The sequence below is a fragment of the Phodopus roborovskii genome, unplaced genomic scaffold (assembly GCF_943737965.1).
Source record: "Phodopus roborovskii unplaced genomic scaffold, PHOROB, whole genome shotgun sequence".
Taxonomy (NCBI): Eukaryota; Metazoa; Chordata; class Mammalia; order Rodentia; family Cricetidae; genus Phodopus; species Phodopus roborovskii.
Window position 1 is genome coordinate 858,157 of NW_026126599.1, and position 72,089 is coordinate 930,245.

Here is a 72,089-nt window from a genome sequence, read left to right on the forward strand (position 1 = left end):
GTGTGTAGGGGTGTGTGTGTATGGATGTGTGTGTGTATGTGTGTGTGTGTGTGTGTGTGTGACATAGAAGACAACTTGCAGTTTTGTGGTTGTTTTTTTCCTTTTACCAGGTGATCCTTAGGTGTGCAGCAAGGTACCGTTCCCCACTGAGCTATCTCTCTGACCCTTCATGGATTATTTTTAGCAGGTAGCAAGTAAGCTAAGTCAGAGCACACCACCAGGGTGAAGGGTTTTTGGCCAAGCTGCAGTAGCTATGGCTGCCCTTGGTATTTGGTATTTCTCCTTTCCTTGAGGTGGTCTCCTCTTGGAATAGGCTGAGGACTCTTCCTTTCTATATTCATCTCTCTCTCTCTCTTTCTCTCTCTCTCTCTGTGTGTGTGTGTGTGTGTGTGTGTGTGTGAGTGTGAGCATGCCACTACTTGCGTGTAGATATCAGAGGGCTAAGGACTGTACAAATAAGGACCCCAAATCATTTCTTTTTTTCCTTTGGGAAATGTTCTTTTTCCTTATCCATTCCCTATCACCAATAAAGCAAACTTTGATGCTGTGTGACCTAGTTATCTTTTAAGCACAAGTCAAGATCTCTGCTGGAGTCCAGGGCTGGAGTTGAAGCAAGTGAACAAGTTAATGGATACCACAAGTGCCATGAAACCTGCTTTTCTTTCTTTCTTTTGCTATTGAATTTTACGAGTGGTGCAAGTGTTGTTCCTTTAATGTTTGTTTTCACTCTCTCTCTCCCTCTCCCCTCTCTCTGTTGTGCGTGTGTGTATACATATGTGGGGGCCAGAGGTTTCCCCACATCTGCCTCAGTTTCCCCCGATTTATATTGAGACAGGCTCTCTCACCGAATCTGAATCTGAATCTGGCAGGTTTGTCTGGACTGGTTGGTCAGCAAGCCTCGGGTACCCTCTCCTGTCTCTTACTCTCCAGTCCTGGGAATACAGATGGGTGCTGCTTGCTTGAATTTGGGCCCTAATATCTACACAGCAAGCACTTTAGTGACAGCTGTCTCCCCAGATGACAGTTTATGCTTTTATGTATCTCTCTGTGCCCACATATCCACCCGCTCTGCAGCTAATCTGGGAGAATCCACCCTTCCCTCTTCCACCTCAGTGTTGGTTAAGGCACTCCGGAGGCCAAACAAACCATGCTGCCTAGATTCTTGCTCCATCACCTAATGGGTCTCCCACAGCTCTTCAGGGTCAGCAAGGAACACACTTCATCCTGTTCCTCAGAGGTCACACTGAAACCTCAGCCCAGAAGCCTTCTGCCACACCTGATACGTGGCCTCAGAGTTGTAGGTTGGTGGTGTTGTGTGTGCTCCCTACAGAACTTAGCAGTGGATCATTGGAAGGCATCATCAAAGGTCAGCTTTAGTAACATTCTGATGCAACCCTGCTTCAATCAATGGGAACAATCGACTTGCCATCCCCTCCTCCACTCATTTAGATAACACTCCACCCAGCTCAAAAGTGGACATGTGAGGAGCAGGCAGTTGCTACAGGTCTTATGCTCTCTGCTTGTTCTTGCTGGGAATCTCAAGAATCCAAGGACTGGCGCTGGTGACATGGCTCAGCTGGCAAAGTACTTGGGAACCTGAGTTCAGATTCCCACCACCTGTATTAAGTTGGTTGTGAGTGTGCACACCTGTAATCCAGCGCTAGGGGGCAGAGTCTGGACCACACAGGAATGTGTGGGTAGGGTCTGTAAGAGGCTTTGTAGGCCGCCAGGTTCAGTGACAGATCCTGGCTTAAAACAAGTAAGGAGCCAGGCTTGGTCGCACACACCTTTAAGCCTGGCACTGGGAAGTAGAGACAGGCAGATCTCTGTGAGTTTGAGGCCAGCCTGGTCTACATAGCAAGTGACAGGCCAGCCAGGGATACACAGTGATACCCTATTGCCCAAAACAAAACAATAAGGTGGAGTCTCGACTGAGGGAGACATTTTGAGGTTGACCTCAGGCTTCCACAAATGCCTGCATGGGTGAGCACACCTGCACACACATGTGTATACATTCATAATATCACCCTCCCCCCACATACACGTGAATGCAAGACCCTGTCTATTCTTCATCCAGGTCATTTCTCAGAGAAAGCTTTGCAGTGGAGTGTTTTCAAGGAGCAAAATGCTGGCTCCCTTTTGCAAAAAAGAGCAGGTGTCCTTACTGTTGTGTGCAAGCACCTGATTTCACCAAGACTGATATTTCTAGACTGCAACATAAATCTTTGCAGTACTCATCTGGCTACAGAGGGACATTATTAGAACTTTAGAGACCTAAAGGAACTTTGGCCAAAAGAGACACACATGCTGTAGGTGGTTCACAGGTCTTTCTCACTCATAGCTCTCCTGCCTTTTGCAGGGGTTCTGCAAACAGTGGCAGGTTAATTCCAGTCCCTGAGGAGCACCCACACCAGGAACAATTCTATGCCCTCCCTTGCTCTCCTGCAAGCACTGGGGAGCCTGCGGGTGGGAGGAGCTTTGACTTGAGTCAACCAACTCACCTGTGATGGAGCGGTAGGGTTAGGATTCGCCAGCGCTTTCCCCACCCCAAACCTGCGCACATAAATGAGGGTGCAGTTTCGGTAACAAAGACAATCTGGCCTTGGCCGTGGGCTTCATATAACCACAGGAGAAATGACACAAAATTCAATTCCGCTGTAACTGCTGCAAGTGGTCGCTAGGTGGTGCCATATCCTGGCTGGGACCAAGACAACTCCCAAGGTCTGACCTACACCAACACTAGCATCCACCTAAATACACACACATATGAAGATCTGAATATTAGGGAAAACACACCATGTTTTTCTTTATGAATTTGGGCTATTTTGCTTTATCTAATAATTTCCAGATTTCTGTGTGGTGATAGGACTAGGGCAAGCCAGAATCTTTTCTAGAGCTAGGCCTGGTAAGTTGTATCTAGTTTGTTCTGCCAGTTTGTTTTTGCTAATTGGCCCTGAACACCCTTTCCTCCGTGTGTCTATCACTCTCCCTAAGGCCTGGTGTGAAGAAGAAAGGGACCGAGAGAAGAAAGATCCCTCCTCCCATTTGTGTGTGTGTAGAGATTGTAGAACAGTATTTGTCAACCTTCCTACTGCCGTGGCCCTTTAATACAGTTACATTGTGGTGGCTCCCAACCATAATATTATTTTGTTGGGACTTGAGAGATGGCTCAGAGATTAAGAGCACTGGCTGCTCTTCCAGAGGTCCCGAGTTCAATTCCCAGCAACTACATGGTGTCTCATAGCAGTCTATAATGAGATCTGGTGCCCTCTTCTGGTGCCCAGGCACACATGCAGGCAGAACACTGTATATATAATAAGTAAATAAACTCCTAAAAAGTAAAATCACTTTGTTGCTACCTCGTAACTGTAATCTTGCTACTGTTATGAATTGGAATATAAGTGTTTGTGTTTTTTTTTTTGATGGCCTCAGGCAACCCCTGTGAAAGGGTCAATTGACCCCCAAAGGGGTCACGACCCACAGGTTGAGAACCACTACTGTAGGCTGTTGTGCTTTTTTCCACTCCTTACCCTTGGGTGATGCCTTCTCCCAATTCCCCAGCTACCCAAGATCTTGGCACACACCATTAACAGCTGTCTGTGGGAGGAGGCTGGTCTCATCTGGTGGGAAGAGAGGGGACAGCGAGGACATTGTTGGTGGCATAAAGTAGTGTAGTGAGAGCTTCCTGGCAACAAGCCCAAGAAAGTTACTATGAAAGAGAAGTTTTGTCTTGGTGTTTTAACGTCTCGACAGCAGCTTAGAAATAAATGGGCAGAACATCTCTCCTTCCAGCCCTCAGTGCCAACCGTAGCCTCCTCTCTTGAGACCCACACTGACCTGGGCTGTGGGCATTTATAAGTAGAGCCATTGAGGAATCAGGAGAGATTCATGCATCACTGAAACACGTTCTTATTGCTTGTGCCCTGGGCATCTCCCTACTTTCCACCTCCAGTGCAGACATTTTAACTCTTTGTCTGGACTGTCTGAGTGACCCCGGACGGCAGGTCACAGCTCTTAGTTTCCAAGTGCTTGCTTACCACAAGCAGAGATGCAGGTGAACTTGACTCAGTGGACCCTTCCTAAGAAGGGTTTAGCCACAGGGAAAATATGATTCCTGATCTTTCATTTGTTTCCATTTTGCTTCTTCCGTTCACTGTTTCAGTGACCTCTTCAGGTAATTTTTAACCCCTTCATATCTTAGTTTCCTATATCCCAAGGGTGGCATTAAAGCCCACTTTCTAGGCTTGGAATGAGCGTCAAATGAAGTAACATTTGTGACTGTTAGAAAGGTGCCTACTAAGTGCACCTTAGCTAGCCTGCTTCTCTAACCCCTCCCTTCCTTTCCCTCCCTCCATTTCTTGCATTTTCTTTCCCTTCTCCTCCCTCCCCTCCTCTTTCCTCCCCTCTTCTCTCCTTCCTTCCCTTCTCCTCTCCTCCCTCCCTCCCCTCCCCTTCCTTCCCCTCCTCTCCTCCCCTCCTCTCCTCCCCTCCTCTCCCTCCTCCTCCTTCTGTTTTTGATCTTCTCCTGCCTCTGCTTCCCAAATTCTGGGATCATGAGAAAGAATGCTCCTGGCTTAAGCTTTCTTTCTTTACATTCACCCATCCATCCATGCATTCATTCATATTTGCGTGTGTATGTATGTGGGTGCACAGGTGCGGTGGCTTGTGTGTGGAGGTCAGAGAACAACTTTCGGCAACCAGTTCTCTCCTGACATATTTACAGTCATCAAGATTAATGTCTACCCCAAGTTCACTAACATTATTCATTACAGAAAAAACCCCACAGGGGCTGGAGAAATGAGTAGGAATATGGTAACAAAATCAGACTACTACAATGTGCCTTTCTCGGTCTGTGGGCATTCAAAGAAAAGAGTGAATGACAGAAGTTAAAAACGCCATGTAGTGCCAATGCTAGGCTCACATATTAGGTGCTCATTCACACATGTATACATAGAGAGAACATAGAGAGATGTAGTACAATCACATCATTTCTCAGGGCATCTTTTTCTGAATGGCTGGCTCAGTAAAGATGGACATAATTAAAGCTAATGATGGTAGATATTTTTCAAGTGTTTATCAAATGACCAGATCAATTTGCACTAGAAATTGACTATATACATTTATTTATTTTGCTTGTATGTCACAATGTTGTTTTACTAGATTTAGGAAAATATTTGTGATTCAAAAATACCAGTGATCTGGGTGTGGTGGCACGGGCCTGTAATCCCAGTACTTGGGAGGTGGAAGCAGGAGGACCCTTTCTTTGGCTAGACTGTGAGTGTGAAGCCAACCTGAACTACATGAGGACAAACAAGCAAACAGCCAAAAGGGCCTGGGAGGTGGCTCAATCAGTGGAATGTTTGCCTTCCAAGTGTGAGTCCCAGGGTTTGAGCTCCAGAAGTCAAGTAAAACAAACAAACCCCCACCCCCACCAAAAACCAAAACAAGAAAACCAAAACAAGAAAACCAAAACCCAAACCCAAACCAAACCAGAACAAAAGTCCTAGATGTGGAGTCTGTATAGGTTCAAGCCAGATGGGGTCCCAGCCCTGAGAGGGGGAAGTGAACAAGGGCTCCCACCCATAACTAAGAAGCTATCTGCAACTTATACTCACCGGCAAAGGACAAACTAAGTTTTCTTCAATAAATCTCGCAGAGCATATGAACCACAGTTCAGGGCAGGCCCCATATGCAGTAGTTGGCCAACATAAAATAAACTCAATGGTATTTTTGTAGACTTTGTCTCATATTGCTTTGTTTGGACATTTTTTATCCTCTTGGTCTTTTGCTTGTGTATTTTGATTTATTATTATTATTGTTTGTTTCTAATTTTTGTTTTTGTTTATTTTTTAAAGAGAAATGACATGGAGTTTTGTGGCTGGGGAGGTGGGGAGGATCTTGGAGGAGTCATGGAAAAATGTGTGATCAGGATATATTGTATGAAAATTGTTTTCAATTAAAAAATAAAATAAATCTTTAATTTGTTTTTAAATTTAAGTTTTTGTTTTTGTTTTTTTTCAAGACAGGATTTCTCTGTATAATCCTGGCTGTCTTGGAACTAGCTCCACCTGCCTCTGCCTCCTGAGTGCTGGGATTAAAGGTGTGTGCCACCCAGCTAAAATAAATCAATATTAAAACATACTTGGGAATGGTGGAACATGTTTGTAATTCCAGTATAAGGATCCTTAGAGCTTGTTGGCCAGCCAGGCTAGCCTATGTGGTGAGATACAGGTCAGTAAGAGAGCCTGTCTCAAACAACAAGGTTGATAACTCCTGAGGAATGACAGCTGATGTTGACCTCTGACCTCTACATGTAAATACATACGTGTGCACACACATGTATTTATGCATCCATGGACATACACATACAAACCTCCCTAATATTCGTAGTTTGTACGGGTAGGTTGGTTATTAGTTGTATAATAACCAACTAGGCATTTTAATGGCATAACCCCAGATATGTTTACTCTCTTTCCTACAAAAGTAGTTCAGGATTAAGCCTCTCTGCATGCACAGTTTTGCTCTTCCCTTTTCTTAGCTGTGTCTATGGAGGGGATCCTGGGTGTAGTAATACAGGAAGCAATGGGTGTGGAGCGGGTGTCTAAGCTCTCCCTGGGGATTTCTGAGTTGCTCAGAGGACATGGAGTAGATTCCCATGGTGCTATAAGAGTCACTTGGCTGTTTCTCCCAGCCAAGAAGATATTGAGGAATCACCATGAATTCTGGGGTGAGGGCTACCTGATGACATAAGCAAATCTCTCTCTCTTCTCTCTCTCTCTCTCTCTCTCTCTCTCTCTCACACACACACACACACACACTTGAATACATGCATGCACAAGCACACACAGATACTCATGGACACACACACACACACACACACACACACACAAAATCTTTTTTTTTTTAGATTTATCTATTTTATGTGTGAGTGTTTTGTCTGCATTTTGTATGTACACTACACACATGTCTGGTGTCTGGAGAGGTCTGAAAAGAGCACTGGATCCCTTGGAACTGGAGTTATATAGATGGCTGTGAGATGCCATTTGGATACTGGGAACTGAACCTGGGTCTGCTGCAAGAGCAACCAGTGCTCTTAACCAATTCTGAGCCTTGTCTTCAGGGTCCCTTAAACAGATCATCTCATATTTGCATACAGAGTTGTGGTTGTATTCACCTATGCCTCCCCATCTCCCACTTATGTTCTCTACCTTCTTCCTAATTAGTCCATTTGGCTCTCTCTCTCTCTCTCTCTCTCTCTCTGTCTCTCTCTCTCTCTCTCTCTCTCTCTGTAAACCTTGTGCAGGTAACCATGAGTTCATGACTGCTCTATCATGTCTAGAAGACATCATTTCACAGCGTTCCTCTCCATCCCCTGACTCCTACGATCTTCCTTTCCCTCTTCTGAGGAGCCCCTGGGGTCTGGAGGAGACAGTATAAAAACCCTGCTTAGGGCTGAGCACTCACTCTTCTCTCTGCACTTTGAATAGTCATGCATCTCTGTGTAACTATCTTTCACAGCAAAAAGAAACTTCTCTGACCCAGGGTAGCACTACTTGGTGGGCATAAACATAAATAAGTATTTTTTAAAAACATGATTTATTTATTTATTATGCATACATTGCTTCTCCTACATGTATCCCTGCAGGTCAGAAGAGGGCACCAGATCTCATTAGAATGGTTGTGAGCCATCATGTGGGTGCTGGGAATTGAATTCAGGACCTCTGAGCCAGAGCTCTTAACCTCTGAGCTATCTCTCCAGCCCCATAAACAAGTATGCTTTCCTTTTATTGAAGAAGATTCTTGTCAGGCAGGAGTGGTCACACCTTTAATCCCAGGGCTCAAGAGTTTGAAGCCAGCCTGGTTTACAGTGCCCATTCCAGAACAGCCAAGGATACACAGAGAAACCAAACCAAACTAAACCCAAAAGCCAAAAATAAAACCAACCAAGCAACCAAACAAACAAAGAAAATAGAAAATTCTTTTCTCATACAGTATATCCTGATTATAGTTTCCATTCCCTGAACTCTTCCCAGTCTCTCTCTCTACCTCCCCTTCCCTCTGGATCCACTCCTTTCTGTCTCATTAGAAACAACAGGTTTCTAAGAGACAACAACCAAAATGAAAAATAAAATGTAATAAGATGAAGCAAAAACCATCCCACTGAGGCTGGACAAGGCAAGCCAACAGAAGGAAAAGAGCCACAAGAGCAGACACAAGAATCAGACGCATTAGCTCACATAGAAGTCCCATAAAAATATGAAGCTGAAAGCTATAATATAAATTCAGAGGACCTGGGGCAGATCCATGTAGTAAACATAAGCAATTGCTAAACAGATTGACAGCATGTCTAGTTAGCAAAACATCACTAGTAGGTTTCCTATTAGGGCCTATGACCACCCCAGGCACAGACTTTTGGCAGGGCTTGTGCTACCTGGTACGCAATTCTTCCAATACACAAGCACACTCATGTGAGTAAATTTAAGTTTTGGGTACTTTGGACATATGTTCAGTTTTGAATGAGTGAATTTGTTAAAGGTACAGAAAGCCAAAGTGAAAGAATACATAGAAAGTGATAGGTTGACAGAGATGAATATCATCAAATTCGGGCTTACAAACATCCACCAGGAAATGGTTGGGAAGAGGCAGTCTGATGGGATTTCCCACAGAGAGATTCCTGGGCAGAGCAGGGTGATGGGAGATGTCATTCTGTAAATATGTTTCTTTTATTGGTTAATGAATAAATCACTGTTGGCCAATAGGAAACCAAGATAGGCGGGACTAGGATACAAGGAGGAGAGAGGAAGTAGTATGAAGGAGATCCAAGATGGAAGATAAAGAGAAGAACGCCAGTTCCTCTCTCCGGTAAGATAAGACCACGTGGAAATACTTAGATTAATAGAAATGGATTAATAATTAAGACAGAGCCAGCCGATGAGAAACTAGTAACTGGCCAACAGCATTATATCAAATACAGAGTCTCTGTGTGTGTTATTTGGGGCTGGCATGGCGGTGGGACCAGACTGGCCAGCAGGAGAAACCTTACTCTTAACAGCAGGGTGTCCCCTCTGGTGAAGCATCTAAGTAGAAGAACAATCCTACACAAAGAGTTAGCTAGAGGCAGTAAAGCTGGGAGAGGTGGTCACTCCCAGGAAAGAGCACTCCCATTGGCTGTTCAGTGCCCAATGATTAGCCCTAAAAATCATACATACTAGTAACATTGTATGGACTCAACAGGTTATTTTATATGCGTACACAAAAACATACATGCATGCAGTAACAGTTGATGAAAAAAAAAAAAGGGCCATGAATTTGGAGGAGATGTGGAGGGGTGTATGGGAGGGTTTGGAGGGAGAAGAGATGGGAGAAATGTTGCAATTAAAATACAACCTCAAAAAGAAAAAAAACCCAAAAGAAAAACAAATAAACAAACAAAAAACCCCAAACAACCAAATAATAGAAGTAGCATCTTCAGATTGGGTGTTCACAAGATCCAGCAGGAACTGACTGGGGAAATCAAGGCAGCCAAGTGGAGTTCTCCATTTTCTCTCCACCAGCTTTGCACCCCACGTCTGAACTTCCAGCTCTCTTCCCATTCTAGGTAGCTTTGTATTATGGGATACACAATGGTACCTTCTGCTGCATTTTCCAACAATTCATTTTCCTTTTAGCTGTTTTCAAGGGCACAATGCTTTTATTGTTTGGCTGTTTGTTGTCCTCTTCCCTCCCTGTCACAGAGTCTGGGAGGCAGCCCATCCCTAAACAAAGGGCCTTGGAGGATGTGGAGACAAACACCCTTGGGTCTGAAACCGGAGTGGACAGCCCCACTTCTAGGGCCAGCTTCTCAGTGAGCTCAGACATCCCAAGACAATTAACCAATATAATGTACATAATAAACCTTCACTCTCCTTTCAGATGATCTCAAAAATCCCTGTCCCCATTCACTTAGAGAATACATCCCGTACCATTAACACAGAGTCATTCTCCAGAACTCACGCCTTGAGGGCTGGGTTCTTCAATAGGAATTCTATTATGCCACAGGGAGCCTGCCAGGAATGAAAAGGAGAAGGCGAAAGAGTGGGTAGCTGCAGGAGGCTGGGCCATCCCAAGAGCCTGGACCCTGAAGGCTCCAGTGTGAGGATTCTTTTTGGCTTCTTTTCCCGCCTGGTTGATGCTTCTGCTTGGAGCAGCCAGGCAAGCACTGGTAAGTTCATGCGCAGAATAGCTGCTGCGTTTGAGATTATTCTGGGCTCTGGAGAGGTGTCTGTGAGTGGATGGATGCATTCATGGTTTCTTAGAGATAGCTTTGAATTCCGAGTCAGGGATATTGCCCAAGATTTTGCATTTCTGCTCATGCTGGTTTTGAGATTGCATTCCAGATAGAGTAAGGGGCGAGCAATGAGTTAAAGCTTATACTATCAGGTTCCTCTGTCCCCACAGATTCTTTTCCTCTGTTGCTCCTTAACTTTCTGGGATGGATTCAGTCACTGGTGGAATCCTGACACTGCTTCCCCCTCCCTCCCCCCAAAAAAGTAGGTGAGATGCTTTTAAAAATTCTCATTTAAAGTAGGATTTTCAAAATAATCTCTTTAGGTACTTGAAAAGCAGCTCAAAACCTGAGATTTTCTTTCCTTTCTCATTTTGAGTCTGTGATTGTTGCTTCACTTACACTGTACTTATTTACTTATTTTTGTTTATTTATTGAGGCACAGGCTCATATAGCCCAGACTAACCCTAAACTCATTATATAACTGAGAGTGACCTTGAACTTCTGATCTTCCTGCCTCCATCTCCCCAGTGCTAGAATTACAGATGGGCATCACCACACCTGGTTTATGCTGCGCTGTGGACAAAACCCAGGGACTTTTGCATTTGTGGCAAATGTTCTACCCATTGAGCTACATCCTCAGTCCTATCTGTGTTTGCAAAGTTAACATACAAAACAATGTGCTTCCTTATGTCGTTTGCATGCTTACTTTGAGTTACTGCTGTTTCTTCCCTACTCCTCCCTTTTCCTCTCTGCCAGGTTAGTCCCTTTGTCCCCTCACCAGCCCCCATTTTGCTTTCATTTGTTAGACCTATTCTGTTCCCCTTTCCTTCCTCACTCTCCTAAGAGAGTTCTGTTCCCGGTTTCTAGGCATAGCCCCCTTTCTAGGTTCATGATCTATATCTGCACATATGTAAAAATTACAATCTGGGATCTGCCTACGAGAGGAAACATACAGTGTATGTCTTTCTGGGCCTCGGTTGCTTCATTTAATAGGACGATTTTCTGGTCCATCGGCTTTCAGACTGTCTCAATGAACTAGCTGTTGATCGCAGAGGGCCACAGGGAGTCAGGAGAGAATTTCCTATTTGCGCTATTGATTTGTCACTCAAAACATTTCAGGTTCTTGGTCTGGGAAGATGGCTTCCTGAGTTAAGGGCTTGCTAGGAAAGCATAAGGACCTGAGTTAGAATCCCCAACTCACAAAAAAGCTGGGGTGTGGTAGCACCTATCTGTAAGCCCAGCAGTATTGTGGTGAGTGGGTAGGCGGAGACTGGAGAATCCCTGGAACTCATAGGCTAGGTAGCCTGACATTCACAGTGACAAAAAAGTGACACAAGGCAGAAGCTGAGGACTATCACCAGGGGTAGTCTACCTCTGCCTTCATGCCGCATCAGGCACCTGCCCGCCCCTCCTTCTTTCTTTCCCCTCCCTCCTACCCCCCTTTGTTTCTTTCTTTCTTCCTTCCTTCATTATTATTTTTTCTTATTTTACATATCAATCTCAGTTCCCTCTCCCTCCCATCCTCCCATCCCCTCCCATCCCATTCCCCACCCACTCCCCAGGGAGGGTGAGTCTTTCCAGGAGGGATCATCAAAATCTGTCAAGTCGTTTGGGGTAGGGCCTAGGCCCTCCCTCCTGTGTCTAGGCTAAGGGAGCATCCCTCCATGGGGAATATGTTCCTGAATTCCCTTTGTGCACCAGGGATACATCCTGGTTCTACTGTCAGAGGTCTCTTAGACTGCCCAGGCCTTCTAACTGAAACCCACATTCAAGAGGTCTGGGTAGGTCCTATGCTGGTTTCTCAGCTGTCAGTCTGGGGTCCATGAGCTCCCCCTTGTTCAGGTCAGCTGTCTCTATGGGTTTCTGCAGCCTGGTCTTGACCCCTTTGTTCATCACTCCTCCTTCTCTGCAACTGGATTCCAGGAGTTCAGCTCAGTGTTGAGCTGAGGGTGTCTGCTTCTGTTTCCATCAGCCACTAGATGAAGGCTCATGTTCATCTTTTTGTGACTAGGTTACATCACTCAGGATGTTTTTTTTCGAATTCCATTCATTTACCTTCAAATTTCAAGATTCAATTGTCCCCCCCCAGTAGTATTCCATTGTGTAAATGTATCACATTTTCTTTATCCATTCTTCAGTTGTGGGGGCATCTAGGCTGTTTCCAGGTTCTAGCTATTACAAATAATGCTGCTATGAACATAGTTGAACAGATGTCTTTGTTGTATGAATGTGCATCTTTTGTGTATATGCCTAAGAGTGGAATTGCTGGGTCTTGTGGTAGACTGATTCCCATTTTTCTGAGGAACCACCATACTGATCTCCAAAATGGCTGTACAAGTTTGCACTCCCACCAGCAGTGGAGGAGTGTTCCCCTCTCTCCAAATCCTCTCCAGCATAAACTGTCATTGGCGTTTTTTGATTTTAGTCATTCTGACAGGAGTAAGGTGGTATCTTAGAGTTGCCTTGATTTGCATTTCTCTGATGGCTAAGGATGTTGAGCACTTTCTTAAGTGTCTTTCAGCCGTTTTGGATTGCAACAGTACTCTTAATCATTGAGCTATCTTTCCAGTCCACTGTGGTGATGTTTAGTTGTCAACTTGACACAAACTAGGAAGGGAGTCTCAGTGAGGGATTGTTTTGATCAGGTTAGCCTGTGAATGTGTGTGTGTGTGTGTGTGTGTGAGAGAGAGAGAGAGAGAGAGACTTTTATTTCCCTGCTATGAAGAACTGTACCCTGCATTGTGAGCTAGAGTAAATCCCCTCTTCCTCTCTTTCTAAGTTTTTTTTAAAGATAGAAATAAAACTAGGACACCTACATAAACTCGTATTGTTCACTTACATTTCTTATTATTTATTTTGTATGTTTGTCTTTGAGGGTGTACTCATTGGAGTTATAGACAGTTGTGAGCTCTGATGCCCCTGGGACTGGGGTTATAGATAGTTGTGAGTTGCCATATGGGTGCTGGGAATTGAACTTGGGTTCTCTGGAGGAGCCACCAGTGCTCCTAACCACTGAGTTATCTCTCTAGTGCTCTACTTACATTTCTTTTCCTTGTAAATAAGGTCTTGGAATTAACTATGGCTTAGATGAGTGTCCACACAAAAGTCCACACATATAAGAAGACTTATTAGAAGGTGCTGTGGACCTGGAAGAGCTGTTGTCTGGAGCTAGAGAGATGGTGTTGGGGTTAAGAGTGCTTGTTGCTTTTCTAGGGGACCTGGGTTTAGTTCCCAATGTCCATGTCTGGTGACTCACAACCACTTATAACTCCAGATCTAAGGAATCTGATGCCTTCTTCTGGTCTTCATGGAAAGGCATGCACACACACCTGGATGCTGGATTCCCAGCAGTCTGGGGTCCATTAGCTCCTCCTTGTTCATGTCAGCTGTCTCTATGTGTTTCTGCAGCATGGTCTTGTCCTCCCTCTCTGCATCTGGATTCCAGTTTGACTCAGTGTTTAGTTGTGGGTGTTTGCTTCTGTTTCCATCAGCTACTAGATGAGGGCTCCATGATGGTGGATAAGTTAGTCATCAATCTCATTATCAGGGAAGGGCATTTATGGTAGTCTTTCCACTGTTGCTCAAATTGTTAGTTGGGGTCAGTCTTGTAGGTCTCTGGACATTTCTTTAGGTTCAGTTTTCTCTTGAAACCTATAATGGCTCCCTCTTTTATGCTCTTTCTCTCTCACACCCTCTCTCTCTCTCTTTCTCTCTCTCTTCTCTCATCTAAGATGGCTCAGCCATTAAAGGCTAGGCTCACAACCCAGCACACTCAGCATTTTTACATGGGTTCTGATGACTGAGCTTAGGTTTTCATGCTTGTGTGGCACTTTAATGACTGAGCCAACCCCATCCCTCCATCAATCCATGAAAATGTACTCTTGAAAGGGATCATGGGATTCTATCCATCTTTCCCTCACCTTGGGTTGAATTTTTTTTTTTTTTTGCTCAACATGCTCTCCTCCTCATTGCTATTCAGGACTTTGACACATTCTTTCAATGAGTGATCTTCAGTATGTGTATGCTATTTGGAGTTGAAACCTTCCCAACTGTGAGCTAGTTATGTTTATAAAGGTAATTGTCTCAGGTGTTGCCTTGGAGGCATGCAAAGCAGCCTATATGGTGATTGATCAACTTGGGAGAGAAGCAAAAAGGCTTGCCTTGCAGATTCTTGGGTTAGCAGGCGAGCAAGACAGGCTCAAGCCTCCTCTAAAGGGCAGTGAGTGGGACACCTTCACTGATAAATTGTCCTCTGCTCAGGGGCAGAATGTGTGGCAAGTTCCTGAGGCAGCTGTTAGCTAAGGAGAGCCAGCACTCCACCCCCGTGGGGCGCTTCCTGCTTCCGGTGTTCATGGGATTCCGCCTCCTGCTTCTGGTTTCCAGTGGACCTGGGGTCTTCGGTGATGATGAGAAGGAATTCATGTGTCATTTAGGACAGCCAGGCTGCAAGACCGTGTGTTATGATGTCTTCCGCCCCCTTTCTCCACTGCGCTTCTGGGCCTTCCAAGTCATTCTGATGGCTGTACCCAGTGCCATTTATGTGGGGTTCACTCTGTATCATGTGATTGGACACTGGGAGGAACCAGGAAAGGAGAACAAGGAGCAAGAATTCCAGATGCGCGAGGGGGACTGCAACAAGGATGTCTTAGGGACTGGAAACCTCAAGCTTCTCTGGGCCTATGTGGCACAGCTTGGGGCGCGGCTAGTCCTTGAGGGAGCAGCCCTGGGAGTTCAGTACCACCTGTACGGCTTCAAGATGCCTAGCACTTTTGTATGTCGTGAAGATCCGTGCATCGGCAGCACGACCTGTTTCCAGTCGCACCCCTCTGAGAAGACAGTCCTACTCAATACTATGTTTGGGATCAGTGGGGCCTGTCTCATGTTTACTTCCTTGGAGCTTGTGCTTTTGGGCTTAAAAAGGTTTTGGAGCATGTACAAGTGCAAGCTTCCTTTTTTAAAGAACTTACCAACGTCAAAGAGCTCCATAAGGCGCAAGGACCCAGCTGATGACTTGTCGGTGGTGGAGACAAAAGAGCCATTTTGAGAAGCAGGTGAGGACCCTACTGACAGTCATCTGTCCCTGCCTCTGATGTCTCTGTGTTGGCGACCTCCACTCAGGGTAGGTCCCTCATCTTTTGGGGTGTACAGCTCCCCATGTTACAAAGCAGACAACTAGTTTCACAGCAAATGCATTCTAAAAAAAGACTTATTCTTATGAGAGAGAGAGAGAGAGAGAGAGAGAGAGAGAGAGAGAGAGAGAGAGAGAGAGAGAGAGAGAGAGTTTGTACATGTAAGTGCAGGTACTTGTGGGGCCGGAAGAGGGCGATAGATCCCTTGAAGCTGGAGTTAAAGGCAGTTGTGTGGCTCCCAATGTGGGTGTTGGGAAGCAAACGGGTTATTTGCAAGAATAATATGCATTTTTAACCACTGAGATATCTCTTCAGCCCCCAGATGTGTTTTTTTAAAGGGAGGAAGTGTTTACTTTGGCTCACAGTTTGGGGGTACAGTCCCTCATGGTGGACACGGCATTCATATATGTAATGAAATGGGTTGCCCTGGCTGGCCTGGAACTTGTTATGTAGATCAGGCTGGCTTTGATCTACAAATGCTAGGATTAAGTATAAGCCAGCACACTTGTCTGACTCGGATGTCTTTTGATTACTACCTCACAATCATCTCCCAACACTTATCCCCATCAGTTTCATGACTCTTGCTAGTAGACCATGATGAGTAAGTTAGTGCATGTACTGCCTGCCCTTTCATCTGATGAAGTCCTCACCTTCTGCTTGGTTTCTGCTTTCCAGAGCTATGAAGTTACCTGGCTTGCCTGCAGAGTACTGTCTGTGACTGGATCTTCCTCTGTACCTCCAGTGAGGTGACTGGTGAGATGGCACAGTGGGTAAAGGCATTTGCCACCAAGCCTCGTGATCTGAGATCAATCTCCAGAACCCACATGGAGAAGGGAGAAAACCAATTCCCACAGGATGTCTTTTGACCTCCACATATATATATACATGCCATGGATACACACACACACACACACACACACACACACACACACACACACCCTCAGAAAATGAAACAAAAAACTTCCACATCAATTAGTTATTACTTCTAACTCCTCTCTCCTGTCTTTCCACTAGACATAAGCAACCACCAGCCTGCTTTCTGTTCTAATGGAGTATCCTAGTCGGGGTATTATAGATGGAATCACACAACATGCCTATTGGCCACTTGTTTATCTTTGTAGAAAAGACCAAGTCACTTGCCAATTAAAATCAGGTTATTTTTTTGTTGTTCTTGTTTTTCATTGTAAGAACGCTTTATATATCATGATTATGTCATGGTGAGTCATTTCAAAATATTCTCTTCCATTCCATGGGTTGTCCTTTCTTTTCTTTTCTTTTGTGAGTAGTATTCTTTTAAAATTATTTATTCGTTGATACTTTCACAATGTATACAGTGTATTTTATTCATGTCTACCCTCATATCCATATCTAACTCCTCCTGGATCCCGCTGGGCTCCCATCCTGATTTCATGTCCTTTTCTTTCTCTGTAACCCACTGAGTACAAATTTAGTGCTACTCAAATCTGTGTAGGTGTGAAGCCATCTACCAGAACATGGTCAACCTGCTGGATGCCACATCCCTGAAGAACATGGACTCTTCCTCTACCAGCATCTATCAGCTGCTACCAGTTCCTCAGCTGTGGATAGTCTGTCATTCATCTGTGCTGTAATGATGAGTGCTGTGAGCTGTGCAGACAACCACTGCTTCTGTGAGCTCATAAGTGCAACATCCTGCTGTGTTAAGAAGACATTGTTTCCAATCAAAATAAACAGTGATACATTTTCAGTGTGATGAACATGGTAGTGTGATTAAGTTTTACTAATTATTTAGCTGTGTATTTAGCTGTGCATGAGGTTACTAGGTTATTTCACAATTAACTCATTGTAAAAAGCATACAGCTATTCTATTAAAAGATCTTGGGACAATTAAAAAAAAAAGAAGACATTGTTTCATAGCAGACTTCCCAGAGCTCTGGCGTTACCTGAGATTTTGGGGCAGAGAACAGACACTTGTTCTCTGCATTTAGAAAAATTGTGAGTCTGTATATCAGGTGCTGTCCACTGCAAAAAGATACTTCTGTGGTGGGGATCAAGAGCTGACCTAATTAATAGGTATAGAGAATTATTTAGAAGACAGTTTGATACTATCTCAGTTTAGAAAATTAATAGTAATAGGCTTTTCTTTAGGGCCTATGAGTTCTGCAGCGTGGCTTCGTGGCTTGATTTTAGTACCAGGCATGAGTTTCCGCCTTTGGAGTGATCCTCTATCCAATCAGAAAGCAGCTTGTTGCTCCTGTGACATCTATAGAGCTGCTGCACCCATGGGTGTATGTCTTGTGAGGCTGACTGTTGTAACTCACAGGATTCATACATGACTAGGAAAGCTACTCAGCAGGGAGTTGGCAGTATTCTTTGATGAAGTCTAATTGCTCAGTTTTTCCTTTTGTTTGTGATTTTGGCGCAATATTTAAGAGGCCATTGTTTGATCCAAAGCTGTGAATTTACACCTGTCTGTGTGTGTGTGTTTTAAGAGTTTTACGCTTTTAACTTTTACATTTAGATCTGACCACTTGTGAGATTACCTTTCTTATTGGAAATAATGTAAATGAGCAAAATCTTTGAGGTATAAAAAGGGAAAAAATCCTGTTAATCTAAACTCCTACAATTGGTAGAAATAACTCTCCAAAGCAAAGGAAAAAGGAAGACATTTGTAAGTTTAAAAAAAAGCTAAAAGTTTAAAGCTGACCAATATTCAATAAATGTTGGTGACCCATTGTTTTAGTTACTTTTCTATTGCTGTGCTAAACTGCCATGACCAAGGCAGTTTAATAAAATAAAGTGATTTATCTAAGGCTCTCAGTTCTAGAGGGTTAGATCCACGACTATCACTAAATTGTGCTGTGCTTAAATATGTGTAAAACAAACCACTCGGGGTCAAAGTCTCAAAATTTTGAACCAATACCAGCTACCGAGCCATGCTGAACTGAACCTTCTTGCCTCCTGCAGATCATCCCTTTGCTGGCCCCTGGAGGTGCCAGTTTGGTTCAACACTTTCCTGGTGATAGTTAACTCAATTCCACGTGCACAGTAAAGCACGAAGTAAGCTAAATAAATATTGGCTGTAACTGCATTGAAACTCTTTGTAAAGTACATGTGATGCCTTCCATAAAGATTGGTTCTATAGATTGACTGAGAAAAAAATTAAGGTTTCGGGGAGGGTTCAGTGTTGCCTCCAGCCACATAGCTAGTGCAAAGGTCACGTATGTCTGCTCCCAGCCTTCCCTCAAAACAACAACCTTGTGTTCTTCACATTCCTGGTCCATGCTTTCCACGCCCCATCCCACCATGCCATGTGCTTATCTCTGAGCACAGAGACCTCCGGGCCTTCTAAATCTCACACAGGTACAAGAACACATTTTATCGGTTCTGTTTCTTTGGAGAATCATAGTATTAGGATATGTGAAAAGTACACAAAAAACATTGGGTGATGCATTAATAAGTACTAACTCCAGGGCTGATGGTTCAGTGGTTAAGAGCACTTGCTACTATTGCAGAGGACCAAAGTTGGAGGGCTCACAACTGCTGGCGACTCTAGTTGCAGGGGACCTGACAGCCTTTTATGGCCTCTGTGGTCACTGTGCTTCCATTCACATAGTCGTCTGTAGGTGCCTCCTTTCCTCAGGGTGATTAATACACAGATCCTCTGTACAGTTTGCAGTGCCATGGTGCTTCTCACAGTTCCAACACATGGGGCAGATACTGTCACTCCCCAGCCCCAGATGGAACACCAGGGGATAGAATCTGAAGGTTCAGAGAGCCTGCCCAGACCGTGGAAAGCTAAGTGTGGCCTACAGACGCCACCATTCTGCAAAGAAGAGAAGTTATCAAGTGAAGGCAGCTCTCGTGGGACATGAAGCACTCTGTGGAAGACAACACTTGTCCAACGCAAAGTCAGTGACATCATAAACCAGAGGAGAGCAAGACTCTATACTTCATCAAACCTTTTCCTTCATTCCATGCATGGACGTGGCCATCTACACTTTCATTTAAAGTTTTAGTTTTCTTTTATGATTGAGTGTTGACATTCGTGGATGTTTGTGTACTGCACGGATGTCTGATGTCCATGGGAGAGGGCATCAGAGTCCCTGGAACTGGAGTTACAGGTGGTTGTGAGCCAACATGTAGGTGCTGGGAACTGAACCTGGGTCCTCTGCAAGGCAGACAGTGATGTAAAGCACTGAGTCATCTCTTCAGCACCACACTCTTCAGTTTTTGAAACATAGGAAGAAGCTGTTCCACATTTCATCCTTTAAAATAAAAGACCTTATTCTCTGTGTGCATGTGGTGTGTGTTTGTGTGTGTGTGCATGTGGTGTGTGTGTGTGTGTGTGTGTGTGCATGTGGTGTGTGTGTGTGTGTGTGTGCATGTGGTGTGTGTGTGTGTGTGTGTGTGTGTGTGTGTGTGCACAAATGCACATGGTGAAGCCAAAGTGAAGGTCAGGAGTTTTCCTCAGTCCTTTTCCAACTTATTTTTTTGAGATGGAATCGCTTATTGAGCTTGGAGTTCACTGATTGGCCAGCATGGCTGGCCAGTGAACACTCAGAATTCTCCAGTCTCCACCTCCTCAGTGCTGGGATTGCAAGCACATGCCACCACATCTACCCCTGCCCCACCCCATTTGTGAGTGCTGCAGATTGAACTCAGGTCCTCATACTAGTGAAACAAGCACTTTACTGACTGAGCTATCTACCAAGAACTAGTCAGTAGCTTTTCTATATACCAATAATGAACTCACTGAGAGGGAAATCTTGGAAAACATTGCAACTTGAAATAGTTTATAAAATACCTAAGATAGGGCCAGAGAGATGGTTCAGTGGTTAAGATAACTTGCTGGTCTTTCAGAGTACCTGAGTTCAGTTCCCAGTACCCATATTGAGAATACACACACATAACCTCTCTCCCTCCATCCCTACCCCCCTCTCATACATATGCACATAAATAAAAATAAAACAAATCTTTTAAAATGCCTAGAAATAAACAAGGTCAAACACTTTTACAGTTAAAACTGGAAAATTGGTTGAAAAATACGCTAGGGATGAAAAGACCTCCCATGCTCATGGATTGGTAGAATATTATTGCAAAAATGGTTATATTACAAAAAAAGAATGTACAGATTCATTATAATCTACGTTAAAATTCCAATGACATTCTTTATGGCAGAAAAGTTCATGTGAAAACACACACACACACACACACACACACACACACACACACACACACCACTGAGTGGCCTAAGCTATCCTAACCAGATGCTGTAGGTTTCATATTGCTTGTCAAATTGTACAACAGAGCTATAGTGACAAAGTCAATGTGGTACTAGCATCAAAAACAGGCATATGGACCAAGAAATAAACTTTACATCTAGGCTACCTAAATTTTGAGAGAACTGTCAAGAATACACCCAGTGGAGAGATTAGCCTCCTTAGCAAATGGTATTAGATAACTTGGCTCATGTAGAATTGGATTCTCCCTGCACAAATCCCATCCATCTAAATGGATGGAAGCCTTAATGAAAATTTAAAACTGCTGGGGAAACAGGTAACACTTCAAAAAATAGAGGTGTAGGCAAGAATTTTCTGAAGAGGATGCCAGTAGAACAGAAGGCCATCCTAAGAATTGAAAAATGACATTGTGCAAGATTGAGCATCTTCTGCAGAGAAAAGGAAGCAATCAAAGCAAAGAGAGCCTACAGCAGTGGGGAATCTTTGTCAAGAATACACGAAGTAGGTAACTATTATCCTGAACATACAAAGAACTGTGAAAATTAAACACCCCCTAACCTCCCCATCTCTAAATGGGCTGATGAATCAAATAGACAATCAGTGAAAGAACTACAAATATTCAATAAATATTAATTAATATTATTTAATAGTTCACACCATTACCCATCAGGAAATGCAAGTTAGAAGTACTCTGGGATTTCACCTCATTCAAGCCAGAATGGTTATCGTCATGAAATAAATGTTGGAGAAAGAGAGACCCTCATTCCCCTTCTGGTGGGAGTGCAAACTGGTGGGTGCATCAACTACAGGAGTCATTTGTAGGTTTGACATAAAACTGAAAACAGAGCTATCATCTGATACAGTTATATTATTTTGGTCATGTGCCTGAAGACTTGAAATCAACATACATAAGATGCTTTGACATCCGTGTCCATTGCTGCACTATGGCTAGGAAGTGATACCATCCTATATACCTATCAACAGATGACTTGATCAATGTGATGTGTATGTAGAATGGAATTTTATTTAACTGTACAGAAGACGAAATAATGGTGCAAGTAGAGAAATGCCTGCACCTGAGTCAGTATGTTAAGCAAAACAACTCAGATTCAGAAACACAGACCCCCCTCACACCCACAACACAAATTTAAAATTATATGTGTGTTTGTATGTGTATGTTTGTGTCTACATCATGAAAACAGAAAGGGGACCATGAGAGGGGAGGAAGAGATGTTAAGGCGAGGGAATTCAGAGAGTAACGGAAATGCATTTGACATGAAAATAGAAGGGGGCAGCACTTAGAGACAGGAAAAGAACTACCCAGATAAGGACAGGGGCAGCATAGAGGAGAGTCATGAAGTATAATGACTTTTATTTGAAAATATAATAAAACACAGTAAATGGTATAGTAACTAAAAAAAAATCAATAAAGGAAATAGGCTCTTCATTCATGTATTTTTCTTTATCTGACCTCTGTCTTTTTTCTTTTTTTCTTTCTTTCTTTCTTTTTTTTTTGAGACAGAGTCATGGAGCTCCAAGCTGGCTGCTTCAAAGTCAATATACAGCTATGGACTTTGAACTCCCAACCCTCTTTAACTTCTGATCTTCCTGTCTCTACCTCTTGAGTGCTGGAGTCAAAGACATGTACTACTATGCCAGTTTTATGTGGTGCTAGAAACTGAACCCAAGATTTGATGAAAGCTAGCAAAGTGTTCTCCCAACTGACTATATCCTCAGGCCCCCCCCCCATGTCTCCTCTTAACTGGATAACTCTTACCTTAGCTTAGGTGTCACTTTTTTGATGTTTAACACAGTGGCTGAATGAGTAGATTACAATGGATTTCACTGTATAGTTCTTCTGTAGAGCCTTCACAGTACTGATGTTGCAGGCATGTGTCACCAAGCCTGGCTTAAACATCACTTTTTAAAAGATATTATGCTGGCTCATTTTTTGTCAACTTGTCACAAGCCAGAGTCATCAGAGAGGAGAGAACCTCAATTGAGACAATGTATCCCTAAGATTGGGATGTAGCAAGCCTGTATGACATTTTCTTAATTAGTGATTGATGTAGGAAGGCCCAGCAGTTGTGGGTGGTGCCATCCCTGGGCTGGTGGTCCTGGGTTTTCCTGAGCAAGCCACAGAGAACAAGCCAGTAAGAGTTCTCCTCCATGGTATTTGCATCAGCTCCAGCTTACAGGTTCCTTTTGTGTGAGTTCCTGCTCTCAATACATTTGTTGACAAACTGTTATATGGAAATATACATAAAACAAACCATTCCCTCTCCAGGTTGCCTTTTGTCATGGTGTTTCATCACAGCAATAGTAACCCTAACTAAGATAGATATTTTCATTATGACCAAATCAAATATATTAAGTAGGCAGTGAAGACTTCAGAGAGTGGTCATTAGGTTGAAGCTCTGTTGAAGACATCTTCTTGGGATGTTTATTTTTATTTTCAGGGTTAAAGATCAAATCCAGGGTTTCTAGAACACAAAGCTAGTGCTTTACTAGAGGAGATGGGAGCTATGCCTCATCCCATTCCAGAGTGATTAATTAAAAATGTTTATTTTTATGTGTGCTTGTGTGTTTTACCTGCATATATGTCTGTGCACCATGTGTGTACAGTCAGTGTGGAGGCCAGAAGAGGGTGTCAGATCCACTGGAATTGGAACTACAGACAGTTGTGAGCCACCATGTGTGGCACTGGGGATCAAACCTGGGTTCTCTGGAGGAGCAGCCAGTGCTCTTAACTGCTCTTCCATCTCTTCAGGCCTCCAAGAGTGAGTTTTTAACTTAGAGATGAGGATGACTGTAGAACTTCTAGATGGCACATTGCCATTTCACATGGGGATGTCTGCTCAAGACAAGATGGAAGATGGAAAGACAAGGTGCTGATGATGCTCACATTCGTGGAAGATGACTGAACTCAGTTATATCCTGTTATTGCTGTGGTTGTTACTCCTTCCATCACGCAGTAGTATATGCTTTCCTTCACATCACTTCCATCTGGATGGTAGTGATTAATGCAATCCCTCAAGCCCTTGGCAATTATAGGGAAATGTGCTTGTCAAACACTCCATGAATGCTAACCAATAATACAGTGCTGAAAATGGAGCAATTCATCAAGTGAGTGGTTCAATAAGTGAAAGAGTGATACAGCTGTAATCGCTGCCTTAACTAGAAAGAACTATATTCCGGTGTAAAGATGATGGTGAACTTAATCTATTCAAAGAATAAGCAACAATATGGAGCCACCAAGACACTTAATATCCAAATCATGATAGAGTAACAAAGACCCATCTTCTTTCTTTAAAAATTACTTTTAATTATGTGTATGTGTGTGTGGGGTATGGGAAGTATGTTCATGTGAGTGCAACAGCTCTTGGAGGTATCAAAGCCCCTGGATCTGGCGTTACAGGTGTCTGTGAGACACCTGACATTGGTCCTGGGAACTGAGCTCAGATTCTTTGCAAGAAAGAGAAGCAAGTGCTCTTAACAACTGAGCCATCTCTACAGCCTTAAAATCACTTTTCTTATATTTTATTATTTTTAGTTAGCCTAGGATTAAATTTTATTATGACATTTACATACATGTATATAATTATAATTGTATTTGGCTCATATTTACCCCCATTAGCATGTCTTATTGCTCCCCATTGTGTTGTTTTTATTCTCTACAGCAGAACACTTTCTGCTTTCATGTCATAAGTATGTAGTATATGTGTATATATGTATATATTATATAGGTATAAAATCTAGATTTTCCATATAAAAGAGGTCATGGCATTTTTCTTTCTGAATCTGGTTTATTTCACTTAACATGATCTGCAGTTCACTCATTTTTCTGCAAATGACATATATTTGGTTTTTTATGGCTGAATAAAACTCCATTGTATTTATATATCATAGTTCCTTTAGTCTGATCCTATATGTTGGCTTCTTCAGAATAACCTTATATTGAGAAGGAGGTCAATGTGTGGAAAATAGATCAAAGTAAATATAGAGATGAAGGAAGATGACATTCTCTTGTTTTACTCTTAGACAAAATCACTTTATATGTTTTCCTCTAGTATCTTATGCAATTGGAGTACAATCAAGAGTGGAAATGACTTGTTTCCACTTTGTGACTTCCTTTCTATAATAGGACCCCTTGGGAAACTCTCAAATTGGTTCACTGTAAGAAGAGACTAGATCAGTGGTTCTCAGCCTGTGAATTGCTACTCCCACAGGGGTCACATATCAAGTACTTACATTATGATTCATAATAGCAGCAGAATTACAGTTATAAAACAGAATGAAATAATTTTATGGTTGGGATCACCACAACATGAGGAACCACATTAAAGGGTGCATGCAGCATTAGGAAGGTTGAGAATCACTTGTCTAGATCTTTCTCACACTGACCTTAAAGGGTTGAGTGTGAAGTTATGAAAAAGGCTTGGATTTAAAAATGGAAAACAAGTCAGAGATTCTAGAGTTGTTTGTCTGTACAGCTCATCTGTCCTTAGAGAGAATATTCCCATGTTACCATCAGAGCCAATTTCCCCCAAACATCTCATTCCATTGACTCCAACATACAAACTCCAAGTGTAGTCTTTAGGGGTCCTTCTCTCTATGTGTGCAACACAGATTAATTGGTATCTTGAGTAATATTTCCCAAAAGAGATCTAAGATGTGTCATTCAGGAGAAAATCCCAATGCCATCTATTCAAGTCTGCTTGTCTTAGCTGACATCATAGTCCTCCAGGATGGGGAATATTTCATTTCTCATAGACATTGTTCATCTTCCCTTATGACTGGCTCATGTCAGGCCAGGTCCGTTTTGATTACTGTTGAGGAAACAGTTTTCATGCAGGAAGGGAATACTGCCTGTAAAGCAAAATTTAGATTTTTGTTACACAGAGAATGAATATGAAACAATGGAGAAGGTCAACCAGCATCCAGGAGATAGCCAAAAATATGAATCAGATTTTCTTTTGACTTTGGAAACTTTGGTGATCAAGTTTATATATGTTTAGTATCTAAATGAGGAAATCTTCATGAGAAGTTCTGTTGACTAAGCTCAGAGATTGGTGTGGAAAGGTGGTGGATATTTTTATTTAAATCCAGAGGCAACATCTGGATGCTTCCAAGGTTTAGTAGGGGTGAAAGTGGGTCAGATGTAGCATTTGTATTGCTGTGGGCTGAGAGAGCTCAGAATCTGAGCAGGGATTGTGAAGACTCTCGTGGAGTCACGTGTCTTATTGCTCCTGTGAGGCTGTGATTCAGTAACTGGTGCAATTATGGCTGTTTTGGACTAGCATCTTCTATTCTACTCCAATAGTAAATGGAAATTTCCTGGGGTTGGAGAAGGAAATCTGAAGAACAAGACTAGGTTTCTTGGCATGATCAATAGGCAAAGTGCGTGCCTGTGGGGACCCTCCTTCCTTTCCCACTTCCCTTCTGCGCTTCTTCTGCCCACCAGTACCTGCTGAAGAAATTCTTGGTAAGACAACCTTGAGGCTTGAAGCACCCTGGCAAGTGTTGTCAGAAGGTAGCTAGTTGTCAGTTTATGAATTAAATCGAAGGTGACATTTGGTTAGAGGACGAAGAAGGCTTCTGGAGAAGAAAGAAGAAAGAAAAAAGGTGGGTTACAAATGGGGCCAGAAAATTATTCAGAAAGGTTCCTAAGGTAGGAGTAATACGAGGGGAGACTAGAGGCAGAAGACAAAAACACCTCTCCTGTGGAGATTTATAGAGATGGACTTGAGTGAAGAAAGAGATGGAGGACTGTGCATATGAACTGATTCAAAATATTGTTTGTTGATATCGTGACTGTGTTGGACCATTCGGGATAAACGTTGGGAAGGTGGGTTTCATTCTCTCTCTCTCTCTCTCTCTCTCTCCTTCATGTGTGTGTTTGAGACAGCATCTTGCTATATAGTCCTGGTTTTCCTCAAACTCACTATGTAGACCAGGCTGGCCTGGAACTCATAGAAACCTGCCTTCTTTTGACTCAAAGTGAGGGATTAAAGGCCTGCGCCACCACACCTGGCTGCTGCAGGATCTTGATTGCAATGACTGTATCATGCTCAGAAGATTGCATCCTTTATCTTCTGGCTCTCACCCCCTATCTGTCCTTTCTTACACACTGTTTCCTGAGTCTTAGAAGGGTGGCATAAATGTGAGCACTGAACAATGTCAGTCCCTGAGCAGCCAGGAGTGTTCATTCACTGCCATTCATTGCAAACACATTCTCTGATTAGGGTGAGGAGTAGAGTTTTTCTATGGGCATAAACATAACTGTTTAGAAGACATTTTGGGGTTAGACATTATAGTCTTATCTGGTTCATTTCCCCATTTTATATCCAGTTTATTTCATATAAGATAGTATTATCATTATTGTTATTACTCAGATACTCTGTGTTTGATAAAAGAATGACAAGCTGAGTGTGGTAGTACATGCCTTTAGTCTCAACACTCTAGATGCAGAGGCAGGTAGATCTCTATGAGATCTAGCCTGGTCCATGTAGTGGATTCCTGGCTAGACACGGCTACATCGCAAGACCCCTATCTCAAAAAAAAAAAAAAAAAAAAAAAAAAGATATAGGGAATGAAGTAAGCATAAAATAATTTATAATATTAATATGTGATATTATTAGAGAATTATGAAGATGTGCTTACAGTATTGCAGTTTTTATTCTTACAGGTGTACACATGCTCAAGAATGGTGATTATTTTTAAAATTTTTATTAATGTTAGCATGTGTGTGTGTGTGTGTGTGTGTGTGTGTGTATTCACATGTTTGAAAGGCTTAAGGAGGCCAGAAGATTGGGTGTTGGGTTGCCTGGAACTGTGACCTGCCTGATAAGAGTGGTGGGAACTGAGCTCAGGTCTTCTGAAACATTAGCAAATGCTCTTAACCACTGTGCCATCTTGCCAGCTAAGCCTTTCTTATAGACTCATTTTTGTTTTTATGAATGTACATATATATATGTATATGTTTATGTGTGTGTGCATTTGTTGTTATGAATGCATATCAATCAAAATAAAAAATTAGGGCATTTGACTCAAGAAGAGTTTATGGCATTCAACAGAAATAATGAATGCTGTCCAGTCCTCTGGGGAAAGGACTAGCATGAGCTTGGCTGTGTAATATTATATTCATTTGGGCATTCCACATTATGGAAGGTGTGTGTATGTGTGTGTCCCACATTGACAGTGGATGGATTCTGGTGTTTCTGTGATGTCAACTTGGCTGGATAAGTTACATTTTCCAAATTGTCATTTTTTTGTGTGTTCCTGGCTAAAAGATAGGTCACAGAGGACATTCCAGAGACATATAGGAGCAGGAAGGAGACAAGTCCTTTTTAGTTTACACACATGTTGCTGATGTGTTGGTTTACCTAACTGGTGTGGAGCAACACCTGGTTCTGGAATGTTCTATGTTCTTCAGAGTTCTCTTTTAGATATTTTGACTTCTGAGATGATTGTGTGAAACCACACACATGCAACATGCCCAAATCACAGATTCCAGAGGTGGTAAGAATTGCCATTGGCTGCTGTGTGATTACAGAGCCTGTTGGTAGGTTCTAACTTGTTTTTTAAACTAATATTCGTTTGGGTAATTTTCTTTCATGATTGCCTGTCCTATGGTTTGTGTTTGTGCACATGTGTAAATGAATGATATTGCATGAGCATATATACATGTATGTGTGCTGGGGTGTGGAGGTCTTCAGGAACATTCTATCTTGTTTTTTGAGACAAACTCTCACTGGGACCTAGGGCTCCAAGGATCTGCCTGTCTCTGGCTCTCCAGTCAGTGTTGCCACATTGAATATTTTCTTATGTAAATGCTGGGGATTGAACTCAGATCCTCATGCTGGCCTAGCCAAAAACTTCATCAAATGGGCTATCTCTCCCAGGCTTCCCCATTGCACATTCTAGTCTAACAGCTGCACGTAAACCATATCAGGCAAGGCTGATATTTTACAACATGACCCATTATAATCAGGCGTGTGTGTAAGATTGTCGTATTGCTTGGAATTCTGGAGTTTGAATGTATGATAAAAACAAGTAATAAGGAACTCGTAAGACCTGTGTAAGATTGGGCCCGTCAACATTTCATCACAGATGGGGAATGGCCCTTGAAGCCTCGCCAGAGGGACTACTAACAACTGTCAGAGTAATTTTCTTTAGCTGTGTAGCCACAGATAAGTTGCCCTTGATCCACTAAACAAACTACTGCTTGGGCTAGTAACTCTGTGGGCCACATATAAAGAGAAGATATGAAAGCAGGAGTGGGGAGGAGAGATTCCTTGAGAAAAGGGGTTCAGGCAGGAGAGGGAGAAGAATAATGTATGGAAATAAGGGTTGAAAATGACCAAAATTCATTATGTAAATGTGTGAAACTGTAAAACAATAAAGAATAAGAAAAGGAAACAACACACAGTGTAAGTATATGTGCACACACACCTATATAGACAGACATCTGTATTTCATAATGAGAAGAGAAAATGTTTGTAGAGGTTATATGTTCTGAGATTTTAGAGTGGTCATGTTTTACAAGATTCAACTATTTGGATAGTTAGGGATGTGAAATAGTTAGAAATAGATTTAAACTGGTATGAAAATGTCCATATTTTAAGGCTCAGCAGTTAAGAGCACTGGCTAATTTTGCAGAAGACCTTGTTCAAGTCCCTACCCTCCCTGTGGCTCATGGTCCTCCAGTTCCAGGAGATCTAACGCCATCTTCTGGCCTCCACAGGCACTGCATGCATATGAAACAGACATAGGCAGTAGAAACAGCCATACATATAAAATAAAAAGTCCACATGTAAACCTACCTGAGTATATTACCAACATACTCAATGAAAATTAAAAAAAGAATACAAAATTCTTTTCATAACTTATTTCTGAAATTGTGTTTCTTGCATCCCACCCCTGTCCTTTCCCTGTCCCCTCAGGGGCTGAGGAAGGGAGCATGTGGAGGTGGAACCAGACCTTCCTGGAAGACTTCATCCTTCAAGGGCTCTTTGATGACTCCTTCAACCACCTCTGCCTTTTCCTCCTGATCATGCTGGTCTTCCTTACCGCAGTGAGTGGCAACAGCCTCACCATCCTCCTCATCTGTGCCGACACCCATCTTCACACACCAATGTACTTCCTGCTCAGCCAGCTGTCCCTCATGGATCTGATGCATGTCTCCACAACCATCCCCAAGATGGCTAGCAACTACCTGTCTGGCAAGAAGTCCATCTCTTTTGTGGGCTGTGCCACCCAGCACTTCATGTACCTGTCTCTGGGTGGTGCAGAGTGTCTCCTCCTGGCCCTCATGTCCTATGACCGCTATGTTGCCATCTGTCACCCCTTAAGATATACTGTGCTCATGAGCAGGAGAGTGGGAGTGATGATGGCTGTCATGTCATGGCTGAGTGCATCTGTGAACTCCCTGATCCACACGTCCATCTTGATGAGCTTCCCTTTCTGTGGCTCAAGAATCATCCATCACTTCTACTGTGAGTATCCCGCTGTTGTGAAGCTGGTGTGTGGTGATGTCACTCTCTATGAGACCACAGTGTACATCTGCAGTGTTGTACTTCTCCTTCTCCCCATCATCCTTGTCTCTACATCCTATGGATTTATTCTCCACAGTGTCATTCAGATGCGTTCAGCTGGGAGTAAGAGAAATGCCTTTGCCACATGCAGCTCTCATCTCATTGTAGTTTCCCTTTGGTATGGTGCCTGCATGTTCTCCTATATGAGGCCCCGGTCCCAGCGCACTCCACTGCAAGACAAAGTTGGTTCTGTTTTCTATAGCATCATTACCCCCACCCTGAATCCCCTGATTTATACTCTAAGGAATAAGGACGTTGCAAAGGCTTTGAAGAGAGTGCTGAGGAGGGATGTTGTTGTCTAGAGACTGCAACTGTAGTTGCCCTGCATACAGTGCTGGGTAGACTATACTTACATTGATTAGGGAAAACATTAAGACTTTTAAGACCCAGATTCCTGATGCTCTTTGAGGAGGACACGAGTGAAGTTTTAACCTGTAAGCTCACTATTGTAACATTTTTTTTTCAGCATGCCATACCATACATTATGTTTCAGCAAGCTGTTTGAGAAGTGTGGGCCAATATCAAAATATCTCTCTAGAGGAGTTCATATAGGGTGATAGCTCATTTGGTAAAGTGCTTGCTATGCAAGCATGAGCTAAAGTCTATCCCTAGAACTTGTGTAGAAACCCTGACATGGTAGTGTAAGATCGTAATCCCAGCGATGTAGAAGTGGAGACAAGCTGGTGTCCGTGGATCCCAGTCTAGCCAGCCTGGCTGCATGGGTAGTTTCAGGTCAGGGAGGCTCAAAGAAGGTGGGTGATTCCAGAAGAGTAACACCCAAGGTTGAATGTTGAACTGTAGTATACACACACACACACACACACACACACACACACACACAGAGTGAGGGGATTAGATAGGAATCCACTGATAGAGACAGAAACAGAAAGACATTCAGACAGAATAAAAAAGGTAAGGAAGACACATAAAAGTCAGTGGAACTGAAAAAATTTTGTATGGTAGTGAAACAAGTATCTTTTACAATTATTATTTTTATTAATTTAAAATAAAGAATGCCAAAAGAGTGTAAAACTGGGACAATGTGGTAGTTTGAATAGGAATGGAATTATGTGTTTGAATGCTTGGCCTATAGGTGTTACCAGTGGTTTTTCCCCAGCCGCTGGTACCACCGCTATGTCTGCCCCAAATAACACACAGAGACTCTGTATTTGATATAATGCTGTTGGCCAGGTACTAGTTTCTTATTGGCTAGCTCTGTCTTTATTATCCCATTTCTACTAATCTAAGTATTTCCACAAAGTCTCATCTTACCGGAGAGTGGGCCCGGACCTCTATTCTCCCCAGTCTCTACATGCTGACTCCTCCCTACTACTTCCTGGAATCCTTCTTGTCTCCTAGTCCCACCTATCTTGCTTCCTATTGGCCAACAGTGCTTTATTCATTAACCACTATGAGAAACATATTTACAGAATGACATCTCCCATCATATAGGGAGTGGCACTATTAAGAGATGTGGCCTTGTTGGAGGAAGTGTATCACTATGGTTGGGGGGTAGGAGGTAGGGTGGGGGGGCTTTGAGGTCTCACATGCTCAAGCTATGCCCAATGTGGGACCCAGTTCACTTCCTGTTGCCCGTGAATCAAGATGTAAAACTCTCAGTTCCTTCTCTAGGACCATATCTGCCTGCACACTTGTGTCCTGCCATGATGATAATGGATTAAATCTCTGAAATTGTAAGTCACCCCAAATTAAATGTTTTCCTTAATGGAGTTACTTTGATCGTAGTGTCTCTTTACAGAAATAGAATCCCTAACTAAGACAGACACATTGCTTGTTATTGAAAGTGTGTAGATTAAACCAAGTTTTAGAAGAAAGGGTGGATATGGTCCAGCAAGATGGCTGAAAATGAAATGGTGCTTGCTTCAAAGGTGTTGGAAGTTCAAGTTTGATTTCCCATAACCCTCGTGGTCCAAGGGAAAGAATTGACTCCTGACAGCTGTTCTCTGACTTCTTTATTTACGCCATTGCATTTACCTACACAGACACACATACACAAACCAACAAACAAAGAATAAGAATAGATGATATGAAAGCCATATTTGTTTTACTCAGTAGACAAGAATTCAGAGAGGGGCCGAGGAGATGGTTCAGCAGGTAAAGGAAGCTTACTGCCAAGCCTGATGACATGAGTTCAATCCCTAGGACCCACATGATGGAAGGTTGTCCTTTGTCCACATGTACAAATAAAATTAACAAAAGCTTATTCCTGTAAAAAGGAATTCAGAGAGAATAAATAGCACCTCCCCACACACACGTAGGGTATTGAGGCAGGGTATCACCATGCATCTTTGGCTGGTTTGGCTTGAACTCAGAGATCCATTGGCTTTGGACTCCAGAGTACTGGGACTAATGGTATGCACAACCATATCTGGCCATATTTTGTGTGTTCTTAGTGACAACATGTATGTTCAGTTTTTATAATGTGTGTTAATTCACACAGATATTTACTGAGTGTTATCATCCAAGTGCTTCTGTGGGTTTTTGGGACTTGTCTTTATGAAATCTCACATTATTTTTGGGATGCTTCTGATTTCTTTGTTCTGCAGTGGACCTGCAACACACCAAATAGGGATATAAAGATATGTTATTTCAAAGCCCCCCAAGACCTTTGTATTTTCTGAGGATTGGTTGTTGCCTTCAGATATATTTGTATTAGAATCTGTCACTCACACACAGTATAGCATAGGATAAATCAACCTTCCTGTGCCTTAGCAATCTTATATAACTAGCCTATATAATAAATCTTATATATAAAATACAGGCATCTGAGATTCTGTGTTTGTTTTAGTGTGAGTTCTGAGCAAGAGTCATGAGATCTGAATGTCATCAGTGAAAAATGATTTTACTGAAGAGATATTGGGAATAAGACAGTTGGAGGGAGCTCTACAGAGCTAAGCTTGGGTTGGGGAGTTGGTTCAATTTCTAAATGCTAGCTGAGCAAGCCTGAGGATATGAATTCAACCCTCCAGGACATAGGTATAGAAAGGTGTGGTATGAACTCTTTTTTTTTTGTGGTATGAACTCTTATAACCCCAGTGCAGGGTGTAAATTTGTACAGCTACTTTGGGAGTGAGCATGATTGTTTCTCAGAAAATTGGAAATTTCTGGGTGGTGGTGGTGCACACCTTTGATCCCAGCCCTCTGGAGGTGGAGGCAGGCAGATCTCTGTGAGTTTGAGACCAGCTTGGCCTACAAGATAGCCTCCAAAGAAGGAAAACCTGTCTAGAAAAAACAAACAAACAAACAAACAAAAAGACCCAGCTACACTACTCCTGGGCATATATACCAAAGGACACTCCATCATACCACATGGACACTCACTCAACTATGTTAATAGCAGCTTTATTTCTAATAGCCAGAAACTGGAAACAACCTAGATATCTCTCAAATGAAGACTAGATAAATAAATTGTAGCACATTTATTCAACAGAGTATTACTCAGCTGTTAAAAACAATGATACTTTGAGATTTGCAGGCAAATGGATGGAACTAGAAAAAAGTCATCCTGAATGAGGTAACCTAGACCCAGAAAGACAAACATGATATATACTCACTTATAAGTGAATACTATTTGCAAGGTAAAAATACCCCTTTTATAATCCACAGACCCAGAGAAGCTAAGTAACTAGGAGGGCTCATGGGGCAGCATTGGATGAATCTCCCTGGGAAGTGGAGATAGAGCAGACATTATGTCTGGAGAAGGGGGTGGTATGGGGACAAGCGGTATCAGCTGGAGGAAGGATGGAGGTAGAGCATCCTTGAAGAGACAACTGGCACTAGGGGGCATCTAGGGACAAACTAGAAACCTAGTGCAATGGAAATTCCCAGGAATCTATGAAGGTGACCCTAGATAAGACCCCTAGAGGATACAGAGCCCGAACCAGCCATTTTCTGTAACCAGGCAAGACTTCTTGTGGAGGGATTTGGACACCAAACCAGCCACATAATTTTCAGCCTACAATTTGTCCTGCCTACAAGATGTGTTGGGGTATAGGTGATGCAGGAATTATGGGAGTGGCCAATGAATGACTGGTCCAGCTTGAGACTCATGCCATAAGAGGGAGCCCACCCATGACACTGCCTGGAGAGCCAAGACCCAGAGGTTGGATAGCTCAGAGACAAGGATAGAATCAAGCATAACTGCCCCCCCCAAAAAAATCAAAGAAATGATTCCTAATGATATTCTGCTGTACTCATAGATTGGTGCCTAGCCAGATTGTCATCAGAGAGACTTCATCCAGCAGCTGATGGGAACAGATGCAGAGACCCACAGCCAAACATTAGGCAGACCTATCCTGCAGAGGAGGGGGGAGGAGAAGGAGGGGAAGCAGCCATTAGTTTGCAAAACCTATTAAAAAGTCAAAGTAAATTCAAAACACACACACACACACACAGATACACACAGACATACAAAGTCACACACACACAATCCTATAACACACAAACCCAGAAACCATAATATATAAGCAAAAGATCAGCATGACAAAAAATTCACAAACAACAAAATGAGGCAAAGTCTATAACTACACCATTGAGTTCATTCCCTGTTGGCCATTCAGTGTTTATTTATCCAGGGAAACTCTATTAGAGGTCACTAATTCTTACTTTGAGAGTGGACATCAATTGCAGACTGCTTCTTGGATAGGGGTGAGAACTCATGTTCACTTCCCATCTCAGGTCTCCGGGACCCCATCTGGCTTGAATCTGCACTGGTCTCGTGCATGCTGCCACAGTCTGTGTGTTCATAGACGCATGTTCCGTCTAGAAGACACTGTTTCCTTGGTGTTACCCATCAGCCTTGGCTCTTACTATCTTTCTACCTCCTCTCCCTCATAGCTTCCTGGACCAGAAGGGGACATCTCACTTATGAAGACATCTCACTTAGGACTAAATATCATAAAGCCTCCCACTCTCTCCACATTAGCCTGGGTCTCTCTCTCTGTGTTAGTTCCCATCTAGGACAGGAAGAAGCTTCTTCCATGATGCTGAGCTAGGCACTGATGTATGGGTTCAGCAGAATGTCATTAGGAATTATAGTTACTGTGTTTTGATCCTTGGCCTGTGGCCTGTCTAATCTCATGTTCTTGGCCATCCAAGAGTGTTGGGTGTGGGCTAATCTTGTGGAGTGGTAAATGGGAAGAGCAAGGAAAACAAACAAACAAACAAACAAACAAACAACATCCTGGGTAAAGTAACCCAACTACAAAAAGACAAATAAGAGATTTTAAAGAGAAGACACAGAGAGGAGACGGCTATCTATACACTAGGGAGTGTCTTGTCTCTACCTCCCATTTGCCCATAGGAATGATGGAGTTACAGATGTATGCTACCATGTCTGACTTGTACATGAGTTCTGGGGTACAAACTCAGGTCTTCATTTTGGAGCTGCAGGCCCTTTAATCAGTGACCCCTCTCTCCAGCTCCATTGCAGTAATCTGGTGTCCATGTCCTTGGTGTTTTCTTCCACCCAGCAGCTAGAATGATTATTCCCAAACACAGTTCTCTTCTCCCTTATTCTTCTTATAGGCTTGGCTGAGAATACTTAGAAACAATCAGAACCAGGAAGACCCTTATATAACCAACTCTCAGTTCTGTTTCATCCCATTTTCTTATACTTTAGCCATTTTATCTTCCTTGACTTTGTTTTTAAGACAGGGTCTTTTGTAGATCAAGATGGCTTCAAACATACTACACAAGCCAAAGATGACTTTGAACTTCTGATCCTCCTGTCTCCACTAGGAATTACAGACATGTGACACCACACTTGGTTTGTGTGTTGCTCAGGGCTCCATGTATGCTAGCCAAGCACTGTACCAACTAAGTTTCAGTACCTATGTAAAAAGTTGGGCATGACTACGAATACATATCATCCCAATCCTAGGTAGGGAATAAGGACCCAGAATCATCCCTGAGGCTTCCTGGTTAGCTAATCTAGTTATATTAACAAGCTCTAGCTTCATTGAGAAATTCTGTTTAGCACACATGGTGAAGTTTCATTGGAGAAGAAGCCAGCTATCACCTCAAGCTTGCACATCTGTGGACGCACATGGCCACATAAAGAAATATGTACACATTCATAATACACACACACACACACACACACACACACACACACACACACAGTTACAACAAGGTGAACCAGGTACCATTGGCATCAAAAGACTGGCAGTTGTACACACAGGACCAAACCGTGTTTCTTATAAGCTTTAAATTCAATGTGGAGATTGGTGTGAGGATCACTTCTCCTGTGTGGTGGGCCAGCACAGAAGCAAAAATCAATTTCACTGCTCCCTATATTTCTGAGTGATATAGCCAGGCTATCTTGAGAGTCAGCCTACTGTTTGAGACTAAGCCATTTTGGGTTCCTGAAAACAAAGAAATAATAATTCAGGGAGCCTTGCATCAGTTTTGGGGTTTGGGAGACAGGTATAACCAGACTGTAGGTTTATATCAAGTGTCTTCTTTAGTCACTTGACAACTTGACAATAGTTTTTTTTTTTTTTTTTTTTTTTTTTTGGAGACAGGATCTTTCACAGAACCTAGAGCCCATCGATTGAGCTGGGCTGGCTTGCTGGAAGTCATAGGTGTTCTCTTACTTTCATTTGTCTCCTGTACTTGGATTTCCAGTACATGCCACTTTTTTACATTAGGGGCTAGGCATCACCTAGAGTCCCATTTGCTTTTATTTTATCAATTGAACCACATCTCCAAGACCAAAATTGGCTTTTGTAAGAGGAAGATCAGAAGTTGTCCTGTAAAGAAGTTAAGTAGGTGTGAGATTGGGTTGTTGAGGGTCCAGCGGTCAGGGCCCTATTGTCTGTGGGGAGTGTGAAGTCCTAGTACCAGTGGGCTCTTAGGAAAGGTTAGAGTTTAATGCCTATTGCAGGCTGGTTGCCCACCATTCTACCTTTCCCATGCAGGTTATAGGCACTCAGGATGGAGAACTCTGAGCCTATCTATTGAACTGAAATACTGCCAAAGCTTCCTTCCTCCCACAGGGTGGCTTACAGTTGAGCAGTATATGCCAGCATTGAGATGTGCAGGCATAGTGATTGGTTCTCTAGCATCTTTCAATACAGAGATCAGTGCTCTGCTTGCACTCAGCACTCTAGGGACACCTCCTTCTTAGCTGTTTGTTTAGACTTTGTCAAAGGGTTAGATGGAAAGGAGAGAGAGAGAGAGAGAGAGAGAGAGAGAGAGAGAGAGAGAAGGAGGAGGAGGAGGAGGAGGAGGAGGAGGGAGAGAGTGAGAAGTATTCCAAAACAAGAAAACATGATTCTAGCAATGGTTCATCATGGTTAATTGATCCCTAGTAGAATATTCCTGCATTATCCCCAGGGCCAACTCTTCCCAGATACCTCATTCCCCTGACTCCACAAACAAACTCCAAGTAAATAAAGTCTTATGTGATTCATTTCTCAAAGGGCACAGTACATCATAGTTGTCTGGGTTAGGTGTTCCCAGAAGAGGTCCAGAACTCGACCTCTGTGGGAAAGTCCCTATGCTGTCAATTTAGTGTTGTCATCTTGGCTCAGATGACGTCATAGGTCCTCTGTGCTTGGAGAGGTTTCATTTCTCATAGATGGTGCTCCTTTTTCCTCATGGCTGGCTCACACCAGGACAAGTCCATTCTGGTGTCTTTAGTGATCTATGTAGAGTCAGAAAGGGGCTTCTTGACTGTACCTGCTGAAATCATCCTTAATAACAGAAGCAGAGTATGTATTTATACACAATAAAGAGAGCTTTAAGAGTTCAAGTAGCAGAGAAATCCAAATCCTAATTTTTCCTGGCTTTGGGAATGTGATGATTGACACTGTATCACATCCCTGGAAATCCCTGTTGCCCAACCTCTTGAACTGGGATAGAAAGGTGGCTGGGGCAGAGGTTTTGAGTCAGAGAGAATAGTTGGCATGATTGCACTGCCCAACTAGAATAGCTGGCAGAAGCCCTGTTACTCAGTCTGTCCTGCCAACAGGCTGATAAGGGTACAGTTCTGAGCAAGATTGTGGTGTTGTTTGCTGGAAGAGTTCAGAATGTGGACCCAGGCTGTGAGAGTTCTGTCGCTCCTATGGTGCTGCTGTTAGTGTAAATAATGCAATTCCATTAGTAAACAAAGATCTCCAGGGTTAGAGAAGCAAGTGTGGTATGCATTAAAGGGAAGGCCTGCTTGGCAGAAGAGTAGCCAATGTGTGTGTGCCAGAGTGGACCCTCCTGTCAGCTCTGGTGCACATATACGCTTGTTCTGACCCAGGTCTCTTCTGAAGAAACCCTTGTCAGTAATTTGGCCAAAGACAGCTATTCCTTAAGTCACAGAGTGTCACCGAGGCAGCACAGGAAGACAGCTTCTATAGAAAGCAGAGAAAAGGGTCTTTGAAGAGCCAGAAGAAGAATGGGGGAATGCCAGGAACTCCTTAGGGGAAGAAAGGAACCAGATAGTGGAGTGTTTCTGCTATGGCTATCCCCTGAGGCTTTTGACTGGACACAGATGAGGTAAGAGAATAAGTGTATGGCTAAGTATGTGTATGTGTAGATCTCTCAACTGCCAAAGTAGTCAGAGGGAGTACAGGTGAACTTCATTCATGTCTCTCAAATTATGTCATTTTTATTTACTTTTTAATTAATTAATTAATTTGTGTGCACAGCCTGACAATGGCATGCATTTGGAGGACAGAGGACAATTTGCAGAATTTAGTTTTCTTCTTCCATCATTTGAACCCTATGTCTTGAACTCAGGTTGCCAAACTCAGTGGGAGGTTCCTTCATCAGTGAACCTCTTGGACTTAAGGTTCATATCTTAATCAGCACAGGATGAGACCTATAGTTGATAGCTGTAAAGATGAGCTGCCTTTGTCAGCATATGGCCTAAGAAATAAGACTCTTATATTGGTTCAATTATTCTTTGAAGAATACATTTAGCTCTGAGTTCTTTGCTTGAAAACATAAACAACCAGGAATGTATGGTAACCTTGGTAGATCTCTAGTAAGTGTTGTGTGAGAATTTTCTATGGAGTAGACAAGGAAAACACAGCATCTACTCACCCCAGAATCCATGACAGGCCAAAGTATTGATTATAGCAAAGTTCAATTTGGTGAAGCAAGGCGTATGGGGGAGTGGCTACTTGCAGGGACAGGGAGAACTGAAAAAGAGCCATATCTCAGAAAAGCCCATTTGTGATGATTCATGAGAGCTACAGAGCCCCAGAGCTGTCTGCGTGACTTGCAGCCAGTGCCATCAGTAGGAGTCTCTTTTCAGCGACATGGCTGATTGGAGTCTCTTGCCCCAGCTGTTGTTTACTGTTCCCCCATCTTTGGGAAGGGACCCTCAAGACTCTTGTAGGTTTCAGCTTTCCTAGATGAGTGAAGTTCAATTCCTGAGTCTCAGGAACCTCTTCCCTCCTTCATGCTTTAGGGAGTGTTTAAATCAGGAGGACATTGTCATAATATAATAGAGAGGGAGAAAAAATAAAGAAAGATAGGATACTACTTGTAAGATCATTTTTTTGAGTAAGGCTTATCATGGTGATTGAGTGGCCAATCTTATTAGTATTCAAATGATAACTGGTTAAAGTATAGATAGGGAAGTTTAACTGATGAACTGCTACAATCCTAGTTTCTCCTGTCCGTCATGCACAATTTGATGGTCACAAATATAGGCAGGAGATATCTCTGGTTCATTTTCTGGGGGGTATGGATGGAGCTTCTTTGTTATGTTTTTTCTTTTTTAAAAAAATTATTTAATATTTTTTTCTTACTTTACATATTGATCCCAGTTCCCTCTCCCTCCTTCCCTCTCCATGACACCACCCCCTGCAGTCCTAGTCCTCATCCACTCCACAGGGAGGGTGATGCCTTCCAGGAGGGATCATCAAAATCTGTCAAGTCATTTGGAGTAGGGTTTAGGCCCTCCCTCTTGCCTCTAAGCTAAGGAAGTATCCCTTCATGGGAAATGTGCTCCCAAAGTCTTTTGTGCACCAGGGATGCATTCTGGTTCCTCTGTCAGAGGTCCCTTAGACTACCCAGGTCTTCTAACTGAGACCCACGTTCAGGGGGTCTGAGTTAGTATAATGCTGGTTTCCCAACTATAAGTCTGGGGTCCATGAGCTCCCCCTTGTTCAGGTCAGCTGTCTCTGTGCTATACCCCAATTTTTAATAGGATTATTTGGTGTTTTAGTGACTAGCTTCTTGAGTCCTTTGTATATTTTGGAGATCAGCTCTGTCAGATGTGGGGTTGGTGAAGATGTTTTCCCAGTCTATGGGATGCCATTTGGTCTTGTTGATGGTGTCCTTAGCCTTACAGAAGCTTCTCAGTTTCAGGAAGTCCCATTTATTAATTGTTGATCTTAGTGTCTGTGCTACTGGTGTTATGGTCAGGAAGGAGTCTTCTGTACCAATTCATTCAAGGGTACATCCCATTTTCTCTTCTAAGAGGTTCGTGTGGCTGGATTTATGTTGAGGTCTTTGATCCATTTGGACTTAAGTTTTGTGCATGGCGATAGACATGGGTCTATCTGTAGTTTTCTACACATCAGAATTCAGTTGTGCCAGCACCATTTATTGAAGACAAATGGTCTCCTTCCATTGTATACTTTTAGCTGCTTTGTCAAATATCAGGTGTTTGTAAGTGTGTGGGTTAATATCAGGATTTTCTATTCGATTCCATTGGTCTGCCTGTCTATTTTTGTGTCAATACCAAGCTGTTTTCAGGACTATAGCTCTATAATAGAGCTTGAAGTCAGGGATGGTGATTCCTCCTGAAATTCCTTTATTATATAGGGTTGTGTTGGCTATTCTGGGTCTTTTGTTTTTCCATATAAAGTTGAGTATTATCTTTTCAAGGTATGTGAAGAATTGTGCTGGGATTTTGATGGGGATTTCATTGAATCTGTAGATTGCTTTTGGCAAGATTGCCATTTTTTTTAAAAAATTTTTACTGTTTATCTTACTTGTTCAAAAGCATGGGAGATCTTTCCATTTTCTAGTATCTTCTTTAATTTCTTTCTTTAAAAACTCAAAGTTCCTGGGATATAGGTCTTTCACTTGTTTGGTTAGCATTACCCCAAGATATTTTATGCTTTTTATGGCTACTGTAAAGGATGGTGATTCTCTGATTTCTTTCTCAGCCCCTTTATTGTCTGTATATAGTAGGGCTACTGATTTTTTTTTGAGTCAATCTTGTATCCTGACAATTTGTTGAAGGTATTTATCAGCTGTAGGAGTTCCGTGGTAGAGTTTTTCAAGTCACTTATGTAAACTATCACATCATCTGCAAATAGTGAAAGTTTTACTTTTTCCTTCCCAATTTGTTTTCCCTTGATCTCTTTTTGTTGTCTTACTGCTCTACATAGAACTTCAAGTACAGTACTGAAGAGATATGGAGAGAGTGGGCAGCCTTGTCTTGTTCCTGATTTTAGAGGAATCACATTGAGTTTCTCTCCATTTAGTTTGATGTTGGCTGTTGGTTTACTGTATATTGCTTTTATTATGTTTAGGTATATTCCTGTTATCCCTGATCTCTGGATCAGGGTGTTGGATTTTGTCAAAGGCTTTTTCAGTGTCTAGTGAGTTGCTTTTTTCAGTTTGTTTATATGGTGGATTACATTGGTAGGTTTTCGAATGTTGAACTATCCCTGTGTCCCTGGGATAAAGTCTATTTGGTCATAGTGTATGATTTCTCTGATGTATTCTTGGATTGGATTTGCCATAATTTTATTGAGTATTTTTGCATCAATGTTCATGAGGGACATTGGTCTGTAGTTGTCTTTTTAGTTGTGTCTTTGTGTTGCTTGGGTACCAAGGTAACAGTAGCCTCATAAAAAGTTTGGCAATGACCCTTCTGCTTCTATTGTGTGGAACAATTTGAGGAGTATTGGTATTAGCTCTTCTTCAAATTTCTGGTAGAATTCTGCACTGAAGCCATCCGACCCTCGACTTTTTTTTTTTTTTTTTTTTTTTTTTTTTTTTTTTTGGCTGGGAGACTTTTGATGACTACTTCTATTTCATTAGGGGTTATAGGTCTCTTTAAATTGCTTATCTGTTCTTGCTTAATTTTGGTAAATGATATCTATCCAGAAAATTGTGCATTTCCTTTAAATTTTTGAATTTTGTGGAATACAGGTTGTCAAAGTATGACCTGAAGAGTCTCTGGATTTCCTAAGTGTCTGTTTTTATGTCCCCCTTTTCATTTCTGATTTTGATAATTTGCATGTTCTCTCTCTGCCTTTTGGTTAGTTTGCAAAAAGGTTTGTCTATCTTATTTTTCTGGAACAACCAACTCTTTGTTACATTGTTTCTTTGTATTGTTTTCTCCATTTCTACTTTCTTGATTTCAACCCTCAATATGATTATTTCCTGGCTTCTACTACTCTTGGGTGAGTTTGCTTCTTTTTTGTTCTAGAGCTTTCAGTTGTGCTGTTAATTCTCTAATGTGACTATTTTCCAGTTTCTTCATGTGCGCATGTAGTGCTATGAATTTTCCTCATAGCACTGCTTTCAAAGTGTCTAATAAGTTTGGGTATGTTGTGTCTTCATTCTTTTTTTTATTCTAGGAAGTCTTTAATTTCTTTCTTTATTTCTTCATTGTCCCAGGAATGGTGCAATTGCGCATTATTGAGTTTCCATGAGTTTGTAGGGTTTGTGCAATTTGTGTTGCTGATTTCTAACTTTAAAGCATGGTGGTCTAATAAGATACAGGGCGTTATTTCAATTTTTTTGAATCTGTTGAGGTTTGCTATGTTTCCAAGTATGTGCTTGATTTTAGAGAGGGTTGCATGCGGAGCTAAGAAGGTATATTCTTTTGTGCTAGGATGGAATGTTATATAGGTGTCTGTTAAACCCAATTGGGTCATAACTTCTGTTAGTTTTTTTTTTTTGTTTCTTTGTTAAGTTTCTGTCTTGTGGTCCTTTCTAGTGGTGAGAGTGGGGTGTTGAAGTCTCCCACTATAAGTGTGTGAGGTTTTATGTGAGATTTGAGTTTTAATAATGTTTCTTTTATGAATGTGGGTGCCTTTGTATTAGGGGCATAGATGTCCAGAACTGAGACTTTGTTCTGCTAGATTTTTCATGTGATGAATATGAAATGACTGACCTTCTTCATCTCTTTTGATTGATTTTAGTTTGAAGTCTAATCTGTTAGATATTAGGAATGCTATACCAGCTTGTTTCTTGGATCCATTTGACTGGAAAATCTTTTCCCAACCCTTTGCTTTGAGATAGTGTCTGTCTTTGAAGTTGAGTTGTGCTTCTTGTATGCAGCAAAAGGATGGATTTTGTCTTCATATCCATTCTGCTAACATGTGTCTTTTCATAGGCTAGTTAAGACCATTAATATATAGGACAATTATGGACCACTGATAGTTTATTCTTGTTTGTTTTGGATTTGTTGGTAGTAGTGGTATTGTGTGTAGATTTACCCTGCTTTTTCTTTTGGCTTCTGGTAAAGTGGGATTATCTATTGCCTTTGTTTTTGTGAGTGTAGTTAACTTCCTTAGGTTGGAGTTTTCCATCCAGAACTTTCTGTAGGGCTGGATTTGTGGACATGTATTGTATAAATCTGGCTTTGTCATGGAATATCTTGTTCTCTCTATCTATGGTTGTTGAGAGTTTTACTGGGTGTGGTAATCTGGGCTGGCATCTGTTGTCTGTTAGAATTTGTAGACCATCTATCATGGACCTTCTGGCTTTCAGAGTTTCCATGGACATGTCAGGTATAATTCTGATAGGTCTGCCTTTATATGTTATTTGGTCTTTTCTTTCACTGCTTTTAACATTATTTCTTTAGTCTGTATGTTTGGTGTTTTGATTATTATGTGATGAGGTGACTTTGTTTTTGTGGTTCAGTCTATTTGGTGTTCAGTAAGCTTCTTGTACTTTCATAGGCATGTCCTTCTTCAGGTTGCAAACGTTTTCTTCTTTGATTTTGTTGAATATGTTTTCTGTACCTTTGAGCTGAAATGGTAGCTGATGGTGGAAGCTTTTTTCTGTCTCCAGTTCCCCCCCCCCAACCAGAGGGGTGAGGGGAAGGACTGGCATGATGGGGATGGCATGCTTTGTTCTGCCTCCAGTCCCCCCTCAGTGACAGGAAGCATCTGGTCACAGGTCAGGGGACTTACTCTTTACTGAGTGAAGGGTAGAGAAGCAAGACATATCTCTGTTATATTTTATATTAGTTCTTTTTTGTGTTTCTTTAAATCAGTGGTTCTCATTCTATGAGTCACAACCAAAAAATATTTATATTACAATTCCTAACAGTAGCAAAATTACAGTTATAAATTAGCAATGAAAATAATTTAATGGGTAGGTGGTCCCCTGGAGAAGGGGTAGGGGGACAAAATCTCCTGAGCAAATTAGGAACATGTCAGAAGGGGAGATTGAGGAGGAAGAGGAGGGGAGAGGTGGGCATGAGGGAGCAGGAAGATTGAGTAAGGGAAAGAATAGAGGAGAGCAAGAAAAGAGATACCATAATAGAAGGAGCCATTATAGGTTTTAAGGGAAATCTGGCACCAGGGGAATGTCCTGAGATCTAGATGGATGACCCCAACTAACTAAGCAATAACGAAGAGGCTACCTTAAATGCTCTTCCCTGATAATGAGATTGATGACTACTTTGTATACCATCTTAGACCCTTCATCTAGTAGCTGATGGAAACAGGAGCAGGCACCCACAGCTAAACACTGAGCCTAATTCCTGGAATCCAGTTGCAGAGAGGGAGGAGTGATGGACAAAGGGGTCAAGACCAGGCTGCAGAAACCCACAGAAAACAGCTGACCTGAACAGAGGGAGCTCATGGACTCCAGTCTGATAGCTGGGAAACCAGCATAGGACCAACCAAGACCCCCTAAATGTGGGTGTTAGTTAGGAGAACTAGGCAGTCTATGGGAACTCAGGTAGTAGATCAGTATTTATCCCTAGTATATGAATGGACTTTGGGAGCCCATTTCACATAGAGGGATACTCTCAGCTTAGACACATGGGGGAGGACCTTTGCCCTGCTCCAAATGATATGATAGACTTTGAAGACTCCCCATGGATGGCCTCACTCTCCCTGGGGAGCAGAAAGGGGATGGGATGGATGTTGGTCCGGTGGACAGGTGAGGACGGAATGGTGTGTGAACTGGGATTGACATGTAAAACAAGCTTGTTTCAAACAAATAAAAAATTATCAAAAAAGGGAACATAAAAATGTAATGGATAGGGGGAACACCACAATACAAGGAACTGTATTAAAGGGTCACGACATTAGGAAGGCTGAGAACTACTACTTTAAATTGTACTTGACTCTACATAAGAAAAATATGAAATACTGTGACTCTCATGTGACTGCCCCTGAAAGAAACAAAACTTGCTAATCTTTTAAGAAAAAAAAACAACAACAACAAAGAAAAAACGATGCAGAAACAGCACTCCACCAATTCCATATTCCTGTATTATGTGTCTTAATCACCCCCACCCCCACTCCCTCCTCCCACTCCCTTATCCTGCTCCTCCCCTACCTTCATGTACTTACTCAGTCTGGTGTACATTCCTTGATGGAATGTTGGTTGATCCTGTGCAGGTGATCCTAACTGCAGTGAGTTCACTAGTGCAGTGGGCATACTCTGTACAGAAGACATCATTTCTCCCCATTCACATCTGATAGTTTCACACAAGTCTTGGGGATCAACCTTGTATTGTACCTTGCAATATACTTGGGGAGATATCACATTAGTTCCCAAGCTGGGCTTTCAATACAATATAGCTATTTTGGAACTTCATAGGGAAGATGATTTTCAAGGGAGAGTTTTAGGTTTCTCTTTTAAAAGATATCATTTGGCTAACCAGAGTTGTTGCACAATTATATATATATATATATATATATATATATATATATATATATATATGAGAGAGAGAGAGAGAGAGAGAGAGAGAGAGAAAAGAGTTGTTTTCATTTTCCTGAGAAAGGAAGTGCTCATTATTAAAGTTGTGTTTCTTGCATTACACCCCTGTCCTCTCCCTGTCCCCTCAGGGGCTGAGGAAGGGAGCATGTGGAGGTGGAACCAGACCTTCCTGGAAGACTTCATCCTTCAAGGGCTCTTTGATGACTCCTTCAACCACCTCTGCCTTTTCCTCCTGATCATGCTGGTCTTCCTTACCGCAGTGAGTGGCAACAGCCTCACCATCCTCCTCATCTGTGCCGACACCCATCTTCACACACCAATGTATTTCCTGCTCAGCCAGCTGTCCCTCATGGATCTGATGCATGTCTCCACAACCATCCCCAAGATGGCTAGCAACTACCTGTCTGGCAAGAAGTCCATCTCTTTTGTGGGCTGTGCCACCCAGCACTTCATGTACCTGTCTCTGGGTGGTGCAGAGTGTCTCCTCCTGGCCCTCATGTCCTATGACCGCTATGTTGCCATCTGTCACCCCTTAAGATATACTGTGCTCATGAGCAGGAGAGTGGGAGTGATGATGGCTGTCATGTCATGGCTGAGTGCTTCTGTGAACTCCCTGATCCACACGTCCATCTTGATGAGCTTCCCTTTCTGTGGCTCAAGAATCATCCATCACTTCTACTGTGAATTTCCAGCTATTTTGAAGTTGGTGTGTGGGGACATTACTGTGTATGAGAACACAGTCTACATCAGTAGCATTATACTTCTTCTCATCCCCATCATCCTTGTCTCTACATCCTATGGATTTATTCTCCACAGTGTCATTCAGATGCGTTCAGCTGGGAGTAAGAGAAATGCCTTTGCCACATGCAGCTCTCATCTCATTGTAGTTTCCCTTTGGTATGGTGCCTGCATGTTCTCCTATATGAGGCCCCGGTCCCAGCGCACTCCACTGCAAGACAAAGTTGGTTCTGTTTTCTATAGCATCATTACCCCCACCCTGAATCCCCTGATTTATACTCTCAGGAATAAGGATGTTGCAAAGGCTCTGAAAAAAGTGTTGGGGAGAAATCTTCTTGCCTAGTGACTATAGTTGTAGTTTTTCAGAATATACACTTGAATTAGATTTGCCTTAAACTGATTTGAGCAAATTCCAGATGCTTTTTTTTTTACTAGTGCACAAATAATATGGGCAACATGTAACTCTACTATTCTAATATGATTTCCAGTATCCCAACTGATAGAATTGTTGTGCCATCATCTTGGACCCTTGACCTCAACTTCTGATTCTAAGAATGGCACAGAGTATTCAACAAAGTATCCCTAGTACTTAAAAATCAAGCAAACCACAAGAACCAGTCCCTTCTTAGGAAGAAGAACTGTCCACACATACAGTCCCCTTCTCTTCCCAATCTTCTAACCCATCAAAACTTTCCTAATTTGTAAGGGAAACATTCTCATTACCTGCAGATGGCTGGGAACCCTTCTTAGCTTTTCCACATTAAGCTTGTAACTTCTGTTGAATAGTCTTCTGACTTCAGATTCCTTTGATTTACCATCTATTTTCTAACACAGACACTATTGCGTACATCCCATGAAGCTCTGGAAGAACTAAGGAAAAATTAAAACCCAAACCCAAATCCAATGCAAAAAAATGTTTTGAAAGGAGGCACAGGGAATGCAGCTCAGTTGGTAGAATGTTTGTTTTGCATTCCCAAAATCCTGGCCTGGATTTCCAGGAGAGCATGGAATTGGGCATGGTGGTATAGGTCTGTGATCCCTGAACTCATGAGGATCAGAAGTTCATGGTCCTCCTCAGGTATATAGTGAGTTTCAGCCTCAAGATTAACCCACTCACACAAAACTAAATAGTCAAACAACCAGCCAGCCAGCCAGCCAGCCAGCCAACCAATCCCCCCCCAGAAGACATATAAAGGCCAATGACATACCTTAAAATATTAACGTAAGACTATGATGGGCTGTAGATAAAATTTCAAGTACTGTACTGAGTGGGTATGGGGGGATTAGACATCCTTTTTTTTTTTTTTAGGTTGATGGATGTTTATTCTGGAGAAATCACTTACACCAGAAACAGATACTTCTATTAATCTACATTTATTTTTCTTTCATTCGGTATGACTGACCCCCTCCATGTCTCATTGGTGTTTTGCCTTTCTTCTTTCCAGAAATTTCTCTCTGTCCCAAAGTCCCAGCTATCTCCCCTGTCTAGCTATTATTCATTCAGCTTTTTATTACACCAATCACAGCAATACAACTTTACCCAGTGTACAAATATCCCAAAACATTTCCCCCTTTTCTCTAAATAAAAGCGGAAGGTTTTAACTCTTAATACAGTAAAACTACATACAATAAGAATAATTATTAGGTAAGAATTACATTTGCAATGTTTAGTCCATATGCATTTGTCAAATTCAGAGAAAGTATTGTATTGTCTACCCTATCTTAGTGAGTCCAAACTTATACCTAAACCATTCTCTATCATAACTTGTATTACCATCCTACAAATATCTTTTTAGACCTAAAAACATCTTCTTAGATAAACAATTTAAGATTTTATGTTTCTCAACCTTATAAACTTTACATCTCTTATGTAAGTTTTTTTTTTTTTGAATTTGGTAACAAGGAATCTGTAACTATCACATCTTCAACTCCATTAGAGTCCCAAAAGGATAAAATATTACCCAAGAAAACAGGAAATGTAGAGCAAACAACTTTCAAAACTATAGAAATGATAGAGACATCTGGCTGCCTGGACAGTCACCCAAGGTTCCTCTGTAATGTTTGGACATCCATCTTTGCCCTACAGGACTAGGATATCTGACAGACTTTCCTTTGAAGCAGGAACCAGGAAGGACTACCTTACCTCATCTTGGCAAAGTTCAGCAATCACATTTTTTGTGTGTCCTGTTTGTCAAATTTGGACAGCATACTGTCAGCAGTTGAGGCAAGGGCAGATTCTTGCCCAAATGGCTAGCTTTGCCACACTGAAATCAAACTCATATAGAGGTTCTTTAATGCCCATCATTCTTTCTGAAGAAAATTGGTGCTGCCAGGAGCAGATGTGTCTCATGGTTGATGATAAGCCTTATGTTATTAAAACATCTTAAATGCCATATTCTGTAGGTCTTGGAAGTGTTTGAAGACCATTTATCTAAAATATATTTCTGAGTGACCTTGGAAATATACCTAATATGACTTCAAGTTTGATTGTTATAGGTGACTACTAAAACTGCATTTCTTTTTTTTTTAATTTATAATTTTTTATTTAATTTTATATAACAAAATCCAATTAAATGAAAACAAACATTTATACACAATATTTGGGAATTTGGGCGTCGTTCTTTCCAAACTACTTCCTGCTGGTAAGGGGCGCTGTCTGGGGGGATTCAAAGAAGATTCAGATATCCTAGCTGTAGTCTGTAGGGCTGTTTTGTCCAGCTGTTTTGAATGTAGGATCAGCTTGTACTCTGTTTCAGGCGGTCTGGTATGATCAAACCACATTAGTCTGGAAGGAATCCACATCTTTTCATTTTCTGTGGAAACAAAAATAGAAATCCTTTTCCCCAGTAACTTGTTCTTCAAGTTAAATTTTGGAGTCAAAGCATTTTTTTTAAATTTATTATTTTACATGTCGATCCCAGTTCCCTCTGGGATTAGACATCCTTGTCTTGTTCCTGATTTTAGTGGAAGTGCTTTGAGTTTCTTTCTGTTTAGGATAATGTTGTCAGTGGGCTTGCTATAAATGGAGTTTATTATGTTGAGATATGTACCTTGTATTACTAGTCTCTCCAGGACTTTTGTTATGAAGGGATGTTGGATTTTTATTCATCTAATGAGAGAATAATTTTTTAAAAGTCTGTTTATATGGTGGATTATGTCCATAATGTTTGTGTGTGTTGAACTATCTGAATCTCTGGGGGGGGGTGCCATTCAGTCATGGTGGGTAAATGATGAACCCCATTATTTGCTATCCAGTGCAGAGTGGTCAGCCTTGAAACTATATTTTCTCAGTAGATTGTATTTATTAATTTGTGTATGTTATAAGTATAACAAGAGAAAATGCTATCAACTTGAAAGTAGGGGCATGGCAGTGGTTCAAGGGAGGATGGCTGGGAGTTAGGGAGGAGGAAGGGAGGGACAAGTAATATAATTCTATTTAAATTAAGAACATTAAGAAAAGAAAAAAGAATCATCTCTTTCTTTTAGGTTTTCCATTTTGGTGGTATGCAGATTTTTACAGTATTCTCTGATTTATTTATTTATTAGTATTTTACTAATTTCAGCCCTGAGTTTGTTTCTTCCCAATTATTCTTTTTGGGTATTATTTTTTCTTATGTTTCTAGAGGTTTCTAGTGCATCACTAAGATATTGATACAAGAATTCTCTAATGATTTGATGTAGGCATGTAGTGCTATGCACTTGTCTCTTAAAATTGTCTCCGTAGGGTCCCACAAGTTTGGGTATGATGCATTTTCACTTTCATTCAACTATAAAAAGTTTTAAATTTCCTTCTTGACTTTTGTCTTGGCCCAATTTTCACCCTGTAGTGAGTTGTTCAGCTCCCATGAGTTTGTATATTTTCTAATCATCTACCATAAAACAATCCCAAAATCTTGTGAACCACAGCATTAGGTATAGAGACAGTATAGAAATCAGCTGATTGTGTTAGGCTGTTTTCTGTTGCTAAAAGACCAGAGAAAAATAAGCTCAGGGGAAGAAACATTTTGCTCATTTTCTCAGGGTTTCAATCCATAGTTATTTGGATGTATAGTTTTTAGGGTTGTGGTGAGTTGGGAATATGTGGTGGAGCATAGCTGCTCACCTCATGGCAGTCAGGAAGAGACACAAGAAGGAGTTAAGGAAGAAAATATGCCCATAAGAACTGGCCCCTATAATCCACTCCCTCTAACTTTTGAGATAGCATCTTTTTTTTAATTTTAATTTTTTTATTCATTTCACATACTGACCACAGTCCCCTCTCCATCTCCCTCCTCCTTCCTCCCATCCACTCCTCAGAAAGGGTAAGGCCTCCCATTGGAAGTAAATAAAATTTGGCACATCAAGTTGAGGCAGGACCAAGCTCATCCCCCTGTGTCAAGGCTGAGCAAGGTATCCCACCATAGGGAATGGGCTTTAAAGAGCAATCTCACAGCATCTTCTAGTAAACAGAGATGTTCCAGTGAGAGGATGAAAGCTTTCCATCTAAGTCTTCATCTTGTAGCTCAGTGTTGGGTTGGGTTCTTGGTCAGCTCTGAATGAACACATGACAATCACTTAAGAAGGACTCAGATAAATAATATTCCTTATTCAAGGCTGAATACACCAAGGTGGTAAAGATATTTCAGGATTTATGGAGGCACAATGATGAGCATGTTGTCAACCACCAGGGTTACATCATCCTGCTTCCCATCACTGGGGCATGGCCCAGAATTCCCTAGTCATTACACTAACCCTAAAGGAATCAGCTCCACCTTGCTGTTTGGACTTGTTCTTTTCTGTGAGTCATGTTCTCTTCCATTCATCTTGGAACAGCAGGTGTGATGAGTAATCATCTTTTGACTAGAGGTGAAACTGCCCCAGGCAACAACTGCTTTCACATTAATCTAGGTGAAACTTCTAAATACCAAGACTGCTTGACAGTGCATGCTTCTTGCCTCCCGCCTTTTATTCCCCACCACTGTTCCTTCTGTATGTTAGCTCCTGGGGGACAGTACTGAAGACAATTGGTGTCCCTTCTGCTTCTTCCTGGCATTACTATACAGACCATACTACTTTCATACTTCACTACTTTTCCATTCTTGTTTTTATGTCCAGACTTGGACTTTTAGGAACTCCTAGAGCCGCAGAACTTCCTGGCAGGGGATGGCAGTAGCAAAATTAGTAACACTTATGCATCCATTGGCAGTTTGATTCACTGATGAGGTCAGAGCCCTCATGACCAATCACTTATCAAGGGCTTTGTGCCTAAATGTTGTCACACTGGGACCCAAGCTTTTGATATTTGAGCGTTTGAGGTTATTATAGATCTCAATGTATCACCTTGAAAATAGAAGAGGGATTATCAGTTACTGTTCAGTGGGTGATGGGAGCAAAGAGGGCAGGGGAAAGTAGAAGGAGGATGGTTGAATATGATCAAGAATGCAAATAATGTGGTATCAGAGCAAACCTTATTAATCTGTATAATTAAAGAAAACAACCAGGGCTATGGAGATGGATGACTGGAATTGAGATTCTCAGAACTCGTGTGGGCATGGCAGGCCTCCTGTAATTCTCTCATTGGAAGGAAGAGACAGGGCATGCCTAGAGCCATCTGGTTAGTGAGACTAGACACATTGACTCACTCCAGGTTCAATTGACAGCTCCTGCTCCAATATACGAGGCAATGGTGGTTAGCCTTAATTTTCAGCCTGGAGTGGTGTGAAAGGGAAAAGCTCAGTTGAGGAGATGGCAGATACTATTGGCGTGTGTGTGTGTGTGTGTGTGTGTGTGTGTGTGTGTGTGTGTGTGTGTGGTTGTCTTGATTATTAATGGATGCAGGGCTCATCTCACTTTGGGCAGCACCTTCTATGGACACGTGGTCCTGGGCTGTATAAAGCAAATGAAGCATGGGTCTGCAAGCAAACCAGAAAGCAAGTCAGCAAGGGGCATCCCTCCACAGTCCCTGCCTCTAATTTCCTGAGTGACATCCTGCCCTGACTTTCCTCAAAGGTGGACTGTGAGATGGAAGTATAAGTCAAACAATTCTTTCCTTCCCTGCATTGCTTTTGGTCTGAGTTTTTAACTATAGCCAGAGAAGTCAAACTAGAACAAGTGGAGAACGAACAAAGAAGATGCTCAACACCAACCTTGGGCACACATACACACGAACCTCCATATAAACTCATATGCCTCTCCACAGATATAGACACATGCACACCACATATAGATATATTAAAAGAAACTTATCAATTGAGAGACCTTATTTCTTTAAATAATCAATGCTATTTTATTTTTATTCTTCTCTCATATGACACATCCCAACTGCAGTTTCCCCTCATTCTACTCCTCCCAGAACCCCCCCCCCCCAACTAATCTACTGTTCCTCCATTTCCCTTCAGAAAAGAGCAGGCCTCTAGGGCTATCAACTGGACAGGGCGTAGCAAGCTACAATAAGACTAAGCAAAACCTTCATGTCAAGGCTGGATGAGACAACCTGGTAGGAGGAAAAGGGTCCCAAGAACAGGCAGAAGAGTCAGAGACATCTCCTATTCCCACTTTTGGTGGTTCCTTAATGCCCCCAAACTAAACAACTATAACATAGAGGTAGAGGATGCAATACAGACCCATGCAGGCTCTGTGATTGCTGCTTCAGTCTCTGTGAGTTCCGATGAGCCCTACTTATTTGGTTTTATGAGACACTGTATCTTAATAAAATGCATTTTACTCTATACATGTGTGGGTACACACACACACACACACACACAAATCCAAAAGCTCCTGTTAACCCTTAGGAGAAAGACTAGGAGTCAGTGAACCCTTTTATCCATTCTCAATAATGGCCTCAGTGATTAAATATCGCTCTTTGTCTTTCACCTCTACCCAGCTCCTTAATTATCACAGGGGAATGGGTGCCTCAGCCTCTTTTTATTGGGTTCTCAGAACCCAGGCTTTTGTATTAAAACTGGGGACAGATCAACAAGCATGGTTATATTTATTTCTGAGCCTCATGATTTTATTACTGTTATTAAAGATTGAACTTTGACTTGTTAGGGGCACAGAAAAAGATAAGTATTTCAATATTGATAAGGCTGTATGTTTCTAATACCCATGTGATTGATTTCAGCTCAATGTACTTTTGTTATCAACTGTTCCTGTCCCTGATGTTGATCAGATGTACAAGACCCTTTCCTCTCACAGCCTTGTAATCTCTAAGGAATGCTGAGGAGAGGAGACTTTATGATGTACTAAGATGCCTGAAAAATGTACATAGATCATAGCCCATGCTGAGATGGATGGGTAGGCTATGGGTGATGTCTTTGAGCTATCTGTGTTCCTATAAGGAACTTCTCAGCCCCACTCATACAAGTAATCCCAACACAGTAGTGTGTTTGCCAAGCTGGACTTTGGTGTAATTGTTAATTTGGTCTGTTAACAGTTCCTTATCTGGTGTTAGTAGGTGTTTGTGTTCCATCTCCTCAGGAAAACTGTCACACATCAAGGTGGCTCTGTGTGAGCAGATTGCCCTGAAATTCCCAAAGCAATCTTTGAAGTGACTTCAAATTTTTACAACATTGAGTCTGTGATGGGTGAGGTGAAGTCAATGCCTGAGATACCCTCAAGATGGCTTTCCTACTGTCCCAATACAAATTACTTGGCATCCCTTTTAAAAATTAGTGTATATAAATTGTACAAAAATATAAGGGAGTTCGGCATGAAATTTTACATAAGATGCTTTGGTTATATATCCTTCCTTTACTCAAACTTGTTACCCTACCATGGTCCCCTCTCTATTCCTTTGTAACCTGTCTTTGGTTTGTAAGATTCCATATGAGGGACCTAGAGAGACAGCTAAGTGGTTAAGAGCACGTTCTGCTCTTACTGAGGGCTGGAGTTTGGTGTCCAACATCCATGTTGGATGGCTCACAACTGTCTGTAACTCCAGGTCTAGGGGGAATCCCATGTACTCTCCTGTCCTCTGCAGATACCCACCCATGGGTGTGCACATACACCCACATACAATATAACTGAAAAAAAAAGAAAGAAACCTAAAAAGAGTCCATATACAATGCTTGTCTTTCTGAATCTGATTTATTTGCTTAACATGGTGATCTCTGGTTTAATCCATCTTCCTGACAACGATAGGAATACAGGAGAGGATGTAGAAACAAACCTATGAAGCTACATCTGGTGCAGGGGAATAGCAGGGAAGGAGGTTTCAGAGGCATCAAGACTGATATTTGGAAAAACCAATGATAGAGGAGGGATAGAAACTCCTCTTTATTAGCAACTGTTCTACTGCTGTGAAGAGACACCATGGCCAAGGCGTCTTAGTTGCAGAGGGTGAGTTTATGATCATCATGGCAGGGAACACGGCAGCAGGAAGGCATGGAATTGGAACAGTGTCTGAGAGTTCACATCTGATCCAAAGGCACGAGGCACTGGAAGAGTTGGCTAACTGGGAATGATGTGGCCTTCAGAAACCTCAAAGCCCACCCCCAGTGACACCCTTCCTCCAACATTAGGTAACATCTCCTAATTATTCCCAAACAGTTCCACCAACTGTGGAATAAGTGTTCAAATATATGAGCCTATAGGGGCCCTTCTCATTAAAACCACCAAACACCAAATCGTCTGACCATGGGCTGCATGCAATAAAACAGAATGTGAACACACACACACACACACACACACACACACACACACACACACACACACACACACCTCTACCTCAAAAAACTCAAAAGGAGGTTGGAATCCTCATGCCCAGAGCCTTTGATCCTTGGGCCCTTCCAAGCTCTCTGAACCAGTTCCAGGGAGAATAAATCAGGCTGACCAAACTACAGGGGTCCAGTCTGTAAGCAGCATTCAGCTCTGCTTCAGTTCCTGCCTCCAGATTCATACCTAGACTTTCTGCCCTGATTTCCCTTCATGATGGACCGTAAGTTGTAATATTAAACAAACCCCGCCCCCCAAGGTTGTTTTTTCGTCAGAGTGTTTTTCATCAGAACACCAAGCAAACAAGGACAGAACTACTATAGAAGAATTAAAGCTAATGATTTCACTTGAGTTTCTGATAAGAAGCAATAACCTTTGGATTCAGTGATAATATAATCACTGGTTGCATTATTTTTTAGTTAATATTTCATAGCAAAGGAATGCAAAGATCACAGTAGACCATGCCAACTGCTAAGGTGAGAGAGTGCACCAGATGTTGTCACTGTGTGGCCTGGTGGTGTTCTCATTGGCTGCAAGGCCAGCTCCACCCCTTTCCTACTACTTAAGCTCTGTAAGTTGGCCTCCTAGAATCAACAGCTGGGCGGGGAAGGGAGCTCATCAGGCTCAACCCTGCAAGGTGCAGCACACACAGCTGAGAATAAAACACAAAAGAGACTTGATTAAAGAAAGCAACAATGGACCTGATCCCAAACTTTTCCATGGAAACCTGGTTGCTCCTGGCTACTGGCCTGGTGCTCCTCTACCTGTGAGTAAACTGCCCAGGCTCCTCTCCTCAGTGATCAGGACTCGGGGATGTGAGTTGGATGATTCTTTCCTCTACCCGTTTGAGAAAATCCAAGGAGAAAAAGAAGGGGGATGTTGCTTGAGTGTGGGATGCTAAGACATAGGGTTGCTGTTGGTCTTATGTAAATCCCTCCAAGGGGATAAATAGCATTTCTCTTCTACTAACCTCCACTCTCTGTGGATAGGAGGATCAAGTGACCTCAGTTAGACTTGGGGTGTCCTCTTCTTGAGTCTCAGTTTTTCCCCTGCATTAGCCAACCAGAGCTCAGCAGAAGCAGATTACAAATAACTGATCACTGGTCACTGCGTATGATGGAAGGCCTCTTCTGCAAGGTCTCAGGAGTGTGGTGATTGGAGGAGCTTTTGTGTTGTCCACACCCACATCTTCTGAAGCAGGAGATGTATAGTAGTGCTCCACGTGCACATGGTTAGTTCCTTCCCCCTTGTCTCTAGGACCCCTAGTGTATGCAGTGCCCCTAGTGTACCCCAGGATGTATGGTAGACTCAGTTTATTCCTTGTTTTGTTACCACTCCTTGGAGCTCTCTGTTTTTCCCAAACTCAGTCCTCCTATTTGTAATATATTGAATTATTTGCTTCCAAGTGATGAATCTTTTTTATGTTAAATTTGGTCATTTTATTTTATGTGAGTGTTTTTGCCTGCATGTATGTATGCGCATTACATATATGCATGCTTATGGACATCTTATCCCTTGGAACTGAAGTTACATACAGGTGGCTGTGAGCCGCTATATAGATGCCAGGAATTGAACCCAAGTCCTCTAAAAGAGCAACAAGTGTTCTTAACCCTGGAGCCATCCCTCTAGTCTCCATCAGTGATGAGTCTTAGAGCAAAGGAGACCCGACTTTGATTCTTTCCCTTCAAAGTAGTCTAAGTAGGAGCATGAAGAGTAACTCCTCAGCTATGAGAGCTACTGACATCCTCAAAAGGCATTATGGTGCTAAATGTTTCCTTCTAAGTTCTATTGGGAGTATCAGCCAAAACATCCATCTCAGTATTTCCTTTCAATGAAGGCATTCCTGTACAAGTGAGGGGAGGAGAGGTGTTATCCTGAGTTCCAGGATTCAAAGCAAGTATGGCCACCATCCCCAGCTCTTTCTACTGCAGCTATTTTTAGCCTGTGGGTCTCGACCCCTTTGAGGTCCAGTGATCCTTTCTCAGGGGTTGAATATCAGATATCCCGTGTACCAGCTACCATAGTAAAATTGCAGTTATGAAGTTGCAATGAAATTACTGGTAGGGGTCCACCACCACATGAGAAACTGTATTAAAGGGTTAGGAAGGGTGAAAATCATTGTTTGATCTCTCTCTGTCTCTGTCTCTGTCTCTCTGTCCTCTTTCTGTCTGTGTGTGCTCTCTCTCTCTCTCTCACACACACATCACATTTGACTTCTGTCACCATTTTACTCTAAGGAGAGGTAGACATTCAGAATGATGTGAAAATGAAAAATTCAGATGTGGTTTTATTCGTTAAAGGAATAGATAAATATTTAAAGTATTGTGGCAACAGTTTTTCCATCTGATAATACTTTACATTTAATTGAAATGTTTAACTTCCTTCTGTTCAGTCCTAGAATCTCTTTGAGATAATCCCAGGACCTTCCTTCAAAAGGTTAAAGTGAGGCTGTTGTTTTCAATATTTATGACAACTGATGCATTTATAGTAATTTCATTTGTTTATAATAGTGTCAGGAATGGGAGTCTAATGCACAAATGAATACATGGCATAGATTGCATGTGTGCTTTGAAATAAACTTGCTTATCAGGTTTTAAAAAATCATCAGTGTTTGATATACCTGCCTATCCAGTCATGCAAATCCCTTAGTATAAGGAAGAAGGTGGGCCAGTGGTGAAATGAAATACCTTCAGATATGAGTTAGGAGGAAGTTGAGATTATGTCTCTTCTCTCAAGGGAGAACTCTCAAACACACTTGCATGTTGTGGAGCCCACTGAAGATCACTGGAAGGACAGCTGATTAGCGTCTAATCCATTTCCTAAATAAAAGGAAGTGAAAAAAATGACATATAAGAAATCAGATTGAAAAACAAAACAAAACAAAACAAAAAAGAATTCAGATGGATGTCACATGAACACTTAAACTCAAGTTTCCAGACATTTATTAATGCTCAACCTTAGGATTTGGAGCCCCAAAATTTTACTTACTTTTTAAGATAATCTTTGTGGCCTTTGAGTGTCCCACAGAGAACTCTAGAGAAGAAGTGAAGACCAAAACTAATTATTGCTGTTGGAGTTTTTGTTGTTGCCTACATGTTGCCTCCTCTGTTTGAATTTATAGAGTCTGTATCCATGACTGCTCAGCATACAATGACAACCCCAATGTACTAACTTTCTCTTTCACTTCATAGATATGGAACCCATTCACATGGACTTTTTAAAAAGTTGGGAATTCCTGGGCCCAAACCTTTGCCTTTCTTGGGGACAATTCTTAATTACCGGAAGGTCAGTGTTCTTTGGGCTCCCTATCTTTCCTTTTGTAGTTGTCAAGACTGGCTTAGTGCCATCAATAAAAAGGCAAGATCTAGAGTAGAACTGAGGTGGAATTTTAGAAGCCATGTTTGGTTTCTGTCTGAAATAAGAGCAGCTTCTCCATAGCCTTGCTGTAAGTTTTTGGAGGATCTAGTTTGGCACAATTGATCAGTTGAGACCTCTGACATATCAACATTTGTGTTGAGGACTTGATGTTCAGACTTGTGATCCTCAAAGGGCATTGTCCTTTGTCCCCAGTGCAGATTTTAGCAGGGAACAGTTAGGCTTCTGGAATTTTTATTTGCAAAATTAAATCTTACAACCGAAACTTTAAGTTGTCTTTATAAGTTTCACAGACTCAGAGCATGTATTTAATTTCCAATGTTATGTGTAGAGGAGTTTTCCTTTGTTATGGTCCATGTAGAGGGTGGCATCTCCCCATTTTCCCATGTTGCTGGAGAGCCATAAAGACAAATTCTCTTTATTTTTTAAAAATATTTTCATGTGTGTGGCTTTTGTGTATGAATGCTGGGTGCCCACAAAGATGTCCCCCTAGAACTGGAGTTACAGACAGCTGCCATGTGGTGCTGGGAACTGAATCCTGGTCCTCTGGCACAGCAGGTAGTTCTCTTAATCACTGTGCCATCTCTTCAACTACCATTGTCATTTTATTCACTTGCCTCCTCACTCAGCAACTTGCCTGCCTGAGACTAATGCTCTAAATTAAAAGAGGCCACTGGTTTCCTCACTGTCAGAATTCTATTAGTTCTCTAAGGGAGGGGTCATGAAGTAAAGAAAAAGGTGCTGAATAAGGAGTTAAATGGATCTCACTGGTGTTCCCTTAGCTTCCATTTCCCATTGTGTCTATGGAAGGAACAATTTGGAAAGTCTGGGGATTTTAGGGACAGCATGTAGAGAAGGAAAACCTTTCTCTTACTGCACCCCACTATCCACTTCTCAGAGAGGGTAAGGCCTTCCTTGGGGAGTGGTCAAAATCTGGCATACCAATTTGAGGCAAGACCAAGCCCCTCCCCCCCCCCCACTATCAAAGCTGAGCAAGGTATCCCACCATAGAGAATGGGATCCCAAAAAGTCAGTTCATGCACTCTGAATAGGTCCTGGTGCCACTGCCAGCCCCCCCCCCCAACAGATCAAGCTACATAACTGTCATCCACATTCAAAGGTCCTAGTTCAGTCCCATGCAGGTTCCCCAGTGGTCAGTTCAGAGCCCATGAGCTCCCACTAGCTTGGGTCAGCTGTCTCTATGGTTTTCCCCATCATGAGCTTACCCTTCTTGTTTATATGATCTCTCCTCCATCTCTTCAACTGAGTGTGAAACAAAACCTTTAGAGACATGTTGTTAGCTGTTATGTGTCAAGTGAAGAGTGAGTGGCCAACATGTGTAATGGCATTCACAATTACAGTCAAGGGTGGAATTTGTGTATTTGCAGTGTCGGGGGGAAATCTGAGAAATTTTAATATCCACATTTCATACACATCTAGCATTTAATTTCCTTTCTATTCAGTCAGTGGTGAATCAGAATGTTCCTCTCAGTGTCATTGAGGGATACTAAGACTGATTTTGTAAGATTCATATCATTTGTACTCCAACTACAGGAAAGAAGAGTATATTTAAAATAGTTATGGATTCTCATTTTTTCCCCTCTTTCCAGGGCTTCTGGGAATTTGACTTAAAATGTGGTAAAACATATGGGAAAATGTGGGGGTGAGTATTATGGTAACTTCCATTGGGAAGATCTGAAATGTTGATAAAAGCCCAAAGGATCTTGAGTGTAAGCTCTGTATTATGAAGATTTGGGCGGCTCTGTATTATGAAGATTTGGGGGGCTCTGTATTATGAAGATTTGGGGGGCTCTGTATTATGAAGATTTGGGGAGCTCTATATTATGGAGATTTGGGGGGCTTTGTATTATGAAGATTTGGGGGGCTCTGTATTATGAAGATGATTTGGGGGGCTTTTCCTAGCAAGGGTCCCATAGGATTTGGTGGTTCGGGAATGGTTCACCTGCTTCAGTACAGTGTCTGGATATTTCACTATTTTGTACTCAAATTACTCAACTTCAGTTTTCCATTCACTTAATATCCTTTTTGGTAATCTAATACTTTTTTTATTATTCTTTCTTATTTTATATATTGATCCCAATTCCCTCTCCCTCCCATCCTCCCATGCCCCCCTCCCATTCCATTCCCCACCCACTCCACAGGGAGGGTGAGGCCTTCCAGGAGGGATCATCAAATCTGTCAAGTCATTTGGAGTAGGGACCAGGCCCTCCCTCCTGCCTCTAGGCTAAGGGAGTATCCCTCCATGGGGAATGTGCTCCCAAAGTCCTTTCGTGCACCAGGGATGCATCCTGGTTCCATTGTCAGAGGTCCCCTAGACTGCCCAGGCCTTCTTCTTTTTTTGTTTTTATAGGACTCAAGAAAAATCTGCATCATTTCATTTATTGGAGTTTCCAATGTATTAAAATACAAAGAGCAAAACGGACTTTGAATGTGACAAAGAAAAAAGAATAAAGCTGCCTATGGGCTGGGGCTGGGGTGTCTCTATGGAGAATCAGTATAAACTTTATCAACCTCCCTACATATTTAAAAAAATAAGATGTTGGAGAAACATGCTGCCCAGGCCTTCTAACTGAGGCCCACATTCAGCAGGTCTGGGTTGGTCCAATGCTGGTTTCCCAGCTATCAATTTGGGGTCCATGAGCTCTCCCTTGTTCAGGTCAGCTCTCTCTGTGGGTTTCTGTAGCCTGGTCTTGACCCCATTGCTCATCATCACTCCTCCCTCTCTGCAACTGGATTCCAGGAGTTTGACTCAGTGGGTTAGCTGTGGGTGTCTGATAATATTTTGAACATGTAAAATTATGAAAAATAGTATATGGGTGATAATCATGTATGCACCATTCAGGCTTAACAAATGCTCTAATTTAGTTCTAATTATGACCCCTTTATAGAGCTATTTTGTATTTGCCCCTTCTCTGCATGAGCTACATTACACTTCATTTGAGTGTAAGGACCTGTGGTCAGAATCCTGGATTTAAGCTAGGCGCTTATGTTGCCACATGTTGTATAACTAAGATATTGGTTATATAACATCTGGATCAGTTCATGAGTTTCTGGGCATGCCTCCAACTAGAAAATCTACATGTCTGGGTTTAATCCTCTCTGCTTTGCCAATGCAGGTTTTATGAGGGTCGACAGCCTGTGTTGGCTATCACGGATCCAGACATGATCAAAACAGTGCTGGTGAAGGAATGCTATTCTATCTTCACAAATCGGCGGGTAGGCATCTATTTAAAATATTTTGATCTCTATTTATTCATATTAGAGTCCTTTTGATGAATGAATGTTTACATGCATGTACATGGGGTATATGCACATGTGTGCAGATGCACATACCTACCATATATGAAAGTCAGAGGAGGATATTGGATGTCTGGCTCTATTCTCCTTATTCTCTTGAGACAGGGTTTCTCATTGAACCTGGATCTAGGCTGTCAGTTAACAAACACCAGTAATTCTCCTGTTTCTGCCCCTCACAGAGCTGGGGTTACAGATGCATAGGGCCACATCCAGCTTTTTATGTATGTGTTTGAGATTCAAACTAAGATATTTATGCTTACACAGCAAGCACTCTTTCCTACTAAGCCATCTCCCCAGTGTCCCGTTTATATCTTGGTTTTCTTTGTTTGTTTGTTTGTTTTTTTTTTGAGACAGATTTTTTTTCCTGTATAACATCTTTGGCTGTTCTAGAACTCACTTTGTAGATCAGGCTGGCCTAGAACTCACAGAAATCCACCTGCTTCTGCCTCCCAAGTGCTGGGATTAAAGGCATGCACCACCAACACCTGTAATATGTTAGTTTTTAATCATGAAATAATTATAATTTTATAAGTCATTGGCCAAAAATATATAACAATGTTTCATGAATTTTTCAACTTAGCTCAAAGGTGATATTTTACATAATTATAAATTTAGTATGTTTCTGTGACAGGAAATTTGTATAACCCATACATGTCTTTATTTTGTAGTGTGTGTGTACACGGGTATGTAACTCCATGCATATTTATTTGTACATCTATGTATAACCATTAGCAGCCAAGATACAGAATTGTTCCTTCATGACAAGGTTTCCACATCACATATAGCTTGTATTTTCTTCTCAGTTGGAAAATATTTTATTTTCTACATCTTGGCATATGTTTATTATATAAAATAGATGGTTTTCTTGTGATATTTTTATGTTTATGATATTTTTATGTGTCTATGTTTATATTTGTATGTGTGTCTCTCTCTGTAGGTGTATGTGCATATGTGTGCATGTGTTCACAGAGGCTAGAAGAAGGTGCAGGATCCTTTAGAGACATAGTTATGGTATTTATGAGCCACTCTTTGTGTGTTGGGAACCAAACTCTAGTCTTCTGCAAGAGCAGCGGTTCTTACGTGCTGAGCCTTCTCTCCAGTCCCCCATAGTTTTGTTATATGTACATAGTTAAAAAGTCTGTTATCAATACTGATAGGTAAGGCTCGTGTTTCTGAATATGTCTTCACTTAATGTGATCTTCAGCTCCATATAGTTTTCTGCAAACAATATAATTTTGCTCTTTATGGCTGAATAAAACACAATTTTGTATGTGTGAGTGTGTGTGTGTTCCAATGGCATACTATTTTAGTATTCTGAATCTCATGTTTGTGAGAGTTTTGTGTGTGTGTAAAATATGTGTTCCCATGAGAATATGCAGATTCTAAGGAGGATGTTAAGTGTTCTACTGTACTACTCTGTTGTTTTGGCTGGTCTAACTGGTCAGTGAACCATTGGTATCTGCTGTCTCCATTCTTCCAACCCTGGATCACAGGTACCCATAGCCATAGCCAACATCTTTTAAAATGTGACTGCTTCAGATTTGAACCTAGGTCCTCAGGATTACAGGCAAACACTCATCCTCAGAGCTCTCTCCCCAGCAGGTTGTTTTGAGCTGTGAGTGTTTTAAATGTCTTCATTCCTTCAAATTTTCATTGATTCTTCTTAATGAACATTTTTATTGTTGTTGTTAGATTTTGTTAGACTCATACATAAAATATTTCATTTTCTTTGGAATGATTGTGAAAGACATTGTGTATTTGATGTTGTTTGGCATATTCCTCACTTACCTTACCAATGTGCTTGGAATTTTTTAAATGAATTAACTCATTTTTAAGTTCTAGATGTTTGTTTGTTTATGTCCTCCATGAATCCCATACCTTGACATTATTTTAATAAAAATATAGGGAAGTTTTTTCTTTTTACTTTTAAAGGATATAAACTTCTACAGTTGGGCTCAATTTTAGCTGCTGCTCTTAAGTTTTTGTGATTTTTCACACAACACATTGACTTAAAATTTTTCATCATATTTATCAATTATATATTTTTAGTGAACTTAAGCATTATATTGAAATGCATGCATATTGATACATTAGTCAATTCAAGCCTACCTTTATTGAACTTCCACAACTGACACACCCTCCTTTCTTTACCTCCAGACTCCTAGAGAGTGAGACATTTGAAACACACATTTCCTGTACCATTTAATGATATAGTTCTAAATAAATTGTATGTAAGTGATGCCTGTTAACATGTCCCCACAATGTTGCAGTTCTCCATACCTGAGTAGTGCAACATCTCTTTTGTTTTGGATTCTAGTTATTTGGTCCAACGGGAATTTTGAAAAAAGCCATTTCCATCGCTGAGAATGAAGAATGGAAGAGAATCCGAGCATTGCTGTCTCCAACCTTCACCAGTGGAAAGCTCAAGGAGGTAATGAAGTAATAAGCTCATCACTGTAAACATGAGGAATACATCTGGGGACAGGTAGAGTGGTAGATCACAGCCTTTTCCCAAGCAATGTCCTCTGAGTTGAAACTTCCTAAGAATGTCCTTTTGTGTTAATGTGACTTCTTGCTTTGTCCTGGGGAAAGCTGTGTCCACTGGGAACTGAGCCCTTCATCTCAATGTGGATGGTATTTTGTTTTGTGTATAGATGCTCCCCATCATTAACCAGTATGCAGATGTGTTGGTGAGAAACATGAGGAAGGGATCAGAGAATGGGGATCCCATCAACATGAAAGAGTAAGTATTAGCACCGTTGTTGGTTGTTGGGTTGTTGTGTTAATTACTTTTCTGTTGCTGTAACAAAAAAGCGACAAAAGCAACCGAAGGAAGGAAGGTTTCATTTTGGCTTACAGTTCTATAGGGATACAGTCCATCACAGTACAAAGACATGGTGGCATGAGTAGGAGGCTAGCTGGTCACGCTGTGTCTATGATGAGGAAGAAGGAAGTATGGCCAGGCTATACAGAGTCAAGGCCACTGTGTCTATGATGAGGAAGAAGGAAGTATGGCCAGGCTATGCAGAGTCAAGGCCTGTGCAAAATGACCTGCTTCTTGTAATGAGGCCCTACCTCTAACTTTCCACATTTTCCCCAGACAGTACCACTAGCTGGGGACCAAGTGTTCAAACACATAATACTCTGGAGGGATATTGTATATTCATATCATAACAATAGTACCACCATAACTGCCAGCTGTGGAGTTGAAGTTTTCATTGTTAACTTAGTTCAGGACCAGGCAAAAGTGGGTTGTCTGGTGTTTTAACTGATTACAACAGGTTAGAGTACTACTCGAGTTGAGACCAGAGGAAACTGGAGGCATCACTGTAGCAGCAGTATGACTGTAATGGGCCCCCCTGCAAAGGGGTATTTCCTATGAGAAGATAGGGTGATTTACAGAGAACAAGTCTCATCTCTGCACACAGGATCCATTATTAAGTTGTCTATTCAATTTTTACTTTTGAAATTCTAGAAAAAAAGATAATTTAGGAAAGAATGAACATAATCTAATTTGTTAAGTGTTTATTCAGTAGAAAAGAATGGAAAAAGTACTTGGCACTTATTAGGATGCTGTGTGCATACCAGGAAAGTTAAAGCATCAAACAATTTATAAGGCACCTGCTACCAAGGTGATAACCTGAATTAGATCCCTGGGATTCACACAATAGAGGGAAAATATTGATATCCACAATGCAGAACAAAATAAAATGAATATACACGTTTAATATTTAGCTTATCTTTTCCACACTTACATAGTTCAGGCCTGAACCCAGTGTCTTAGTTAGGGTTTCAGTTGCTATGAAGAGACACCATGCCCATGACAACTCTTATAAAGGAAAGCATTTAATTGGGTAGTTTACAGTTCAGAGGTTTAGTCCATTATCATCAATGGAGGGACATAGTGGTGTGCAGGCAGACATGATGCTAGAGAGGTAGCTGAGAGTTCTGTATCTTGCACAGGAAGTAAACTCATTGAACTAGGTGGAATCTTGAGCATAGGAGACCTGAAAGCCCACACCCACAGTGACATATTTCCTCCAATAAGGATACACCTGCTTCAACAAGGCCACACCTCCTGATAGTGCCATTTTATGGGAGCTAATTACATTCATACTACCATACCCAGGGAATGCTGCCATCCATAGTGGATCATATCTTCCCACATCAATGAATACAACCAAGGCAACATCCCATAGGGCCTGTCCAACTTGATATAAACAATTCCTCCTTGAGAGTTTCTTCCCAGGCAATTCTAGATTAGATCATTTTGATAATTAAAACTAACCATCATAGTATCCATGTCACTCCACAGCACAAAGATAGGCACAACACTGTCACCTGATAAATTCACAATTGAGTATGAGACAAACAAGGACATCATAGAAAGGGTCTTTGTGTGGCACTATGATTGACTTGGATGGACATATGAATTCACACATACTTCACACCTTATGTATCTCAATTGGAGTAGAAAGAGGTATAGCTATTAATCCCCCCCTCTTTCTGTATCCTCCCCCCCCCGCCTCTCCTCAGCATCTTTGGGGCCTACAGCATGGATGTGATCACTGCCACATCATTTGGAGTGAATGTTGATTCCCTCAACAATCCTCAGGATCCTTTTGTGGAAAAAATCAAGAAGCTCTTAAAATTTGATGTTTTTGATCCATTGTTCCTCTCAGTGAGTACGTGACCTAGTATTTCTTTCTTTCTTTTTGCTTTGGTTTGCTTTTTTTGTTTTGAGACAGGGTTTCTCTGTAAGGAGTAGGGATTTTCCTCCGGCCGCCTGGTCTTGTCCCGCTGCCGCGCCAGCCCCAAATAACGCACAGAGACTCTGTATTTGATATTATGCTATTGACCCGGTACTAGTTTCTTTCGGCTAGCTCTGTCTTAAGTATTAACCCATTTCTATGTATTTTCATGTGGTCTAACCGAGAGTGGAGGAATGGCGATTCTGTTCTCTCCAGCCTCTCCATGTTGACTCCTCCTTACTACTTCCTCTTTCCTCCTCGTCTCCTAGTCCCACCTATCTTGCTTTCCTATTGGCCAACAGTGCTTTATTCATTAAACCAGTATGAGAAACATATTTACAGAATCACATCTCCCATCATTTCTCTGTATTGTTTTGAAGCCTGTCCTGGAACTAGTTCTGTAGATCAGGCTGGCCTTGAGCTTACAAAGATGCCTGCCTCTGCCTTCCAGTGCTGGGATTAAAGGCATGAGCCACCACCTCCAGCTTCTTCCTTCCTTCCTTCCTTCCTTCTTTCCTTCCTTCCTTCCTTCCTTCCTTCCTTCCTTCCTTCCTTTCTTTCTTTGAGTTTTATGACTCTTTATTTTTATGGTAATTTTTAAATTTAAATTTGAAACAAGCTTGTTTACATGTCAATCACAGTTCCCTCACCCTCCCAGCCTCCTCTGTGCCCCCACCAACCCCCATCCCATCCTCTTTCTGCTCCCCAGGGAGGATGAGGCTTTCCATGGGGAGTCTTCAAAGTCTATCATATCATTTGGAGCAGGGTCTAGGCCTTTCCCCATGTGTCTAGGCTGAAAGATTATCCTTCTGTGTGGAATGGGCTCCCAAAGTCCATTTGTACACTAGGGGTAAATATTGATCCACTACCTGAGGCCCCATAGACTGCCCAGTCATCCTAACTAACACCACATTCAGGGGGTCTGGGTCGGTCCTATGCTGGTTTCCCAGCTATCAGACTGGGGACCATGAGCTCCCCCTTGTTCACATGACCTAATATTTAATTCTTTCTGTCTTGCAAAGTAACATTGTAGCAAGACAATCCACATATGTTGTAAGTAGCCCACTTAAACAGGCTGAAAGATGGTTTTCAGTATATTTGAAACATTTCAGCTATCACTGTCTTCAGATGTGGGACATTTTTGTTGTCTTAGAATCTCTGTACTTTTATGATCAATTCCTTACTTCCCTCAGGAACAAGCAACAAGTAAGTTTATTTTCTAATTGCACAGATTGGCTTATTCTGGATGCTTTGTACAAGTAGAAGAGTGTAATGTCACCTTTTGTGTTGGTTTTCAAATCAGTATGTTTTTAAAGTTCATGCATCTTGAAGTGGGTATTAGTATTTCATTTCTTCCATGGCAGAATCATATTCCTTTGTTTAATATTAATTTATTTATGCATTTTATGTATGTAAGTGCTCTACTTATGTGCAAGCCTGTATGACAGAAGAGGGCATCAGATTCCATTATAGATGGCTGTGAGTCACCATGTGGCTGCTGGGAATCAAATTCAGGTCCCCTGGAAGAGCAACCAGTGCTCTTAACTGCTGAGCCATCTCATATGCCTTTGTTTGACATGTCATGTTCTATCTGTGACTGATGGATATTTGAAATGTTTTGGCTTTTTTTGGCTGCTGTGAACAGTGCTACTATGAATATTCTCTTGAAAGCCTGTGTTTCAACACATGCTTTAATTTGCTTTTGGATGTATATCCAAGGGGAAGTGCTGAGTTATATAGTAATGTCTAATATATTGTGCTGAACTAATTAAGGACATGTCTTTAATCACAAAAGGGTGTTGTCTCTTCTTCAATGTTTTATTTAGTGTCTATCCATCTGTTTTGTGCATTTTTATTTGCATTGATACACTCAATTATACAGCAGAACATCCTTGAGATGAATCATACCTAGTTAGCGTAATACAACTGTAACGAGTAAGGTTTTTCCTGCCACCGGTCTGGACCCACCGCCATGCCAGCCCCAATTAACACACAGAGACGCTGTATTAGGTATAATTCTGTTGGACAGTTACTTGTTTCTTATTAGCTCTGTCTTAATTATTAACCCATTTCTATTAATCTAAGTATTTCCATGTGGTCTCATCTTACCGGAGAATGGGCCCGGACCTCTCTTCTCCTCTCTCTCTATATGCTGACTCCTCCCTACTATTTCCTCGAATCCTCCTTGTCTCCTAGTCCCGCCTATCTTGCTTTCTTATTGGCCAACAGTGCTTTATTTATTAGCCACTATGAGAAACATATTTTACAGAATGACATCTCCCATCATACAACTCATCTTGATTCAGTATACAATATTGTGTTGAAAATCCTGAAACCAACTGTACAAGTGATGTTACTTTGCAGTTTTTTTTTCTTGTGAGATATTTGTCTGGTCTTAGTATTAGAGCGCCACTCACCTTATGGCAGATTTTGGAGATGTTTTCATGTTTGTTCTACATTTTGGAACTGTTTGGGAAGCAATGGCATATGCCTTTCTTCAAATATTCAGTAAAATTCAGCATCAAAACCTTTTGGTTTTAGGCTTTCCTTGTGGAATAGCCTTTTTTTAAAATCAAGAGAACTTTTAATTATGTACATAAGGTGAGGTAGGAAGAGGCAAAGATTAAGTATGATCATGGAACACATTTGTATGATAATCTCCTTCTATCATTACTCTCCATTTTCTCTAGGCTGTGAGAATTGCTATGGGTCTCTGTGTACTTGCTTTGAAACAAATAATCTCTCATTATGTTATGGGGCTATTATGCATGGTATTGCATTTCTTTTTGAGTCCATGTTTATAATTTATGTATTTCTAGGAATTTGTACGTTCTAGCCAAGTTGTATAAATTGAGGCTATTGTTCTAGTCCTCCAATTATTAGTAGAATTCCTTTATATGCCCTCATGTTTCCCATAACTTTGTTCTCCTCCCACTTCAATGTGCATGCTAGTAATCTGAGCCATCTAATTCTAGAACAATCCCAGCTAACATTTTGCCAACTCTGGATATACTTTCAAAGAAATACCTTTTGTTTTCATTGATTTCCTTTACATATGTTTGTTTCATTAGTTTGCACTTTGGTCAGTAGTGTCTACTCTCTCTCCTGAAGTCTGTGTTCTCTTCTCTTTTAGTGGTACATGGTATAAAGTATTGTTATGTGAGATTTTTTTTCTCAGTACCTGTTAACTCCCTTCTGGGTATTGTTTTGTCTCCATCTTATAAGGATTTCTTTATTTTTGTGATTTGGCTAATGTAATCATCATCATCATCATTGTTATTATTATTATTATTTGTGTGTGTATGTGTGCTTGTGTGTATTCATGGGTAGGTGGGTAGGTGTACTTGTGTGTATGGGTGCATACAAGTAGGAAGATGTCATGCGTCTGTCACCTTTTGTTTGAGGCAGGCTCTCTCATTGGCCTATTTCCTCAAGCTTGACTAGCCATTAAGCTTCTAGGATTAACTGTCTTCAGTTCTCATGTTGCCATTGCTGAACCACTGCACTTGGTTTGTAGCATGGGTTCTGGGAACTGAACACAGGTCCTCACATTTCGAAGGTGAGCACTTTACCTGCTGAGCCATCTCTCCAGCCTTGAAAATTCTTTCTTGAACATTTTGATTAGCTGCAGCACTGGACTGAAGCCTGATCTATCCCAAAAAGACTTTAGTCCAACATGTCAAGGGTGAGAGGTCAAGGAATTTAACCCTGGAACCATGAGTCAAGTGCCATTGATATCACCTCTATGTTGGTGGCCATACATTGACATGCCGTTTCCCAGCCAGTGTCCTGGAACCTGAGCAGGAGGGAAGAGTCAGTTGAGACTGTTTTGAGTGTTAGAATAAATGTAATCATTCCAGGTAAAATTTTTTTCACCATGGTTTCTCTTTTCTTCCTCTTCTAGCACTCTTCCCATTCCTTACCCCAGTATTTGATGCTGTAAATATCTGCATTTTCCCAAAAGATGTCATAAACTTTTTTAAAACCTCTGTGCAACGAATGAAAGAGAATCGCATGCAAGAGAAAGGAAAGGTAATAACTGCTCACATGAGGACTTCCATTTATTGATAATATGTTTCTTCCTGTCTATAAAAAATTCCCACACACATACATATTTCATCTGAATCTTTAAAATCTAGATGGAGGAGTATAGGTTAAGGACAGGAGATTTTTGATATTTTGAAGAGAAGGAAGAGTGTAGTGGTTGGGAATAGAAAAATAAATTGAGCCAGAGAAAGCATTTAAAATGAATGATATGTCTGACAATTAGTGTACCACAGAATAAATACTTTGAGGCAAGAATTTCACAACATGCCAGTAAAAAGAGATTCCTTGCATATGACCCGTGGGGATGTAAATTAGGGGAGTTATGGAAAACCATATGGATATATCTTTAAAAAAATCAAAGTTTGTTATTTTTTCTGTGCTGGGGATAAAACCCAGGCCCTTACACATGGTCAGCAAACATGTTATCCTTGAACTGTGGTCCAAGTTGCTCTGAATATCTACTCAATCCTATTCTAGAGTTTCATATTGGGAAGAAAGTTTATGACTTTGATGTTGGATCAGAAGATCCCAATGGAGCAAGCGTTATTATTATTATTTATTATTATTATTTTGGTTTTCACCTGCCTCTGCCTCCTGAGTGCTGAGATTAAAGGCATGAGCCACCTCACCCAGCCAGAAACAACCACTATTAACGACTCATTTCTTCAAGGATTAAGTCTTCAGTGATGTGAGTTTACATGAGAGGAAAAAGATGGGCAAAAGTAAAGAATAGAACTCTCATGTGATCCAGCCATCTTCCTGCTGGTCATATAATGATGTAAACTTGTGTGGGAGACATTTGTATTCCTATGCTCATTGAAGCCAGTCAAAAAATTCCACAAGCTACAGAGAAATGGACTTTGAAAGTTCTCATTACAGATGACTAATGGATGTTGAGGAAAGTGTGATGTAAGCAACATTCAATGTATGCATGCATCAAAATTTCATTTCAATCCATTTCCATGTACAATTTTATGTACCATTTAGTGTAAATTAAAAAAAAAAAAAAACGAGCCAAAATTGCCACCTCCCTTTCCAGAAAGGACAATGATTCTGCT

At 41.6% G+C, this 72,089-nt stretch overlaps 3 protein-coding genes across 5 annotated transcripts in view; all 3 read left to right on the forward strand.

Moving 5' to 3' along the window:
- Window positions 1-9,824: 9,824 nt before the first annotated feature.
- LOC127237203 (olfactory receptor 2AE1) lies at window positions 9,825-47,221 on the forward strand. Of its 2 annotated transcripts, none has more exons than XM_051205315.1 (2): window positions 9,825-10,201; window positions 46,237-47,221. In XM_051205315.1, the coding sequence occupies exon 2, from the start codon at window positions 46,254-46,256 to the stop codon at window positions 47,187-47,189; it is 936 nt and encodes a 311-aa protein (XP_051061272.1). In that variant the 5' UTR covers window positions 9,825-10,201; window positions 46,237-46,253; the 3' UTR covers window positions 47,190-47,221. The 2 variants fall into 2 exon arrangements, with proteins under 2 accessions (XP_051061272.1, XP_051061271.1); XM_051205314.1 differs by lacking the exon at window positions 46,237-47,221 and adding an exon at window positions 29,564-30,530.
- Gjc3 (gap junction protein gamma 3) lies at window positions 14,279-16,531 on the forward strand. Of its 2 annotated transcripts, none has more exons than XM_051205316.1 (2): window positions 14,279-15,318; window positions 16,411-16,530. In XM_051205316.1, exon 1 carries the CDS (start codon window positions 14,535-14,537, stop codon window positions 15,309-15,311), a length of 777 nt encoding a protein of 258 aa, XP_051061273.1. In that variant the 5' UTR covers window positions 14,279-14,534; the 3' UTR covers window positions 15,312-15,318; window positions 16,411-16,530. The 2 variants fall into 2 exon arrangements, 1 of the variants encoding a protein (XP_051061273.1); XR_007835826.1 differs by having other exon boundaries at window positions 14,280-15,386; window positions 16,411-16,531.
- Window positions 47,222-56,139: 8,918 nt separating the features above from the next.
- Window positions 56,140-72,089, forward strand: part of LOC127237200 (cytochrome P450 3A9) — a 25,818-nt gene continuing 9,868 nt past the window's right edge. Inside the window, exons 1-8 of the mRNA XM_051205311.1 lie at window positions 56,140-56,306; window positions 58,732-58,825; window positions 60,526-60,578; window positions 62,053-62,152; window positions 64,551-64,664; window positions 64,888-64,976; window positions 66,770-66,918; window positions 70,889-71,016. Coding sequence (XP_051061268.1) covers window positions 56,236-56,306; window positions 58,732-58,825; window positions 60,526-60,578; window positions 62,053-62,152; window positions 64,551-64,664; window positions 64,888-64,976; window positions 66,770-66,918; window positions 70,889-71,016 — 798 coding nt within the window. The 5' untranslated portion in view covers window positions 56,140-56,235. The remainder of the gene's footprint in view (window positions 56,307-58,731; window positions 58,826-60,525; window positions 60,579-62,052; window positions 62,153-64,550; window positions 64,665-64,887; window positions 64,977-66,769; window positions 66,919-70,888; window positions 71,017-72,089) is intronic.

Excerpts from the sequence above, each read along its gene's own strand:
- Gjc3 (XM_051205316.1), top strand. The coding sequence starts at position 14,535 with ATGTGTGGCAAGTTCCTGAGGCAGCTGTTAGCTAAGGAGAGCCAGCAC.
- LOC127237203 (XM_051205315.1), top strand. The coding sequence starts at position 46,254 with ATGTGGAGGTGGAACCAGACCTTCCTGGAAGACTTCATCCTTCAAGGG.